Below are 72,089 nucleotides of genomic sequence, written 5' to 3' on the forward strand. Positions count from 1 at the left end.
GCAACCAATCTTTCCTTCTTTCTTTTTCTTTTTTCTTTTTTTTTTGGAATTTTTTTGAAAACATAATGCAGCCTGTCTTATCAACTGCTTTCAGAGAGAGGCATGCCATAATGATTCAATTTAGACAGAAGAAACTTTTGAGTTTTGATGATATGATGAATTAAAACATTCACATAGGCCATAATAATAATAACCTGTAAATATAGTGAAAAAAAGAGCACAACAGAAAGTTTCAAAGAATACTCTAAGCTATTTGATATTTGGGTGCATACAGTTTGTTGAGCATCTTTAATGCCCTCGGCAGCAAATTGAACTTGATCAAGATTGAATGTCTGATTATACAGCATGTCCCGTTGACCTTCATACCTGACAAGAGCGTAGTGTAATACTATATGAGTACACGATGAATCATTCACATTGCAAACTTTTGGGGGGATTTTAATTCTTCAATTGAAAATCATTCCAACCTTAATGAGAATATTGCAACCTTATTCCTACACTTGACCTACTACTTTAGCATAACCAAGTAGCTACCACATTAAACACACTAAGAAAACAATAATGAAGAACTTACATTCGCTTTTGCTTAAGAACTCTCATAGCTCTAGCTTTAACAGCTTCCTGGGCAGGACCAGGTCTTGTTTTCTTGATCTGCTCCTTATATCTACTAAGTTCCGCATCAAGTTTCTTAATTTTTTCATCCACTGAATCTCCACGTTTAGTAATCTAGAACATCCAAATATATATAATACTTATAGTTATACTTCAACAAGAACAACATCAACAGATGACCATAATTTGAGTCAAATATGAATGTGTTTGGACCCCCAAAACCTATAGTTAAAGCCTTTGATCTCCAAATTCTAGGGTTTGGAGCCAAAACCTTAGTTTCAAAATTAAACGTGGCAGCTAAAAAGATTTAAACAGATCTGCGGCAGTATCAAAACTATAGAGAAGATAGATCAGATGCAGCACTCGAATTGAACCAACGAAAGCGAAAATTTAAAAAATTAGAAAGAAAAAATTGAACAGACCCTTTCATTGGCATCTTCAATAGAAGGAGGGGGGTCTTTGTTCTTCTTGACACCGAAGACTCTCTTCATTCTCTATTCTTTCTTCTTTCTCGGTTTGAATGGAAGTTGAGGGAGATGAAGATGAGAAAGCGCGGTGGAGAGTTGATTTTTATTTTATTTTATTTTTTCGCTTTGAGTTTTGCGAAAAACGGAAAGAATTAGGATTGCGACGCTTTTGTTTAATTTTGATTTCTTCTAGCTTTGGATTTGGGTAGAAGTTTCCATGAATTGTTCTCATATATAAAGTCTACGCGTTTTGCTTTTTTTTTTTTTATAAAAAAAAAATCCCCATCAACGTTAAGGAAACCAAATTTGTTTCAGCGGTCAGATTTAGTTTTTAATCTTTGTGTGTTAGTTGCTAATCATTAAAATTTACAAAAGTAGATATCATTATATATTGAATATTTTTAAATTATAATTAAATAGTCATTTAAAAAATATAAACCAACTTAAAAATTTATTCTTATAAACATACAATTATCCATTTTCATATTTTATATATATACACTCAAAAATACTCCTTTAAAAAAAACTCTTTTTGATATCAAAAATTTAGAGAAAATTAGATTCACCTAGGAGATAAAATACATGAAATTCTTTTATATACAGACGGTTATGCTCAAACAAAAAAACAAGATTTATATTTTACACATTATTTTTAGAAGACAAATCTTAGTGTACTGGTCAAAATGAACTTGAAGCTGAGACTGAGATTTTACAATAATTTTTTTTGCGATGATCTGTATATGGACTTGGAAGCAATAATGGGTACTCAACTCTGGCTATTTTTATAGGCTTGCAATGATCTCACGAAACGGATTTTAAAAGAGGAGGTCCATAATACAATAATAGGGATTAACTCATTTAAGGCTCTGAAAGTTGATGCTTTTCGGACCTTTTTTTTTTTTAGGAATACTAAGATATTATGGGTAATGAAGTTTGGCAGCTTGTATGCCAAACCTTTTCTGGCTTAATGCTTTTCTTTTTGATATTTTGATTGTTTTGATTCCAAAGATTAATAATCCTATTAGAATGAAAGATTTTTATCCAATCAGTCTTTGCAATGTTATATATAAGGTTGTTACAAAAGTGATGGTAACAAGTTACGGCCTTATCTAACTGAGATCATAGGAACACTGCAAGATGACTTTATTCTGAAAAGGAATACCTCAAATATCATCATTTTAGCACAAGAAGCTTTACACTTCATGAAAAAGACTAAGTCTAAAAAGGAAATTCTTGCTCTCAAGATTGGCCTCAAGAACGATAGAAATAACTGGAATTTCTTAGAGCAAACTCTATCTATATTTGGACATGCCGTCATGATTAGACTTATTAGGTGGTGTGTCAGATCATCCTCTTTATCTATTATGTGGAATGGTAATAAGTTGAATAATTTTTAGTCCAAAAAAGTACTTTGCCAAGAGGATCCTTTATCACCCTATCTTTTTGTCATGTGCATGGAGAGATTGAGATGTCATATTTCTCATCAGGTGGAGCAGAAACTGTGGACGGTCTCTAGAAAAGGTCCGTCAATATCACAATTAATGTTTGTTGATGACTTTATTCTCTTCTATTAAGCAACCAGGACACAGGTTCAGTGAGCTCTACAAACCTTAAATTTTTTTTTATAAAGTGTTTGGTATAAAGGTGACTTTTGAAAAATCTACAGCAATTCGTACTCAATGTTTCTAGACAGAAAGGATATGTTCACAAGCATTTCTTCCATAAGATTTGTTAACTCGTTAAGAAAATAATTGGGAGTGGGGTTAGGACACCCTAAACCATCAAAAACTGATTTCAATGACGTCTTGGATAAAATCTAAAAGTGGCTAGCTTCGTGGAAAGGTAGATTTATCGATAGAGTTGGACAAATTTATCTTGTAAAGTTTGTGATTGTCTTCATTCCTATTTATAGGATGCAAGTGAGCTATTTTTCCAGTGCTACTTGTAATAAAATTGATATATTGGTGCAATAATTTGTATGGAGTGGTGCAGCCAACACCTGGGGTCTACATTAATTTCATGGCGAACTCTTACCATTGCCAAGAGGTTCCACTACAAGAAAAACGTCAAGTACCATCCGAAAAACGAATAAAATTCAATGGTAATTTAAACATCGTCGGAAACAATCAGACGGTATAAACCTTGTCGGTAAATGTTTATCGTCGAATTTTTTTTGTCCGATGGTAATTACCGTCAGATTATGCGATAGAATATATAGTAAGCTTGAAAATGGATCGTGTTAGATTTTACTGTCGGAAATTTTTTACGGTAACATTGGCACCACCTCGTTCGTTTTTCTTTTATATTACCAATGGATTTATCCGACGGTAATACCGAGGGAAATGTTTTTAAAATTTTTTACAAAAAAGTGTTACCGTCGGAATATTTCGACAGTAACTTTTTATTTTTTTAATTATCTTTTCCCGTAAATCTCTAGTTTTCCCTGATAATTAACAATTGAAATAGTACCTCAAACCTGATGTGAAGTACAAAAAATATAAATTACAAATACCAAATGATGGTAATTGAAATATCTGAAAACAATGCTAATTATTTTACAATCACAGAACTATGTTTACAGTCACTGAAATATATATTATAAATACAATTAGGTTTTTAAAGAAATACTTATTACAGAACAATGCTTACATTCACCCTAATCAGATTCATCATCTTCTTCCTCTAGTTCTCCATCCTCTTCTTTCGATGGAGTTTTCTTATTATCATCGAACTCGTCTTCCTCTTCTTCGTCGCCATCGACCCCGTCTTCTTCTTAAAGATTGTCGTCCTGCGGTGGAAATGTGTCAGCATCTAGTCTAAGGTCAATGATATCATCATCCATAACCGCAGACCTAATGGTGATGGGCTCATCACCGTTCTTGTAGGAGTTGGGTCATCAATCTGGTAAGGTTGTTGACTCTCTGTCCTATCATCAAACTCAATGTGGCCTCTTGGTTTAGTCTTAATCACAACCACCCAACAGGACTTGCATGAACTCGGATAAGGAAAATAGTATACCTGTCGTGCATTTTGAGGTAGAATAAAAGGATCGTAGCGCCTATATTTCCTAGTTATAGTAACTTCAGTGATATCGTAGTTTTTGTGCTTTCGTGTTTCTTATCGCGAACTGGGATCAAACCATTCATATTTAAATACGCACACCTTGTACGTAGTGCGACAAAAATACTCTAACTCAATTATGTTGTGCAAGATACCAAACCAATCAGAGTGACCCCTGCCTGAATCCCCGTGAACCCAAACTCTAGTGTTATCTGTTTTCTTTTCGATCGATCACTGTAAAGTATAAAACCGATATCCATTAACAGTGTACATTGGGTAGCTAGTGCCCTTATTCATTGGGTCCCAACTAAATGCAACTAGTTCCAAATTTGTTGTGTCAATTAGCTGCACCCTGATGTATTCTCTGAACCAACGTAAAAAGTTGTTCGATGAGGTATCAGGATTTGCCTCTTGGAATAACCTATATGATTCATTAGAGGATAAAGAAGTTTTAATTAGATTAAGAAGTTAGTATCTTACTGATTGTAGTATCTGCCAAGACTTAAAAAACTCACATGAGATAGGGTAAAATTTGGTCACAGTTAAGCAACACATGCAGATGTGCAGCATCGATTTCCTTCTGCTCCAACTAGTAGCCACTACCCGCACCCATTGCAGCTCCTTCTGGTAAAAAAGTTGGGTATGTTGTTCCACTTGACGAGGATTCTCCCCTCTCATCATTTCTTACAACCCTTGTTATACATGACTCTACATGAGATTGAAATAGAATGATCAAAATGCAAATGTTTTCTTATCTAGGAATGCTTCACAGATGCTGCCCTTAATCCAAGCTCTGTTCTTCACGATGCGCTTTAATGAACCAATCATCATCTCAAATGGGTACATCCACCTAAATTGGACCGGCCCACATAGTATTACTTTGTACGGTAGGTGGACTGCTAAGTGTTTCATAACATCAAAAAAAGATAGAAGAAATATCCTCTCCAGCTTACAAAGTATGAGAGGAATGTTCTTGTCTATGACTGTGAGGTCATTAATGCTAAGTTTCATAGCACATAACTTCCTAAAGAACTCACTTATTTTTATGAAGGGTTTTCAGATGTTCGTTGGAAGTTCTCTGAATGCGACAGGAAGCAAAGACTCTATGAAGATATGACAATCATGATTCTTTAACCTAGCAAACTTACCCTGTGACACGTTTGTACACCTGCCCAAGTTGGAGGCGTAACCATCAGAAAACCTTAACCCTCTAATCCACTTATAAATATTTTGTCTATGCTCCTTCGTTAGAGAGAACATCGCCTTTGGTTTATCCTACTGCTCGTTATCAAGTCTCGTTAAGTTCAGATCTGGCCGCCTGCAAATGTCCTCCAAGTCTAACCTAGCCTTATCGTTGTCCTTTGTTCGCTCATCGTCTATTATTGTGTGCATGATATTGTCAAACACGTTTTTCTCAATGTGAATCACATCAAGATAATGTCGCATCAATTTGTCTTTCCAATAAGACAACTCCCAAAATATACTATGTTTAGTCCAATTATGCTCCTGAGCAAATGTTGGAGGTCTGAAACCTGCCCATTATTGACGACCCTTGGGATTCTACGGACACGTTGTCAGACTTGCCTAGCATCCAACCTCGTAGGTCCCTCTTTGTGTTCAATTGTATTCTTACGAGTCTCTATTGCACCAAAAAGGATGATCATAGTCGAGGAATCTACTATGGCAATCAAACCACAAATTCTTACCGTCATTCGGCAACCAAAATGCATTCGTGTTCTCCACACAAATGGGACATGCTATTCTGCCCTGGGTGGACTAACCTGACAACATCTTGTATATAGAAAAGTCGTTAATGGTCCACATCAATGTAACCCGCAGTTAAAAGTTTGTCTTCGTCGAAATATCATATGTCTCTACACCATCAATCCACAACTCCTTTAACTCATCCACCAAGGGTTGTAAAAAAATATCTATTTTGGCCTTTGGATTGCTAGGACTAGGTATGATGCAAGTTAAGAACATGTATGGATTCTTCATGCACATTTCAGAACTCAGGTTATAAGGTGTCACGATTATAGGCCAATAAGAGTACGCATTATCGAAATTGGAATTCAGTGCAAACCCTTCAGAGCACAAAGCTAGTCTAACGTTTCTGGGCTCGCTCACAAATGTAGGATGGACCCGATCAAAATACTTCCAAACTTCTTCGTGTGATACATGCGTCATGATTCCATCATCTCTGTTGTTGTTAATATGCCAAGTCATGTGAGGGGTCAAACTCTCGATGCATACAATCATTTTAGTCTAGGGATTCAAGGCAAGTAGTGCATCTGTTTCATTGGAATTCTCTTTAACCGGCATTTACCGATCTGTTCTCTCTCGACTTGGAACCTTGGTGATCTACACAATACGCATTCAGTTAAGTTTGCATCCGTCTTATAGTACAGCATACAACTATTCATATAACAATCAATTTTCACCGCATTTAGACCCAACTTCGAAACTAGCTTTTTTGCTTTGTAGTGGTTTCAGGGATGCCAGTGGACCCGACAGGTACCAGTTCGTTGCAAAGGGTAGCCCACTTATCAAAGGACTCTTGGGTATGATTTGACTCTAACTTAATACTCATTATCCTAACACTTGCAGACAACTCCGAATAAACACACCCCTCGTACAAAGGTTTCACAACAGATTCTAACGGATGATAAAATGTCTTCACTTCTGAGTTAGGCTCTTCTTTAGTCTCTTCCAATTCTGTAACACCTGTTACATCACACGCCATCTCATTGTATCTCTCTTGGTTAGCCTCCTAAGTCATGTCATCCATGTTTAGGTCTCTCAACACCTGAACCCTTATTGATTGACAACCAGACCTATTCAAATTAGAGACAGACCGGTTAATTTTCTATTTGTCCACTTCTCCGTGTTTCGTCCACATCCAATATCCATCCTTGAACCCGTTACGATAAAGGTGAAGCGTTATGTCTGCCAGTCCTAACCACTTAGCCAGTCAAAACTTTTGACAATGACACCTAGAAACACCTTCAGACATAAACGGTTCCATGCTGAAACATGTCCGACAAACGCATCAACCCCCTCAAAGAATTTCGATTTTAAACCCCGGCCATCATTATCCCTCTCATACATCCATAGACGATGACTCAGAATTATATTGAAACACACACCCTAGAATTCAATGAACAATAGAAATTGTTTAAGTTTTTAGAAAATTTGGCAGAGTGTCCCTTATAATTAGAATCTCCTGCCAAATACAATAATCAGTTCCTGACATACCAAACATATAGCAAACAATTTAAATGATAATTCATAAATATTCTCCTTAATTCAGCAACATCCGTTAAATAAAGACAACAATTTTCACATAGGAAACAGCTACAGGCATAAATCATTAACATACAGGCATTCAGTAAAATATCGAATCCTAACCGTTCTAGTGCGCAACCCCTTATAACTCCATAATTTTCTACCAAACAAGGGTTTTAAGAAGGCATCACTATGCGACCCTCTCCTACTTCCATCCTAAAACTCTATCCTAGAAAAAGTAAGTCCAACATAATATTTAAACAATTCATTATATTCATAGATAGAAATTTAACCTGGAATATTACTGCACAAACAACAAAAGAAGAAAACTCCAATTGAGCTCAGAGGCAATTGCACCGTCCTAACAAAAAGGATTACTTATTAAATTCACAAACTGAAACTAATTTGAAAACTAATTTTAAAAAAAATATGTAAAACTTATTATTATAATTAATTAAAACTTAATTATTAATTCAACCAAACTAACAAGAGGCATGACAAATTTAATTTTCACTTACATTAAATTAACACAATAATTTCTAATAACATACTTCATTAAGCAAATTTAACCACTGATTTAATAACAACTAACCCTAACAAAATAATATGAAAAACCATAATAGCCATACCAATAAACCAATCTGATGAGAGTGGCTGCAGGCTCTCTTTAATATCGTGGTGACAGAGGCAGCGGTGAGCAACGTGAACATCAACCGGACAGAAGATGAGATAGGGACAGCAGCAACAGCAGCAGCTTCGCTGAGCACGTGCAGCGACAGTAACAGCGGGTGCTTTCTCCTCGATGGCAACGTCGGCTACAAGCTCCAACGGTGGCCACGTTGATTGCTGCCCTCAGAGGGGAGAGAGAGAGAGAGAGAGAGAGAGAGAGAGAGAGAGGGGGCTTTATAAAGTGAGGGAGAAGGGCTTCGCGTTTGAATTTAGTTTCAAATTTACTGTCGAATTTACCGTCAGATTAATCCACCGATAACATTTTTTGCGTGCCCAAAATGCAACGTTTCATTAAATAACGTTACCATCGGATTTAGCCTCCGGTAAATCCGATGGTAGTGAGTGCACCAAAATATATTTTTTTTCCCGCCAAATATTACCGTCGACATTACTGTTAGAAATAATATTCCGATGGTAATAAACTAAGGTGACGAATCTATTGCCAAATTTGATAGTAAATACAAAAGAAAACTCGCTACTAACATCCGACACTAAATTCAACGGTTCTCAATATTTTTCTTGTAGTGTTTGTTGGTCTTGCATTATGAGATTCTCATCTTACAAATTTAGCAATGTTGGGAAAATTAGTCTGGCAAATCAAGACAAACTTTAGGTCCAACTTTCAAGAGAAGTAAGTATCTCTTAAATAGAAACATCTTTTATATGCAAGCAGGGAATCAATCATCCCTGATTTGGAAAGCTATTATTAAAGCAGCAGCTGCACTAAAGGATGGATTTTCTTAATCAATTGAGTCTTTGAACAACTCTTTTTTGTTTTTATTCTTGGATGAAATGTGGGACAGTTGATAACAAGATGGGAGTTATTGAAATAAGTGAATATGACTACAAGATAAAAGATATGTTTATGGAGAACTCTTGGAAGCTTGATGGTTCTAGTTGAACTTGAGAAGGGGGGGTTGAATCAAGTTAGCTTAAAACTTAAAGGTTCAAGCTCTGTTTTTGCTGTTGCTCGAGTTGCAGGAGATTATTTAAAATAATCTCATACGCAGAACATTAAAAGAGCAGAGAAGAGGAGAAAGAGGCCAGCATGTATCCTGGTTCGGATTCTCAGTACCATGAATCCTACGTCCAGTCTCCACCACAAACCATGGTGGAATTTTCACTATAATTCTCAGGTTACATACACCAATACTATTGAATTACTCCCTAATTCAACTAGTATCTATCCCTAAGCTTTCTTCACCAAAGCTTAGCAACCCCAAAGTGCTATCCCAACTTGGAAGGGAAATCTACACAGATTCAATTCTCACCAAGTGCTAACCCAACTTGGCAAGGGGAACTAATCCTAGTTCATAAACCCAAATTACATCAGAAAAACAATGGCTATTTTGCATCACTCTTGCCTTTTCTCTCTTGGCTTTTGATCCTCACATAATTGTCTTTTTCAAAACAGAAAATAACGCAAGACAGCCATAACAAAAAATCAGAATTAAGCTTGAGTAGAAGAAAGAGATTCCAGCTCTGTGTTAGAGATGGTGCTCTGAATGTGTGTGTGCTCTCTTTCTTGACTTGAAATGATGGAATGAGACTTCATATATATCTTCAGCTTGCCTTGAATTTCTGCCTCTTCCATTTCCTTGTGCCAACTACTCGTTGGAGCTGTGCTTGCAAGCATGCAGTCTTTTCTTCATCTTGCTCCACCACCTCTGCTGCTGGAGTAGCTCGTCCACCACCTCTGTGGTCCTTTTTCTTGCTTTCTTCCTTAGCATGTTCTTCTTTTTCATCCTGCTCCATTTCTTTGGTGCTGCTGCTCTATGCAAGTTTGTGTTTTTCATAACCACGATCCTATTATTGCTCAGCTGATGTCCTTGGGTTAGTGGTTGTGCACTTGTGTCCTTTCTTGCTTTTGCAGAGCCACACCTGTCCTTGCTGTGTTGTTGCTTCCTTTGTTTTCCAGCTGTCTTATTTTGCTTGTGATGTAGACAGCTGCCCTTTTTCTTTTGCCAAATGCATAGCCTTTCATTTTTGTTGAACGGTGTAATAAGGATGAAGTATTGGGCTTGTGCATTTGCTTGGAACATCAAAGGAATAAACAAGTAGCATTGTTTGTCTGTGAGAACCAGTGGGCCTGCCACAATAAAACACACATTAAACAATATTGGGCTTTCAACCCAAAAACAATGTTTGTCATCATAACTTAACCCAAAATCAAACTAGGCTCAACAATCTCCCCTTTGATGACAAACATGATAAAATATGGAAATTAAAAAATTTAATTGAATGAGTTAAGAATACTTCCCTTTGATGATCTTTGGATTGTGAGTTGCTCCCCCTCAATGCTAGCATTACTCCCCCTTGATCATGGTTTACATCTTTTCCTGAACAAAACTTAAAAACAGCCAAGACCAATATTTCCAAACAATATATCACAGTAATAAAAGCACAGAGCAATTAACACTAAGCACAACACAGGATAAATCATAGCACCACAAAACATTGTTCTTAACTATTACTATTAATCCCTTAAGCCTAAAACTAACATTCCTTTTCTTCTCTCTCCCTTTTGTCATCAAGGGAGGAAAGGAAAAACCTGCACAAAATTTGTTAGTGGCTAGTGCATATAGTCTAAGTAGCAGAGTGGTTTAAGTCCTTTACAATCATCCAAAAGAAAATAAAATAAACAAGTTCAAAACGAAAACAAGTCATAGTCGCAGATGAGATAACAAGAGCTAGGCATCAGAGTCGGATTCATCAGAGGTTCCATCATCCTTCCCCTCATTGTCAGATGTGGTGAGGCCAACCTCAACATCCTCCACAAAGTCCCTCAGAATGCGAATCCTTCCTTTGGTCTTCTTGAGAGCGTTTTCCTCCAAAACTTGGTTCCTTTTGCACTCAGCACCATGATGGAGAAGAAGGTCTGTCAGATTGATAAATTCTTCAAGCACATTCTTCAGAATGTGGGTCATGAGCTTGATCATAGTGGAGGTGGAAGGGAGAATCAGAGGATCCTCATCAACGGAGAGAACATCAGTGCTGTCATCAGTTTGGCGATGCTTGGGAGCTGTTTTCTTTACTGCACCACCCCCTTTGATATATAAGTTACAAGATTTTGCAATTTCAACCCCAAAATCAACATTGTAATATTAAAAATTTTTGTAAGAAGCATGCCATATGGTAATGCATTTTTGGTACTGACACAAGCATACATATGCCTTACAAGTAAGTAAGCAAAAGAGATGGGAATTTTTGAAAGCAGTGCATACAAAACCAGTGTATCACAAAATGAGACGCGTTGAAAAGAGCCGCTCTGAGGCAAGATGACATGGTTTACAATCCTGTGCAGCTGGGCACGGACTGGACCAAGAGACTTATGAGTAGGAGTGTTACCTTCTAAGAGAGGGATATTGATACAGACAGTGCTTAGGGCATCAAAGTATGAAACATTGAGCGTTTTGTCCCACTTACCAGAGGTGTAGACATCAGGGCCTCGGTCCTAGTAATCTAGGGCTTTGCCTAGGTGATATTTGTCAAGAATAATCACTTTGCCTTTAATAAAAGAGGCGATTCTCCCTTCTTTGTAGGACATGTTGCTATAGAACTGTTTTACCAAATTAGGGTAAATTTTCTCTTTGATGGACAATATGGATGTCCAACCTTGATATGAAAATAATGGAGTAAAGTTCAGACCTTTCCTACGGAGTTTGCTAGATTGACAAGCTTAGAGGGACAGAGAGTACGCTTGTAAACATCTTTGCAGAAAAATAGGTAGTTCATGAGAGATTGAAAATGGCGACGATCAAACGACTCATCAGAAAAATCAGCATAAAAGGACTTGTAAGCAATAGGATTGGAGAGTCTTGGTTCAGCAACAGGACGAAGATGAAAGTCAATGACTGTACTGCGAGTATGGCGAGTCTGAGTGGGGCGAGTCTCTTCGTCTTCGTGAAGAGGCCTTTTTCCTCTGGAGGAACTGGGTTTGGAAGAACTAGGCTGAGAAGTGTTTGGAGGAGGAGGAGGAGAAGGACGAGGCGCAACGCCAGGGCGGCGAGCAGTGGTTTTAGTGCGGGCCATGTCAGGAGAAGGGTTTGGTGGTGATGGAGGTGAAGAATGAGTAGGTGATTGAGAGGGAGAAGAGTGTGTATGATCAGAACGGTGGTGGCCACTATGTGAACCTCTGCGAACTGCTCTTTTCTTTCGTGCCATTTTATAGAGCACTGGTGGGAAGAAGATGAAAGAGTGGAGAGTGTGGTGTGAATGGATGCATGCAGTGGAAAGTTATTATAAGCTTAGAGAAGTGTAAAGGTTGCACCTTGAAAAGATAAAAATCCCAACTTTGAAAACGTTTTAAAAGTAACAGTTGTAACCTTTGTACGTTTGAAATAAGGACAAAAAGCAAACAAAGGGGAAAATTAATAAAAGGATGCAAATGAAGTGAAGCCCAATTAAAACATAGTGCAAATGACAAAAATTTGAGACTGACAAAAAATAATGAAGTGAGTCCAGTTGTCTCAGAAAATTAAAAAATAAATTTAAGCCCAAAAATTTTGAAATCCCATTCTTCATAAAGACTTAAAAAAAATTTCAAATCCTAAAAAATTGAAAAAGCCCCAAAGTTTTCAATAAAGAAAAGCCCATAGTTCCAGAGACTGCTTCAGCACTCAATTCCCATCATTCATTTTGGTCAGAATTGAATCCATTAGCTTCAGGGTGACTTAATGAGGTTTACTCATCATCTGCCAAAAAAAATCTCACCGCGATTTATGAGATAAAACATAAAAAATCTCATGATCAGAATCATTAAGAAAACAAAGATGAAGTAAGAATGCCCAGTTCAGTTCTCAACTTGCATAATCTCTCCTCTATCAATGGTTTGGTGAATATATCAGCTAGCTGACCTTCAGAATTAATAAACTGAATATCTAAATTTTCATTTTGCACATATTCTCTTATAGAATGAAAACGAACTTCAATGTGCTTTGTTCTTGAGTGCAAAACAGGGTTTTTGGAAATATTAATAGCACTCATGTTGTCACAAAATAATGGAATATTTGAGACATTCAGTTTATAGTCAGCTAGTTGAGTTTTCAGCCATAATAATTGAGAACAACAAGAGGAGGCTGCAATATACTCAACTTCGGCTGTTGAAAGAGCCACTGTAGCTTGCTTTTTGCTAGACCAAACAATGAGGGATTTCCCAAGAAAACAGCACATGCCACTTGTGCTTCTTCTATCGATCCTATCCCCAGCAAAATCTGCATAACAGAAACCCACTAATTGAAATGAATCAGTCTTAGGAAACCATAAGCCATAATCAGTGGTACCAAGCACATATCGGATGATCCTCTTGACAGCTGAGAGGTGGGACTCCTTAGGCTTTGATTGAAACCTTGAGCAAACTCCAACACTTTGGATGATATCAGGCCTTGAGGAGGTTAGATACATCAAATATCCAATCATCCTTCTATAGCGTGTCTCATCAACATCTCTACCATGTTCATCCTTGTCAAGCTTGATATTGGGATGCATGGGGGTTCCCATTGGCTTAGCACAGTCCAGCCCAAACTTCTTGACAAGTTCCTTTGCATATTTTTCTTGATGGATGAATATGCCTTCTGCAGTTTGCTTGATTTGGAAGCCTAGAAAGAAGTTGAGCTCTCCCATCATGCTCATATCAAATTCATTGGTCATAAGCTTAGCAAAATCTGCACACAAATCCTCATTAGCCGAACCAAATATAATATCATCAACATAAACTTGCACAAGAATAAAATGATCATGATAGTTCCTAATAAATAAAGTGGTGTCAGTGGCTCCTCTTTGAAAATTATTTTTCAACAAAAATGAGCTAAGCCTCTCATACCAAGCTCTAGGAGCTTGTCTCAAACCATATAAGGCCTTACCTAGTTTGAAAACATGGTTAGAAAAAGATTTATTTTCAAACCCAGGTGGTTGAGCCACATAAACCTCTCTATCTATTATGCCATTGAGAAAAGCACACTTTACGTCCATTTGGAATAGCTTGAAGCCACAATGAACTGCATAAGCAAGTAGCAATCTGATGGCTTCCATTCTAGCTACAGGCGCAAAGGACTCATCGAAGTCGATCCCTTCCTCTTGATCATATCCTTGAGCAACCAATCTAGCTTTGTTTCGGACTATGGATCCATCTTCACCCATTTTGTTTCTGAAAATCCATTTAGTGCCAGTAACTTTCTTTCCATTTGGGTAAGACACCAATGACCAGACCTGATTTTTCTCAAACTGCTGCAATTCCTCCTTCATAGCTAACACCCAAGATGAATTAGCAAGAGCTTCTTGGATGTTTTGAGGTTCAATCTTTGATAAAAGAGCTAAGTTGCTGGATTCAACTCTTTTCAAAGATGACCTTGTTGAAATACTTTTGGACGGATCACCAATTATGAAATTTTCAGGATAATTTTTCAGAAACTTTCATTCCCTGGGCCTTCTGATTTGTGTTGAAGATCCAGGTTCCTCTTGATCAATAATAGCTTCTGTATCAGTGTTTTCTGCTGTGACAGAAGATAATTCCAAATTGTCTCCTGCAGAATTGGAATTTTCGCAACTAACAGGTGTGACTTCATGAGAACTTGGATTTTGTGAAAATGGTTCAGTGTTCTTTGGTAATTCATCTTCAAAACTTGGACTATCATCAACGCAAACACTGGGAACATTGTTAGATTCACAGAATGTGACATGCATGGTTTCCTCAACAGTTTTGGAGTTCTTGTTATAAATTCTATAGGCCTTGCTATTAGTGGAATAACCAAGAAAAATTCCTTCATGTGTTTTAAGATCAAATTTTCCTAAATTTTCTTTGATATTCAGAATGAAACACTTGCAGCCAAACACATGAAAATAACTAAGATTAGGAGGATGCCCTTTCCAAAGTTCATATGGGGTTACATAGCAAGCTGTATTCACAGCTTCAACCCATAAGAACTTGGGGATTTCATATTCACATAACATAGCTCTAGCCATTTCTTGTAAACTTCTATTTCTTCTCTCAACAACACCATTTTGTTGAGGTGTTCTTGGACAAGAGAAGTTATGTGATATGCCTTGTTCATCACAAAAAGATTCAAAGTATTGATTTTCAAATTCTTTACCATGATCACTTCTTATTGAAACAATTTTTGAACCTTTTTCATTTTGAATCTTTTTGCTGAACTTTTCAAAAACAGAAAAAGCCTCATGTTTATGAGCAAGAAAGAACACCCAGCCAAATCTAGTATAGTCATCCACAATTACCATGCCATAACTCTTTCCTCCAAGACTTTGAGTTCTAGTAGGTCCAAACAGATCAAGATGCAACAACTCCAATGGTTTCTTAGTAGAGACATCTTCCTTGGGTTTGAAAGAGGTTTTAATTTGTTTACCCATTTGGCAAGCATCACAAATGATGTCCTTATGAAATTTTATATTAGGAAGACCTCTAACTAGGCCTCTCTTTACAAGCTTAGAGATTTGGAACATGCTAGCATGTCCTAACCTCTTATGCCGCATCCATTTTTCAGATTCCATTGAAGAAAAACAAGTTTCATTTTGAACTTTTAGATCATCTAGAGTGATACCATAAACATTGTCACTTCTTTTGGCAACAAATAAAACAGCCCCTGTTTTCTCATTTATGACTCTACAATCAGATTTTCTAAAGGTTACAGCATATCCAAGATCACACAATTGACTTATGCTTAATAGATTATGCTTTAATCCATCAACTAAAAAGACACTATCAATGCAAGTTGAAAAATCTTTGCCAACCTTACCAATGGCAATTATTTTACCTTTACTATTATCTCCAAAAATGACAAATCCTCCATTATACTTGTTGAGTTTAATGAAGGAAGTATCCCTTCCAGTCATATGCCTTGAACATCCACTATCAAGATACCACATGTCCATTTTCTTCTTGGATGCAAGGCAAACCTGCATGTTCTTTAACTAACCTTAGGTATCCAAATTCATTTGGATCCTTTGATGTGAAATCTTCTTGGTTGCCCAAGAGCATTATAATCATAAACAACTTTATATAATTTACTATCATTACCAAAAGACTTAAGAAAGATGAAACATTGAGGAGGATCATGACCATTTCTATTGCACTTGTAGCAATGATTCTTGCTTACTGATTTTTGAGGTTTGCTGAATCCTTTTGGTTTGAAAAGCTTGGAAGAGAAGGCTTCAGATTTTTTAAAGTTTTCTTTGAAAACAGCCTTGTTTTCCTCTATGAATCCAAGTCCAGATCTTTCAGATCCAAACCTTTGACTAGCAAGTAGTTTGTTCAGATTTTGAGAACCTTGAACAAACTTTGCTAAGTCTTCATTCAAATTTTTTATTTGTTCATTCAGCTTTTTGTTTTCAGAAATCAAATCAGTGGAAGCAGTAACTTCATGCTTGAGTTTGAATTTTTCTAATTCAGCTCGCAAGGCAATATTTTCTTCTTTTAAAAACTTTTCATTGCTAGTTTCATTTGCCTTAACCTTTTTCAAAAGAAGATCATTTTCTGTCCTCAAAGTCTTATTTTCTTTCTTACATTTAGCATACTTATCCAAGAGTTTCTTAGAGTTCACAGAAATATCTTTGATAATGTAGTGCAATTCATCAATAGATAAGTCAGAGAGATCTACCTCATCTTCATCATTATGATCTGCCATCAGACATAGTTGAGCTTCTTGATCTGAGCTCTCTGAGCTGGTGTCGTTCTCCAAGTCCTCCCATGTTGCCATCATCACCTTCTTTTTGTCTTTCTTGGATTTTTTGCCTTTCTTAAGTTGAGGGCAATCTGACTTGAAGTGACCATGCTCCTTGCAGTGATGGCATGTGAACTTGACTTCTTTGGATGAAGAGCTTCCTTTGCCTTTGTTTTTGTATCTCAGTAGTCTTTTCATTTTTCTTGCAAAGAGCACCTTTTCTTCATCTGAGAAACTGTCATCAGATTCTTCTCCTTGGGCTGTCATTCTTGATTTTAGTGCTATACTTTTCTTTTTGTCATCTTTGTCTTGAGACATGTGAGTGGTTTCATAAGCCAGCAGCTTGCCTCTCAGCTCATCATAGGTGATTTTGATCAAATCATTCCTTTCAGAGATGGCTGTGCTTTTCACTTCCCATGGTGTCCAGATTGTTGATGATTATTGAGAACCTTTCGAACATTTGATCGATGCTCTCATCCTCCTTCATACTGAACATTTCATACTCCTTCATCAGCATGTCAATTCTGGTCTCTCTCACTTGCTTAGTGCCTTCATGAGTGAGTCTGAGCTTATCCCAGATTTCTTTAGCCGTTTTGCACCTTGACACTTTTCTGAATTCTTCAAAACTGATTGCACAGTGCATCAGGTTGATTGCCTTGGCATTGAGTTCAACCTTCTTCTTTTCTTCATCTGTCCATTCACTGTCTTCCTTTGCCACTACTTCTCCATCAGCATTCTGTTTGGTGGGAACGTCTGGTCCGTTGAGAATGATCTTCCAGATGTTGTAGTCGATTGACTGCACGAAGATTCTCATTCTTTCTTTCCAGTAGGAATAGTTGCTGCCATTGAAGTAGGGAGGTCTATTATTAGACTGCCCTTCAATAAAAGTGAAAGCCACGATGTTGGGATTCAAGTTGTTGGCCATGGATCTTTACTCCAAGCTGTGAAGCTTGCCTTCTTGAGACCTTGCTCTGGATACCAATTGATGGTTCTAGTTGAACTTGAGAAGGGGGGTTGAATCAAGTTAGCTTAAAACTTAAAGGTTCAAGCTCTGTTTTTGCTGTTGCTCGAGTTGCAGGAGATTATTTGAAATAATCTCATACGCAGAACATTAAAAGAGCATAGAAGAGGAGAAAGAGGCCAGCATGTATCCTGGTTCGGATTCTCAGTGCCATGAATCCTACGTCCAGTCTCCACCACAAACCATGGTGGAATTTTCATTATAATTCTCAGGTTACATACACCAATACTATTGAATTACTCCATAATTCAACTAGTATCTGCCCCTAAGCTTTCTTCACCAAAGCTTAGCAACCCCAAAGTGCTATCCCAACTTGGAAGGGGAATCTACACAGATTCAATTCTCACCAAGTGCTAACCCAACTTGGCAAGGGGAACTAATCCTAGTTCATAAACCCAAATTACATCAGAAAAACAGTGGCTATTTTGCATCACTCTTGCCTTTTCTCTCTTGGCTTTTGATACTCACATAATTGCCTTTTTCAAAACAGAAAATAACGCAAGACAGCCATAACAAAAAATTAGAATTAAGCTTGAGTAGAAGAAAGAGATTCCAGCTCTGTGTTAGAGATGGTGCTCTGAATGTGTGTGTGCTCTCTTTCTTGACTTGAAATGATGGAATGAGACTTCATATATATCTTCAGATTGCCTTGAATTTCTGCCTCTTCCATTTCCTTGTGCCAGCTGCTCATTGGAGCTGTCCTTGCAAGCATGCAGTCTTTTCTTCATCTTGCTCCACCACCTCTGCTGCTGGAGTAGCTCGTCCACCACTTCTGTGGTCCTTTTTCTTGCTTTCTTCCTTGGCATGTTCTTCTTTTTCATCCTGCTCTATTTCCTCGCTGCTGCTGCTCTATGCAAGTTTGTGTTTTGCATAACCACGATCCTATTATTGCTCAGCTGATGTCCTTGGGTTAGTGGTTGTGCCCTTGTGTCCTTTCTTGCTTTTACAGAGCCACACCTGTCCTTGCTGTGTTGTTGCTTCCTTTGTTTTCCAGCTGTCTTGTTTTGCTTGTGATGTAGACAGCTGCCCTTTTTCTTTTGCCAAATGCATAGCCTTTCATTTTTGCTGAACGGTGTAATAAGGATGAAGTATTGGGCTTGTGCATTTGCTTGGAACATCAAAGGAATAAACAAGTAGCATTGTTTGTATGTGAAAACTAATGGGCCTGCCACAATAAAACACACATTAAACAACATTGGGCTTTCAACCTAAAAACAATGTATGTCATCATAACTTAACTCAAAATCAAACTAGGCTCAACAAAGCTGATTATTTATTCTCCCTTATGCCGGAATAGCTAAGAAATGATATTCTGAATCACCAGGCATCTTTGGATACTAAATATAAGTTCGATTAGAGATAAGTCAAAGGGACGTATTCTGCCAAAAAGCGGTTATCTTTGGCTTTTAAATAAACTTGTTGCTTGGAATCCTAGAGAGGATTGGAGGTGGATTTGGAATATGCATATTCCGGAGAAACTCAGAATTAGTCTCTGGTTGTGGCTTCACAATGCGCTGCCTAGATGTCAAATCCACCTTGAGACTACTTTGCATTGCTTAAAGGACTTTTCAAAGGCTAAAGCTATTTGGACTCTCTTAAGATTCGCCAATCCAACTTTTTTCAATGATCTTTCTTTCAAAAATTGGATCCTATGGGTTTTAGGAGTGATAAAGTTTACACTTTTTGTGACGAGACTGTGGTGTATTTGGGTGGACAGAAATGAGGAGCTCATTTCAAATAAAGACTTCTCAGTTTCTAGATGTGTGCCATGGTAGAAACTTTCTGAATGGTGGAGATTTTCAACACTCATAAACTGATTCAACTTCCTCCTAGCTCCTAAACTTGTCCGAAGCATGGTTTCCTGAAATTGAACCGCGATGGAAGTGTATTCAAGGAAAAAAGGCTCCCAGAATTTAGATGTGTTCTCCGCGATTAAGATGGCATTTGGATTCACAGCATGTCCGGTAAGATTCCTGGGGTGAGTATTCTTCATGTAGAAACTTGGGGATTTGATGTAGATTGTTGTTAGTTTCAAAGGTTGGTGCCAAACAAATTATATGTGAGATAGACTCAATGAATTCATTCCTTCTTGTTAGTCAATGCTTTCTTCTTGAATATGAAAAGAAGAATTTGATACAAAAGATTTTTGAACTCAAATAACAAAAGATGGGAGCTGCGCTTTGTGCTGATCCAACAAATTACAAATATTGTAGCTAACTGGTTGGCAACTTTTGGGGTCCGAAATAACTGCAAAATATGAAATTAGCTGCAACTATCACTTCTCCTTTTTGATTGCTCATAAATTGAATAAATGACCATTATTTCTACCCATAAAAGATGAAAACGCTGACATAGTACCCACACTAAATCGAAACTAAACTTGTATCCACGCAAGATGACTTCCGTGTGACAAAAATACCCTATCTTTAAAGGGTTGGAGTGCCACGTAGGTTTGTCACACAGAGAGCATCTTGCGTGGATACAAATTTAATTCGATCTAGTGTGGATACATATGTCAGCGTTTTCATTTTTTATAGATACAAATGGTCATTTATTCCTCATAAATGATATAACTTAGAAGCTTTATCCTTGTTATTTGTCTTTTTATTCTATTTTTCGTTTTTTTTTATTTTTTTTTCTTTTAAGCTTATGTTCACCATATATATATATATATATATATATATATATAACCATATTTGTATAATTAATTTTACAATTAACATGTTATTCTCTTAATAATCGTTCTTCTTTCAACCTAATTAATTCCAAGGAAATAGTCACCAAAAAAAATTCCAAGGAAATTATTAGAAACTTTTTAAGTTATAAATTCAACTACTATTTATACATTAGTTGTTTTCCACTTTTCCTTCACCATATATTTGTAATATTTTATTTTAATATAGAGTAAATTTCATTATTTTTTAATTAAAAAGATAAATATTAAGGACAATACTTTTTATTAATATCTTATACTATTAAAATTTAAGATATAGTATTAGTACTTAGAATTTAAAATGTTAACAAAAAATGATAAATTATTACTCTATTAAAAATTTTAAATATGACTATTGTTTCATATAAAAATATATCTTTTAAGATAGTTAAAAAAGTCATCTTATTCTTTAAAATTTGATCCGTTTAAACTCATGAATTAAATGAATCGAATTAATCATATATAAAATATTTATAGACATTTTTTAAGTAAAATAATATTTTTAATAAAAAAATACAAAATAATTAGTTTTTGGTTAAAGGTCAAACTTATTATCTAAAACCAGGGAAGAGATGGGTTTTTGAAACATTTTAAAAATACACTCTTCCACATTTTTTAATTTTTTTTCACTAAACACCCAGGTTGAGAGTTTAGGAAGATTTTGAAAATCATCTCTGTTATCAAATAACTTTAATTATTGATTTATTAATTTAGTAGTTCAACTATGATTTAATAAATAATTGAAGTATAATAAAATTATAAATAAATACACAAAAATATATAATTGCATTTTAATGTATAATTTAAAGATACATAAATTAAAAAGGATAAAATACATAAATAAAATAATCTCCTCCCAATATTACTCAAGTACAATAATTGGTAATTAGTTATATTTGGATTCTATATGTACTTTATGTAAATCACTATAAAGAGTAGGTTTTTAAAAATTACATGTAAACCTCTATCACCAATCGCGGTATACATAAAAAATGAAAAACCCTAAAACTGCTTGAAGGAGTTGTGGTTTAATTTATGAATAGAATAACGTGCGCTAAAATTATTGTGCGCCATCATAGTTTATGAAGGAAATCACCTTCTAAAACCACTATGAGCCGTCGTAGTTTATGATGGCTATAATACTTTAGGGGCTATCGTGGTTTACGTTCAATTACGTTATAAATTCGCGATGTGACAAAGTTAGATGAGTCGGGTAAGTAGGGGTGTGCATGGTTCAGTTTTTCTATAAACTGAACTGAAACTGCACTAAACCATTTTAAATGGTTTAGAAACTGAACCAAACTGCTTTGTCACATATGAAACTGGTTCTAAACCAGTTTATAATACAGTGCACCAGTTTAAACCAGTTCATAAAAATAAAACTAGTTTTAATTAAAAAATCAGTTTAAACTGGTTTATAGGCTAAAACTAGTTTTCACACTCTCCATCTTTCTTTCTCTCTCTCTCCCCTCTCTCTCCCCATTCTCTCTCCCCTCTCACTCTCTCTCCTTTCCCTCTCTCTCTCTCTCCCTCCCTTCCCCTCTCTCTCTCCCTCTATCTCTCTCTCCCTCTCTCTCTTCCTCTCTCTTTCTCTCTCTCTCTTCTTTCCCTCTTCCGCTCTCTCTCTTCTTCCCTCCCTCTCTCCTTCTCTCCCTCTCTCTCCTTTCTCTCTTTTTTCTCTCTCTTCTTCTCTCCCTCTCTCTCCTTTCTCTCTTTCTTTCTCTCTCTTCTTCTCTCCCTCTCTCCCCTCCTTTCTCTCTCTCCCTCCTCTCTATTTTCCTTTTCCCTCTCTCTCCTCCTTCCCCTCTTTCTCCCCTCCCCTCTCTTTGTCTTCCTCTCTCTCTCTCTCTCCATCTCTCCCTCTCTCTTTCTCTCTCCCTTTTCTCCCTCTTTCCTTCTCTCCCTCCTCTCTCTCTCTCTCTCTCTCTCTCCCTCCACTCTCTTCCTCTTCTCTCTAACTCCCCTTCTTTCTCCCCTCCCTTTCTTTATCTTCCCCTCTCTCTCTCTCCACCTTTTCTTTTCCCTCTCTCTCCCTATCTCCATCTCTCTCTCTCTCTCTCTCTCTCTCTTCCCATTCCCTTTCTTTCTCTCTCCTTTTCTCCCTCTCTATCCCTTTCTCTCATTTCTCTCTCTCCCCTATCCCTCTCTCTCTGTCTCTCACTCCCTCTCTCTCCCATTTCTCTCTCTCTCTTTATCTCTCTCTCTCTCTTTCTCCCTCTCTCTTTCTCTTTGTCTCTCTCAATTTTTCTCCCTCTCTCTCTTCCTCCTTCTCTCTTTCCTTGCGCTCTTTTTTCCCCTCTCTTCTCTCTCTTCCTCTCTCTCCTCCTCCTCCTCCTCTCTCTCCTCTTCTCTCTCTCTCTCTCTCCTCCTTCTCTCTCTTATTTTGGAGAAAAGAGGAAGAGAAAGAGAAGAGGGATATAGAGTGAAAAAAGGATGAGAGAGAAATAGAAAAGAGAAAAAGGATGGAGAAAAAGAGAATAAAGAGAGAGATGAAGGAGAAAAAAGAGAGAGAAAAGGAGAGAGAAAGAAGGGAAGGAGAGAGAAATAAGGGAAGGAGAGAGAGGAATAGAAGAGAGAAAGAAAAAAGAGAAAAAATGAGAGAGAGAGAGAGAGAGAGAAAAAGAGGAAGAGAGAGGGGAGGTGGAGAGAGGGCGGAGAGGAGAGAAACAAAAGGGAAAGAGGAAAAAGAGAAAGAGAGAGAGAGAAGGGGAAGGGAGGGAGAGAGAGAGAGAAGGGGGATGGGAGGGGGAGAGGGGAGAAAAGGAAAGAAAGGGAGAGAGCGAGAGAAAAAGGAGAGAGAGAGAGAGAGGAGGGGGAGAAAGAGGAGAAGGAGAGAGAGAGATAGGAAGAAAGAGGGGAGGAGGAGAGAGAGAGAGAGGAGGGAGAGGAGAGAGAGAAAAAAAGGGAGAGAGAGAGAGAGAGGAAGAGAGAGAAGAAGGAAGGGGGAGGGAGAGGGGGAGAGAGAGAAAGAGATAAGAGGGGGAGAGAGAGGGGGGAATGGAGGGAGAGGGAGAAAGAGGAGGGGGAAAGAGAGAGAGAGAAGAAAGAGGGGAGGGGAGAGAGAGGAGGGGGAAAGAGAGAGAGAGAGAGAGAAGAAAGAGGGAGGGGAAGGAAGGGAGAGGGAGAGGGGAAAAAGGAGAGAGAGAGAGAGAGAGAGAGAAAGAGAGAGAGAGAGGAGAGAGAGGGGGGAGAGAGAGAGAAGGAGAGGAGGAGAAAGAAAAAGAGGGAGACAAAGAGGAGGGGGAGAGAGAGAAAGAGAGAGAGAGATAGAGAAGGGAGAGAAGGAAGAAAGGAAAAGAGAGAGAGAGAGAGAGAAGGGAGAGAGGAGGGGGAGAAAGAGGAGAAGAAGAGAGAGAGGAAGAGAGAGGGGAGGGAGAGAGAGAGAGAGAGGAGGGAGAGGAGAGAGAGAAAAAAAGGGGGGAGAGAGGGGAGGAGAGAGAAGAAAGAAGGGGGAAGGAGAGGTAGAGGGGGGAGAGAGAGAGGAAAAAGAGGGAGAGGGAGAAAAAGGAAGGGGTGAGAGAGAGAGAGAGAGGGAGAGGAGAGAGTGAGAGATGGGAAGGGAGATGGAGAGAGAGAGAGAGAGAGAGAGAGAGAGAGAGAGAAGGGAGAAAGAGAAAGAAAGAGTATGTAAAATTAATTTTGGAGTTTAAATAAAACCAGTTTTAATTTGGTTTAAAACTAAACTGAACCATAAAAACTGGTTTTTAATAAATTGGTTTTTCATAAAAACTATGGTTTCAGTTTAGTTTTTTATTTAAAAAAACTGGTTTATTTAAAACAGTTTCAGTTCAGTTTCAATTCAGTTCAGTGAAACCAGTTTTTTTGCACACCCCTACGGGTAAGTATAGCTGCAATTCAATAACTCTAGGATGGTTGTATAGATGCATGTGTCGAGTGGTCAAAAGAAATGACACCAACCTGGTCGGGCTAGTGGGCTACTGCAGCTACTACAGTCATAGATATTCTGGTGGTTCCCCACATTAATGTCGTATGGCTTCAACATATTTTCATTTTCATTGGCATCTAAGTACGATTGGATGTTTTTCATGTTAAAGATACCTATATAAATATCTTAATGTATCTATATATTAAACTAATAATCAACTTTGTAGGTGGACGGGATATCTGCCTACCTTGGACGAGAATGTGCCAAGGGTTATTCAGATGAGACTTGCATTGGACAGGTTGAGGGCTCGGGGTGTAGGTTGTTAGGATTTTTGATCGTATCACATGTGATATTTATGTCTTCTTTTTATATTGTTGTCTAATAATATATTCTTTTCTTTCAGTTTGTGTGGGAGCCATATTTTGCATGTGAGGTGGTGGCGGTAGTTCACCCAAAAATATTTGCCGAGAAGCATTCGATTGTGGAGGGTAGTGACAAACTTGATCTATTTTGTAGTGATTGGGTTGCATCAGGTGGACCGAGTGATACCATACAGTTTGGTGGCATATAGCATCAATTGGAGAGAGTGTTGAACATAAATTTTCTATAATGAAAGATGGAAGAGGTGAAGATCGAGTGGTTCTCCGATTACTTTCAGATGTGGCATCTGAATTAGAACAACGGAACTAATTCCATCTTCCATGTTCAGAGAGTTGCAGATCCAGGTCCATGAGCAAAGTACCTATAGTGGTACCATTGGGTGGCTCACAGTGTTTGTCTCCCGGATACTTCCTTTGCTAATCTTAAGCAGGTTGATATCCCAGATGATGCTCATTAGAGAGTTGTTTTAGAAGAACCTACTAAGGTGCAAGTACCCGACATGCCTGACAACAGGCGTGTTGAGTGGCGAATGCTTGATGACTTGATGGACCAATTAGTGGAGGAGATCCTGGGCCACGACAAGGCAATCGTTGTATTCTTCAAGCCCGAGTCAGGCATAAAGGCAGCAGAGTTGGTGGTGACGACGGTGAGGGTGGTATTGCTGGTGGATGACATGGGAGTGACGTAGGTTCTAAAGATGTGGGGAGCGGCGGTGATGGATTGGTGGTGATGTATAAACTGATTTCGATGGAGGTACATTTGTTGTAAGTTATAGTAGTTAGATGTTTGGAGAGGCCATCAGTCATATATTCACCAACTTTTTTTAGATGATGTTTACACTCTGTCTTTTGCTTTTTTGAATCACAATCACGTTTAAGGGGTATTTATAGGGTCAAATTCAACTTATAAACTGCTACAACCTAACAAAAAAATTTATTCTTCATGTAAACCACTACACTTTCTCATAGATTCTGGTAGGGGTGTTCATGGGTCGGGTGAAACCAGGTTTGATGTGATCCAGATCCGACCCGAAATATATACCGGATCTATTTGTTAGACCCGAACCCGGCTCTAAACCCGATGAAACCTATACATTTTTGGGCCACGATTATACCGAGTAAAAACTGGGTCATTAACATTACATTACTTTGATACCTTCTTGTAAGCTAATATGTGAAAATATCCAAATTTCTAAGACTCCAACCATTATTTGACATGGTAAAATTCACTTAGAAAAATATAACAAGAACCAACTCTTCTCTAAAATTAAAACATAACCATAATCAATACTAATATTGTCTAATAACACCAAATATTTAAATCAATACAAATAATACAATATTATGCTATTAGTCTAAAATCTTATGCATTTTAAACATAAAACATTAACTTATAGTCTTATAATGACTAATAACACAAAATATTAAAGTTTACAATACTTAAATTCCACATAAGAATAGCCATCGTCCATCACTAATGATGCGTTTGTTTTTAGAGACAGGACAGAACATGACATTGAGACAGAGACAATAGGACGGAGACACTAAAAATTATCCCATGTATTGTGTTTGGATACGATATACAAGACACTAATATAGTGTCCAGTATTATGTTTGGATACACATGAATAAGACTAAAATATTATATAAAATGACTAAAATAGCCATGTGAGAGTACGTAGCATTATAGACGGAACTTGAAAAAAATGTTTAAAGAGGCCAAAAATTTTAATAAAAAAATATATAATAATATTTATATTAAAATAAAATTTATAAATATAATTATTTTATTTTTAAATTTATTATTAATATGTAGGAATACATATGGTTAAGATTAACAAAAAAAATAAATCTGAGTTTGATTAATAAAAAATTTTGTGTAGGTTGATAAGCCAAATTAATTTTAAATAAAAATCAATTTTAAAAAAAAATCCGTTTTTACATGAAAAAAATTAGTTTTTGCACATAAAAATCTATTTTTATTTAAAAAACTAATTTTTTTTATCTAAAAACTTATTTTTTTTTTAAAAAAATTGATTTTTATTTAAATTATATAAAATCAATTACAACTTATAAATTATTTTTTGGTATTTTAAAAGATCAATTTTCCTTTTGATAATATTTATCTTTTAAAATTTTCAAGATTAATTATTTTTATTACAAATCAAATAATATAATACAAGATTAAAATGGTATTGAAGTAAAAACGATAAGAATGAAAGAATTATCCACTCCAATAAAAAATTCTACAAAAAGGAGAGAGTACCTGAAAAAAGAAAGAGATAGAAGAGCAGGAAGAAGAAAGTACTTCCCTTAGAACAGCGTAATAGGAAAAATAAAAAGGGGTAATAGTGGAATAATAAAAAATATCTATGGATAAAAAGAAAAACAAAATTTATAAAAAAGTCCGTGTCTACTCTTCCAAATCCCATATACATCATTGTCTTCGTAAAAGAATAGACACAAAAGTATAAAAAACTGTCTCAGAGACAATGTGTTTAGTGTCCATGTCTCTGCTTTCAAACACTTTTTAAACATGTATTGTCCATGTCTCTCTGTACTGTCTCCGAAAACAAACGTTATCTAATAACACAAAATATTAATTGTGTATGATGACCGGGCCACCGGACCGAGTTCGGGTGACCCGAGCTGTGGCCCGGACCCAATCCGAAATAATGACCGGATCTATTTTTGAGACCCTTATCTGATCCTAAACCCAATAAAATCACACCAAATTAACCCCTAAAATATTTGGAATCAAGCCAAATCTTTAGACCGGATCATATACACCCCTAAATTTTGGTTCAATCTTTTTTTTTTCATAATCTGCTCTATCTAGTAGTGGTTTCTATCTTTTTATTGTTGTTGATAAACCGCTATACGAAATAACGATTTATGCTTAATTCCAATTTAAACCTAATCTACGATGGACTATAATGATTTACTTTTGTAAATGCTTAAAACCCTCTAGCCTGTAACAATTTATATATAATAGAGGACCGAAATATAACCAATCATAAAAAATTGTATTTGAATAATTTTAAATCTCAATTATTTTAAATATATGATTTACCTAATTAAAAATATGCATCAGCCAATGTCTTATAATGTTATTTAAATATTATACGAAAATCTAATAACAAAAATATTCAAAACTCAGTTTGCTAATTAGTAATTAGTGAAAAAGTGATCCGAGAATTTAATTATTACAAGTGTAATAACCTGTGTCGTGCACGTGATAAGATTAAAATTATAATTTTAAACTATTCTATTAAAATTAATTTAATTAATAAATAAGTAATATGATGTGTATTGTTCATTCTTTTTTAAATATAATATTAAGTGTATTAACTAAAATGTAACTATTAAGTGTATAAGAATTATGTTTAAATTATGAATCTTTAAATAAAATTATCCCATTTAAAATATTTAAATTATGATTTCAATCATAAATTATAATTATGATTTAAAAAAATTAATATGATATTACATTTTTTTCTCCACTTCACTATTAATATACTGATATTGCAAGTCTACATTACAATATTTTTTTGAATCTTGACTGAAAAGAAAATAGTTACGTGTTTCTATCATTCTATTTATTTAATACACAATGTGCTAACACTAACGAGATTTTTTAAAAAACATATATTGATAAAAATAGATATAATATGATTACAAATATAATATAAATAAATAAAATATATAAATAAATGCTAAACCAATATGCTTACCAATGTCTTTGTTAAATTTTGTAAATTAGAGAATAATTATGTATTCGGTTATTTAGTGATCACATATGAAGGTTGTGGTAGGCTTAGAGAAGGGAGGTTGAATCTATGCCTTTCTTTTTGTTGCTGTTATGACCCTTTTTAGACAAACTTTCAATTCTGATTCTGTTTGAACTCAGCAGCGAAATTTATGAGACAATTTATTTTTGTCTCATGAATATCAGAAAACAGAACAGTGCAGAGAAGAGAAAAGCCAACACCAGCATATATCCTGGTTCGGTTGCCTTGTGCTATGCAACCTACGTCCAGTCTCCTCCACAACAATGGAGGACTTTCCACTATAGTTAACAGTATTACATACACCAATTTCACAGGATTGACCCAATCCTTTCACACACAAGTTCTAACCTAACTTGACATTGGCTATGCTAATACCTAACTATTCACTCTTAGTGCTAACCCAACTAAGAAAGGGATACCTCACAGGTACAAGATACAAGACACTTAACCAACCTAAAGAAATCTGAAAATAACTCTAGGCTTTTCTCTCAAGTGTTTCTCTCAGCCTTTTTCCACTCATGGCTTTTTCTTAAGCTTTATCATAATGTCTTTTCTCACAAGAAATTACAGAAAGATAAACTTAGAAAAGTACATTACAATCAGTAAAATATGAAGGAGATTGGTTTCATCAACAGCCTCTGTGCTATGCGAAAAACCAGATTAGCAAGCCTCTGATTCAGTTCTTCATACTGGCAGAATGCACCTTTTGATTAGGTTACACTTTCCAGTTAGTTGAACTTCTTCAAAGAGCTCTCTCAGAACAAAACCTCTATTCACTGGTTTTCTCTCCTTGGTTTCTGAATGAACAGCAAACCTCTTGTATCTCCTTGCATGTTGCTTGGTTCTTCTTCCAAGGTCAACACCTTGAGCCTTGAGCTTCACCATCCCACAGATTCACTTTTTCACCTTATTCTCCAGAGTAGAAACTCTTCTTCTGACTTCCTCACCTTGACCGAAAGCCATAAAACAGCAACCATAGAAATCTTCCAATGGTCAACTTGATCTGAGCCCTTGAAAAACAATTTGGTCCCCAAGTCATGTTTAAGACCGTGGATACATAGCAGAGAAGAACAGAAATCCTCTTTCCCTTGTATCCCATTTCGGATAGAACAGAGAGTTGGGAAGAAGAGAAGAAACTGATTTGCATGTATGAGGAAATGGTTTACCTTTGATCTCTTCTTAAACTTGATTTGGCTTGAACTTGTTGATTTGACATTCTGACTTTCAAGCTTAAACCTTCTCTCTCTTGCTTCTTTGGTTACTAGCTTATGGAAGAAGCTCTTTCTCTCTTTCTTACTTTTCTGAGTTTCTGACTTGACTGAGATAGAGAAGAAAGGAACGTTGATTTGGTGAAAGCAAGTGAGAAGGAAATGAAATTCAATTTGGGCTTGGATCGGGTAGTGATATGCTTGGCCCATTTTTGATTTCTTTGGCTTCTTTCTTTGCTTTTTCTTGGGCTCTTAATTTTGCTTTCAGCCCACCATCCTTGCTAATTGCTTTTCATTCCATTTGGGCTATGGAATTTTGGCTTGCAATAATAAATAATTAGTAATAAGTAAATATAATTAATCAACACTAATTATTTATTTTGCCCAAAAATAATGTTTGTCATCACTAATTAATTTGGTTAATTTCTTAACTCAACAATCTCCCCCTTGATGACAAACATGGTTTAAGAAATAATCAAAAGGAAATGAATTTGAGTAAGTTTAGAAACTCCCTTTGATTTTTGTCATTTGCTCTTGTGTTGCTCCCCTTTTCCTTTTCAAGATTAGCTCCCTCTTGATTTATGCTTTCCTCTTTGTTCCTGTTTTATATTACACTTAAAGAGAGCACAATGAAGAGCTATACACATTTATCTAAGCTAAGGAATATCAAATAAGCAACATCACATAATCAGCCCAACATCAAGCTAATATCAGCAGCAAAAGGATTCAGCATGTGAAATCAAGTTTTAATGCAGCAATTGGACAAAAATCCCAAAAGAAGTACTAATAGCTGCAGCATTGCCAAAAAATTCATAGGACACATTTACCATCCTATTATCCTAGTGCTATTACTCCCCTTTTTGTCATCAAGGGCGGATAATAATCCTGAGCAACAAAAACATCAATACAAAACCTGCAAGAAAAGGTTATATCACAGTCCAAAGTTCTAACTAAACTAACAAAAGTGCAGCAGTATTTAGAGTTATTACAGTCATCCAAGATAAAACAATTCAATAGTAGCAAAATAAATCAGAGTTCATGAGACAAAAAGAGAGCAGCAGCAGCAAATTTCATGAGACAAATCCTAGGCATCAGAACCATTCCCCTCCGAAGCAGCTTCCTCTTCAACATCAGTGGCAATGTCTTCATCCTTTTGAAGGTTATCAATGAAGGTCATGAGTACAGCCACCCTATCCCTTGATTTTCTCAGAAAGTCCTCATGCTTGCTAGCTAGCTTCCTTTGTTCCTTGCTCATGGCAATCATGTGATTTGATTGGGAAACAAACTCTTGAGCGACATCCTTGACCACATTCAGCAGAGTAGATTTCTTTCCAGTGGAGATGGAAGTACCCTCGGTGGAAGGAGGAGGAGAGTTATCTGGAATGAAATCTTCATCATCATCATCTAGAACCACTCTCTTAGATTGAGTTGGTCCTTTTTGCTGTTTCACTGAACCATCTCCTTTTAGGTATGAATGTCTGTTTTCATAAGCCTCATTTGACAGGTCAACACTAAAATATTCAAATATGCAAGTTAAAAACATGCCATAAGGTAGTGCTTTATCTTTCTCACTTCTAACAGAATCAAACATGTATCTAGCCATCAAATAGGCAAAAGAGATTTCTATTTTAGTGATTAGGGCATACAAAACCAGTGTGTCTGTGTAAGATACCCTTTGATATGAACCACTTTGAGGAAGTAAAATGTGGTTGACAATTCGGTGCAACTGAGCACGTTCATATCCTAGGGCTTTGTGAGTGGGTGTGATGCCATCAATTAAGGAAACATGTTCACAGATTTGAGCCAAAGTATCATGGTAAGAGATACCAACTCCTTCATCCCACTTTACAGACGTGTAAGCACACGGCCCAACATCAGTGTATTTCAAAGAATCACTGACAGTTTCATTATTCAAAATAATGTGTCTGCCCTTAACATAAGAATGCACACTTCCTTCATGGTAAGTCATGTTAGCATAAAATTCTTTGACTAACTGAGGATATACAAGTTTTTTGATTTTGAAAAGGTGATTTCAGTCTAAAAATTCCAAATTTTCAACAAAAGGAAAACCTTTCTTTTTCAAATCAGGTAAATCCGCAAGAAAGGAGGGACATAGAGTACGATACTGAATAACTCCCTCATAAAAATCGTGGTTCATGGCAGATTTGAAACGATGGGGTTATAGTCTGAGTGAGATGTCATGTAGTGTGATTTGTGAGCAAAAGGATCAATGTCTGGTTCTCTAACCGATTTGAGAGGGCGATGAGGGTTACCTCTTTGTGAGCGCACAGGAACAGACCTTGACTTAGGTTTTGCTGTCTCAGGAACAGGTTCTTCAACAGCAGGACGCTTACCCTTGGATGAGCCAGGTTTCGAAGAGATTGGTTTGGATGGCGTTGTCTTAGGCGGTGGCGTAGATTTGGCAGGGGCAGGGTACCTTGGTGTGGTCTTGGTTCACGCCATGGGAGCAGTGCGAGGAGGAGAGGTAGGAGGAGATGGTGAAGGTGTGAAGGTTCTGTCTTGGGAGCGAGTGGAAGGCTTGGATGGAAGTTTATGCACCTTTTCACGAGGAGGCTTGTGTGCTATGATTTTCTTCCTCATTTGTTGGTTATTTGGTTTAAGAGGAAAAGGAGTAATGAGGGTAGTGGTGAGAACCGAAGGGATAGAGAAGGAGTTATGGAGGGAAGAGAGGGAGTGTTGATAACCGTACCCAAAAGTAGATTTCCAAAACCATGCAACTGCATCACCTTTTGAAATGACTTGAAAAGACATTACCTCAAAGAAGAAATATTTTATTTGATTTAAAATAAAACAGGAAATTAATTTTAAATTTTGAAAAAACTTTAAAAAAAATAAATCAAACTTAGAATCTTTTCTGATAAAAAACATTGAGTGAAAATCTTTTTTTTTTTTAATTTTAAGCACACAGCCCAACAAAAATATCAACCAAACAAAAATTGTAACATTCATATATGGGCCTTGAGATGGTTGGATTTAAGGAAACACATTGGACCACTCTAGATCTGATTTTGAGTTTGGCCCAGATTAACTTTCACGTGAAACAAGCCCAGAACACGCTGACTTGAAGGAAACGTTTATCACCTGCCCAGAATTGTCTCATACCTGTTCATGAGACAAAAATCTCCAGCAAAAATATCAGCATTTTTCAAATAAAGAATCATAACTCAGAATTCCTAGACAAGACCTAAGCATGCAAAATCTATCCTCAGCTAATGGTTTTGTGAAAATATCAGCTAATTGCTCCTCTGATTTAACAAATTGAATGCTAATATCCCTCTTTTGGACATGTTCTCTTATTGAGTGAAATTTCACTTCAATATGCTTAGTCCTAGAGTGCAAAACTGGATTTTTAGAAATATTAATGGCACTCATATTATCACACATCAAGGGAATATTTTCAGTATTTAGTTTGTAATCAGCAAGCTGTGTTTTTAACCATAAAAGTTGAGAACAACAAGAAGAAGCAGCTATATACTCAGCCTCTGTAGTGGATAAGGCCACTGTTGGTTGCTTCTTACTTGACCAAACATTTAGGGACTTTCCAAGGAAGCAACATAAACCTGAAGTGCTCCTTCTATCAACTCTATCACCAGCAAAATCTGCATCACAATAACCAACTATATAAAAATTATCAATCTTAGGATACCAAAGACCAAAATTGGATGTGCCATGAACATATCTAATGATCCTCTTAACTGCAGAAAGATGTGACTCTTTTGGTTTGGATTGGAACCTAGAACACAATCCAACACTTTGCACAATATCGGGTCTAGAGGAAGTTAAGTACATAAGAGAACCAATCATTCCTCTATACCTAGTCTCATCAACATCTTTCTCAGTTTCTCCCTTATCTAATTTTGAATTAGGATGCATGGGAGTTCCCATAGGTTTGGCATTTTTCATACCAAATTTCTTAACTAATTCCTTGACATACTTTTCTTGATGAATGAAAATACTTTTTTCAGTTTGTTTAATTTGCAGCCCAAGAAAAAATTAAGTTCACCCATCATACTCATGTCAAATTCACTTGTCATGAGTTTTCCAAATTCAGAACAAAGGGATTCATTGGCTGATCCAAAAATAATGTCATCAACATATATTTAGACTATAATAAAAGAATCATTAGAGTTCTTGATAAATAGAGTTGTGCCAGTGGTGCCTCTTTGAAAACCATTTTTCAAAAGTAAAGAGCTAAGTCTCTCATACCAAGCTCTAGGAGCTTATCTTAAACCATAGAGAGCTTTAGATAATTTGAAAACATTATTAGAATGCTCTTTATTTTCAAAACCAGGAGGCTGCTCCACATACATTTCTCTATCTATCACTCCATTCAAAAATGCACATTTCACATCCATTTGATATAATTTAAAACCACAAAATGCAGCATAAGATAAGAGAAGTCTTATGGCTTCCATTCGAACAATAGGGGCAAAGGATTCATCAAAGTCTATTCCTTCTTCTTGGTCATATCCTTGTGCCACTAGCCTTGCCTTGTTTCTTGCAATGCTACCATCTTCTCCCAACTTGTTTCGAAATATCCACTTGGTTCCGGTCACTTTATTTCCACTTGGCCTTGGGACTAAAGTCCACACTTGGTTCTTTTCAAACTCAAGAAGCTCATCCTCCAAAGCTTTAACCCAAGAAGGGTCACTAAGGGCTTCCTTGACATTTTGAGGCTCTATTTGTGAAAGAAGGGCAATGTTAGATCCTTCTTTTGCCTTTCTAGTGGAAGACCGAGTTTGCACTCCATGAGAGACATCCCCAATGACAAATTCCTCAGGATAATTCTTTAAGAATCTCTATTCACGAGGTTTGGTAGATTTGGAGGCAGAATCAAGGGATTCTGGGTGCTGCTGGCTTCAGGATTTCCTTCAGATTCATGAGACAAAATGGAATTGTCTCTTGAATTTTCAGCAGTTGCAGTTTCTGGTTCAGTTTGACCAGAATTTCCTTTTTCATTATTTTGAGTGGCTTCATCTTCCTTTTGAGCTTGATTTCCTGCATCACAATCTTCCAAAATGCTTTGCACCAAATTAGTATCACAAAATGTAACATGTATAAATTTCTCAATAATCCTAGCATCTTGATGATAAACCCTATAGGCTTTACTAGTTGTGGAATATCCTACAAACAAACACTCATATGCCTTTGGATCAAACTTACCCAAATTTTCTTTGTTATTTAGAACAAAATATTTGCATCCAAAGATGTGTAAGTAATCTAAGTTTGGTGGGTAGCCTTTCCAAAGTTCATAAGGGTTTTCTTCAAAAATTTCCTTATGATTGTTCTATTCAAAATGTGGCAAGCCGTGTTAACCGCTTCAGCCCAAAGGAATTTAGGAACATTACTCTCACAAAGCATAGCTCTTGTCATCTCTTGTATGCTTCTATTTCTTCTTTCCACAACACCATTTTGTTGTGGTGTTCTTGGACAAGAGAAGTTGTGAGATATTCCAAATTCCTCACAAAAGGATTCAAATAAATTATTTTCAAATTCAGTTCTATGATCACTTCTTATAGAAGAGATTTTCAAATCCTTTTCGTTTTGAATTTTCTTGCAAAAAGGTTCAAAGGCCGAAAAGGCTTCATTTTTATGTGCAAGAAATAAAACCCAACCAAATCTAGTATAGTCATCCACAATTACTAAACCATAGTGTTTACCACCTAGCCTTTGAGTTCTTGTTGGACCAAATAAATCAATGTGTAGCAACTCAAGTGGTCTTTTAGTAGAGATATCTTCCTTTGGTTTAAAAGAACTTTTTGTTTGTTTTCCCATTTGGCAAGCATCACAAGTGATGTCTTTGTCAAACTTTATCAAAGGAAGACCTCTTACTAATTCTTTCTTTACAAGTTTGTTTATTTGAAACATACTTGCATGGCCCAATCTCTTGTGCCATAACCACTTTTCAGATTCTTTAGAGTGAAGACAAGCTACATTTTGATCCTTTAGTTCATCAAGAGTAAGTCCATACATATTATTAAAATGCTTGGCAACAAACATCACTTCATTTGTCTTTTCATTAACAACACAGCATTCAAGTCTTTTGAAAATTACCAAATATCCTAAGTCACACAGCTGACTTATACTCAAAAGATTGTGCTTCAAACCACATACCAAAAGTACATCATCAATGAAAGTAGATTGTTCATTACCTACTTTTCCAACAGCAATGATTTTACCTTTACCATCATCTCCAAAGGTTACAAAACCTCCATCATACTTATTTAGTTTGATGAAGTAAGTTGACCTTCCAGTCATGTGCCTTGAACATCTACTATCCATGTACCACATGTCCCTTTTGTTCTTGGATGCTAGGCAAATCTGCATGAAGAGTTTCAAGTAGCCTTAGGTATCCAAATTAATTTGGATCCTTTGAAGTTAATCCATCTTGGTTGCCCAAGTGCATTGAAATCACAAACAACATTGTAAACTTTGTTTCCTACAACCCTCTTTTCAATGAAACATTGTGCATATGAGTGGTCAAATTTCTTGCAATTGACACAATGATTTTCTAATGTGTGTTGCTGAGATTGAGGTGAGTTATATTGCTTGAAATGATTAAAGTGTTGAAATTTTCTGGTTTTTGGAGGAGATGCATTTCTTTTGACAAACTGATTTTTATCAAAGTTATTCCTCTTTGCAAAAGCATTTTCACCAGAATTTTTTTGAACATTTTTACCTTTCGAAAATGAGGTTTTGTTGTAAAATGGTGGTTTCTTGAAAACAGCCTCATTTTTCGAAATGTAACCCAAACCTGGCCGGTTTGAACTTAGATCAGTTCTTGGTGAAGGCTCAGTTTCACTTGTGTATACTTCATCAAATTTTTCTTCAAAAGTTGAAACATATCCAATACCCGATTTGTTTGGTATGGATTTGGTATTTGATAAAGAAGACACAAATTTTATAGAGGATGTGTTGGAAATTGCATCTTCCTTGGCTATGTAGCCTAAACCAGATTTTTCAAACAATGGTCTTTGACTTGCAAGTAATTTGTCTAAGTTACTAGAACCTTGAGCAAATTTTGCTAAGTCACCATCAGTCTTTTAATAATATCATTTAATCTTTTATTTTTAGCAATTAACTCATGAGAAGGATCCACAATGTGCTTTCCTTTTAATTTTTCAAGTTCAGATTTTAGAAATCTATTTTCTTCAATGATGTCCAAAGCACATTCAGTTTCCTTCACTTTTTCTTTTAAAAAATCATTTTCAGCTCTTAACACATCTCTTTCAGATCTGCATTCATTGTACTTGTCAAGCAGTTTTGAGGTGTTTAAAGTGAGATCATCAATAATAGCATGTAGACCATCCATAGACAAATTAAAGTAATTTACGTCATCAAAATTTTTGTTTCCAGCCATGAAACAGTCTTTGTCTTCACCTTCAGACTCTTCTTCCTCATTGGAGTCGTTCTCGAGATCCTCCCAAGCTGCCATGAGCATTCTCTTCTTTTCCTTCTTTCCTTTGTCCTCCTTTTTGAGCTTTGGACAGTTTAGCTTGAAATGTCCAGCCTCATTTCAATGATGACACGTCACCTTGCTCAAGTCCATCTTGTGATCCTTTGAGCTTGAACCCTTGTATTTGCCATTGTTCCTCATCATCCTTTTAAATCTCCTAGCAAAAAACAAAAGTTCATCATCTGAAATACCATCATTAGACTCACTCTCTTTTGGTTCTATTTGTGACTTGAGGGCTATTCCCTTTTTCTTTGAGTCTGTGTTTGTGTGTGTGGCTTCATAGGCAAGAAGTTTTCCTCTCAACTCATCATAGGTTATGGGACTTATGTTGTTACTCTCGGTCAGGACAGTGGCAGTGTTTTCCCATTCTTTTGAAAACTTATTAAAAAACTTATTAAAAATTCTACCATATCTTACCTATGGGTTGACAATTTCTTAACTCTAACCCTACCCGCACCCAAAAATTATAAATCCTATTCTATCCGAATGGGTTGGTCCGGATTGAATAGCCGCGAGTAAGGTATAGATTACCAACCCTAAGAGGTACAGACAAATTCTAATGAGACAGTAGTGCAAAAAAAAAAAAAGAAAAATTATATGTGATGCATATGATATTTGTGATGCATATATTTTCATACTTAAAATAGTGTCAAATTTTGTTTTTTTGATAAATTTAAATTCTTTTTTTACTCATATAACTCTCAAAAATAATATATGTTATTATAGTGTCATGTAATATTTAAATCTGTTTAGTTTATTAATGTTGTTTATCCTTTTCTATAGTAGGCCTTTGTACCCGGTTGAATCATACATATGGATGTTCAAATCCTAAAAATGTTATAAGTAATGACAAAAAATATATAAAAACAAAAATTAACTCTAAACTAATTTTAAATTATTAGTAAATTAAGTAACAGATAAAAAATATCTTACTTTACACATATTAAAGTAATAATTGATAACTATTTTCAGTTTAATTTCAACAAATTTAAATATTTTTAAGCTGTATATATTATTTAAATAAGTATTTAATTATTTATTATTTTATATTTATTTACAAAATTGTACTTGCTACATAAATTTTTTATTTAAAATATGTAAATAATTTATTTTTGAAAATTTTGTAGGTGTCCCTCTAAGTATTATTTCGTTTATTAAAAATAAGCATTTATTAAGATTTTTATTTTTTATAGACAATGAAATTTATTTTTTTATTACTTAAAAAAAGTTTGTTGAGCCCTATTTGTCACTCACATTTTTTATCTTCGCTCGAAATAAAAAAATTACAATGTGTCTTCCCTCCCCCTAAATTTATCACTAACTTTTGTTGTTAGTAAATAGGCACAAGCATGAAATTTTAAAACGCAGGGCATGAAAGAAACTCTTGCTATTCCCATAATAGGGGTCAACATAGAGAATAACTACATGGCTTTTCTGAAGACTACACAAAGGTTGGAGATGACCATCAGTCCAATTTTTTTACCATGTCAAACCTATTAATTTTGGCAGGAAAGGATGCATTTTCTTGAAAAGGTGCAGCTGTTGCAATTCAATAATGATGCTGCTATTGTCAGTCTAGGTATAGTGCAGTATAGATGAAGAAAGTCTACAAAACTTGTATCCTCCCATTCAGAATGCCAAAAGGTTTTCTAACAGGGATCAGCGACCAAATCTTTTAGCTTGATTTGGTTAATCCTATGCTCTGTAGTGTTTAATCATTTCTTCTTGAAAACACTCCAAATCAAGTTTTAGCAACGGTAGGATTGAAAAATAAAGTAAGTGCGCAGAAAATAAGTTATCATTGTTTTATTTATTTTTATTTTCGACAATATATCCTACATTAATTTTTTTATATATTTTTTATTCTGTTATTCTATTTGTTTATTTGGATGAAACTAGCTAAACTAAGCAACACACTTTATATTTTGTTTTTATTTTTGTTTTATATACACATAATATTCATCAAATTATTTTACAAAAAAGATGTTTTTTAAAATAATTTTTTTAAAATTTTTTTTACAAAAATAAAAATAATTTTATTTTTTGAAATCTCATGTAAAAATATTATTTTACTCTTTCAAATAATATTTGAATAAAAAGAGATAAGAGTACTTTTTTTAATTTATTATCATGTTTGTTAATATTTTTTTTAGAAAATTTTTTTTTGAAAATAATGTTAATTGTAGTTTTTTAAAAATGATGTTTTTTTTATTTTAGTCTTACTTCTATTTTTATTATTAGAAAATTCTTAAATACAGTAAAAAAATCATTTTCATTTAAAAAAATATTTTTTATCAATTTCATAGCACCCAAATAATCACGTTATCTTTAATGGCTTATTAGTTCTTACTTCTCTAGATTTTATTGTACTTTATGTATATGTTTCCATGCATGACATATGTTTTCCTGTCTAACATACATTGTGATACAATAAGAAGAAATAACAAGTAAATCGAAATGACAATTTTATATGTCTGTACTCCTAAAATGTTATGTATTTATTTCGGTGATCATTTTTGATTATGCATGTAAGATTTACATTAATGTAATCTAAGTCAGTCAAGTTCTTTTTGATGGGTAAATTAGTAAAATTAGTTACTATCATTTAATTAAAATATATATTTTATTGAGATATATCTAAACCTAGTATAACATTTCTGTAAACATTAGATATGTCACATTAATATATATCATCAGATTTTATTAAATGAAATTTAGAAGTTGATATAAAAAAAAATTGAGGTATTTTAATAAGTATAGAAATTTTTAGTACATAAATACCCCCTTTTTGATATATAATACTTTAGATGATAGTTTAATTTTTTATTTTTAATTAAAAATATAAGATATATTAATAGTTTTATATAGAAGAATTTTATTCGTCAAGATTAATAATTATGCAATAAAATTGATATAATATTAAAAAATTATATTAAAACGATGTTCTAAACACCGTCTAATATAAAATAAAAAATTCTTTAAATTAAAAAATTTTATTCATTCTATGTTAATTGAATAATAATTAAGTTATTATAGAAAATATTAATATCCATTTATTTTATGATAGTTGCTAAACCCACCATTTTAAACAACTCTAATCTTAAGTCGGTTCTATTTCTCACCGTTATGTTAAATTAAAAAAGCTTGATGTCGATTGAATAACCCAACAATTGTGGGCCATGACCTTTGAGCAATAGAAGGCATGGAGTAAGCAACTGTGGTTTCCTTGAAGGAACCATCCTTGCCTTATAAATAGGGCATTTCAGGCATGGTCTTATGCACCAGTCTACATCTTTCTCCCTCCTTTACTTTCAGTCTTAATATTTGTTGTGTTCTGAAGTTGTGACCATGGAAGAATATCGGTCACTTTCTGCGGATGACTCACAGGAGCCTCAGACGGATGATGCGTAAGTGCCACAACAATGCCTTAAGTTTTTTGTTAATGCCTTTTTGTTATAAGTTGTAGTGCATTTTTCGGATCACACGTCCAACCACACTAGTCTTTGTTATGTTTTTTGGCTTAAGCATACTACATTACTGTTTGTACTGTAGGGTTGTTCCAGCACTGAGCCCCACGTCTGTCCTGGAGGGTTGTTCCAGCACTTAAAGCAAACTGCATTGGTCGACAGGAGTCCCGAAAGTCGGTATCTCCCGAACTGTGGCTAGGAGTTCACCTGTCATAAGATCCACAGAGATGGTACATGTTCCGTTAAAAAGTTGTTGTCTCTTTCTTTATTTTTCAGATTCTCCCCAATCAATATTTTATACTATTTAGTTTGCTGTAAATGATGTAAGGTTTTGATGAACTAGATAATGCATTCTATCATGCAACTTCCGAGCCTAACCCACATGGATTGCAACACCCAGGTTGGTGAGTTGTTTTCAGGTTCACCTTGTAGGACTAGACCAACAAAACTACCCAAGATGGAGCCTGTAGACAATGATAGTGTTCCTCATTCAGCTGAAATTTCACCCTAAATACCAATTCTTTCGACGAGAGGGTGTGTGAACAATCAAGTCCCCCTCATAACCCAAATTGGTCCACCCACAAGTGTCCTGCCGCTTCCACTATTAAACAGCTACGATTCCCCTGTTTTTCTAATTCCACAGGCAAGTACATAAGAGTATTTTATAGTAATAAATAACCCGACTCAAGAAAGAAAGAGTTGATGCATTTCTTTTGTTGCTATTATGTGCAGACCTACGACATGGAGTTCAGGCCGACCCCGGAGATGGACCTTATGTATGATGAAGTCTGATTTGCTGCTTATATATTTCGAAAGACTAATGAGACTAATGACTACGGGTACTTTCTTTTGCACCAGTTTGCCAATATGGTTTGATTTAGTTTTTTTACTTTTTTTTATGCCATTATTTAACAAATGTACTCACTTGTGCCATTCATGCACAGGGAAATTTTGTTCAAATTCACTCAACTTGAGGTTTCTAGAGGGCAGTTATTTTCTCTATGTCCACGTTATGTGCCCCATTCTGATGTGAGTTAATTCATTTCGGTATTAGAAATAATATTGACACGGGAAGGCACGGAGAATACATTGACGTATGGGTGTTTATTTTAAAAAAATTTGCAGATTGTTAATATTACTGTAATGATGGCTTCCATGAAAGCCTCAAGAGTATTACCACCTCGTAAATGGTTTGTTCCTTCTACCATGGCAAATGATATTCTCCTTCTAAAATCTTTGGAGGTCATCATCAAACGGTACCTTGAGCGATGGATGCCTGAAACAACCCAACTAGAACATGTAATATTTATCATCGAAATCTTATTATAATTGAGTATTTGTGAAATTAATTTACAAATAAAGTTTTAGTTCATAATTATCTTTCAAATGATGAGTTGTAGGTGTTTGTGCCAATTTGCGAAGCAAGTCATTCATGGTATCTGATGGTCATAGATGTATCAAATGCAAGGGTGTACTCTCTTGACGTGACCAAGGCACCAGATACAATAGAACGGCGAGAACGCAACATGCGAACCATAGTGAGTTTTAAAAATTTGTTTTATATTCATAAACTACTCATGTAACACCTAATTTCCTGGTGAGATAAGATGGTAATTTCAGCTATTTATTAATTAAATTTTATTTTACCTTTCAGATGATTGCGCTATCACAAATTTTTAGGCTAGACCGCAATGCTGGAAGCTTCCAGCTTGTGTCCCCTGACCCTACTACACGGGGACCTATTCAATATCCACAAGGAGTTCCTTCTCTGGATGACAAGTATGAGAAAATCAAGCTCGTGAATGATTATTTACAAAAGAATGATACCATTGTGAACGTGAAGTAATTTATGGTGAAAACAAATGGCAGCTTTCAGTCGGCAACATGGATGTTATATTGGCTTCAACTGGCTGGCAAATTCAACCTCACTAACATAGGAAACATGGTAAGATATACAAGATTTGTTTTAAAATTGGGACAGAAGTTGCCTTCCTCGACCGATGTTTCACTTCGTTACCTAAATTTTGTGTGGATTTCATGAATAGACAATGCCGGATAGGGTGCGGATGAGGACAGCTATAAACATCGTCCGCTTTCCAATCAACGAGGTTCTAAAGAAGGTTGACTTGAATAGTGCAGCGGCATGGAACACCATTCTGCACAGCATTCAGTAGCAAACATGGACTATGCCTATTTATCTTAGAATTGCAAAATGTTAATGAATTATTTAGGTCTGTCATGATATTAAGATGTAATGCTCTACTTGTTTAGTTATTTTGGTGTGGAGAATAGTGATCTAGGGTACCCGTCATAGCACACAATCCACATTTCCAAGCTTAGGTATACTCTTTTCGAGTTACCTCTTTTGAACCATGGTGAAATATTAGTCTTTAGGCTTCACTGGTGTTAAAACTATCTATGCATATGTATTTTGAATCTGAATCATGAAGATCACTAATATTGATGGTATGTGATATTAATCTGCTTAATTATGGGAATTGTCTATACTTTGCAAAAATGGACTCTTCAATTATGTTTAAAGTAAAAGTGAGTTATCTTTCTTAACTATTACTGACTGCTATTTTAAGAGACATTTTTAATATAATAATGATAGTAATAATCTTTTGGTTTCAGTATTTTATTAGTTCTTATCTTTACCATTTTTTAAATTAAGTTTTTATACTCCAACATTTAAAATAAATTCATTGTATTAGACAAAAAAAAGTAATTAGATCGTTAGTAGTTGTCATCTTTTAAAGAAGAGAGACTAACTATAAAATATTTTGTTTTTAACATATTGTATAAGTCATCCTAGTTTAAATATAAAACAATTGATAACAAAAAAATTAAAAAGAACCAACTTAAAATTTTTTATCTAATATACAAACTTAACATAAAGACAAAATTTTTAATTGTGAGTACGTAAATAAAAATTTTGCGGAAGCTATAAAATCTAATAGAGTATTTAAATCTAATTTGTATAAAGTTTCTAAATTATGTAACTACAATCATTTTAGAATTTATCTCCCTTACGATCAGCAGACCGACTCTTCTTAATATTGAAAACTTATATAATTATTTTTTACTGTTTCAGATGATACGACAAAATTAAAGCTAATTTTAAAAAGTAAAAACAACTATGGACACACAATATTCTATCAAATCTCAACCAATTTCTAATAAGAAATACATTTTTTTAATTAACTCCAAGAATTGATCATGAAAATGCATGTCTAAAAGGAAACTCTCATGACTATCAAGAACACATGATTGAGGTAAAAAATTTCAGCAATGACAAATGAATGAATTTAATAGGGATAAATAGTTATTATTGTTATATACTGCTCCAGAAATTTCATTAATGGTTGTGTTGGCATTTTGCTCCCACACTCTATTTCATAGATTCGTCCCTACATACAAGTATAGTTTAAAAGTCTCCACTGACATGTGTTAGTGACAAATCTGGTAATTGTTACGAATTGGAACATTAAAAAAAAAGTCTTTCGAACCATGACAAAATATGGTGATACAGCTTAAATCCATTTGAAAACGAATATTTCACAATTTATACCTCAAATAATTATTCAAAAGCATCAAAGGTGATGCAAGTACTCTCATCTGCATTGGAATGTCACCTGCTTAGTTTAATAACTTCCACCAATACATATAGAAGCAAACGGATTACATGACTCAATCTAATGCAACAAATAAACCCTTCATTATGGTACAAGTACTTATCCAATTTAAATAGAGGTAAACGCAAATTATCCAAAATATAACTTTGTCAAGTATCACAGCCAAATTTAACCCTAAGGGTCACACCTCTAGCAACTAACTACATTCACCAATACATGTGGTAGAGTCAGAGAAAATCGGTTGGTGGACAATAGAAAGATCACAACCAATCTTCCGCTTCCTGGTCCGAACTGGTTTTTCGCCACCCTGCGTGGTTAAACAGTGTTGTCAACAGAGACCTTCTTAGTTAAAGTTCGGTAGTGCAACAAAAGAATAAAACATAATCACTTTGTTTAAAATAGTTTTGTATGATTCAACAGGATTGGTATTCGATTAATGATTTACGAAAACAAATGATAGTATGCATACTCCAAGGTAAGCCTGAATTTTATAAGATATTCTAAAAACTAAAACTAATTCAAATGGTTGAGAATGATCACATGAAACCAAACTTTGAAAGATGACAATGGTAGTAAAAATTAAAAGATGTAAGAACTTATGCCACAAGTTACTTCAATCTTGCCTAATATTCTTTCATGTTAATGTTACTTTTTTTTTCTAATAGTCTTCCATGATCCCATCCTCATTTAAGGTAACTCATTTAAGATACAATAGCCTTTCTTATTAGTTTAATAGCTCATTTCATAAGATTGGACATATGCACTCAAGTGTTACTAGTGCCTGTCCTGACATTATATTACCACCTAATTTTTAGATTGACTTCAAATTTTTATAGCCTTACCACCTAATCAATTCTTTTACAATTTAAATATCACCAACATTAAAAAAATTCACTAGTCAAGAGTCACTAATTAAAATATGAGAATAATAAAGTTGAGTGTCAATAACTATGAACTAAAACTAATCAAGTACCATCTTTAATGTATCTTAATATTTTAGTTTCATAGCAAATTAGGTTTCAAAAGTTAATTCATTAAGAACAACGTTATATTTACCTTAACTTCTTGAGTCATCCTATTAAGCACAAAGTCGTCTCTTGGCCGTAAGGAAGCCTGGCTCGGTGCATTGGGACATCGCGTCCTTCGATGTCCAAGTCGGTCACATGTGCTACACTTTCGTCGCTTCTTCCCAACTGACGGAGCGGCCTGGGAACGTCGTCCGGTGCCCTTTGTTCTAACACGGACCGGGTCCTTTATCCCTTGACGGACTAACCCGCTTGTCACCATAGGTTCAGTGGGTCTCAACCCGTACTTAATTTCCAACACAACTGCATCACTTAGAAGCTTCTTAGAGTATTGCTTGAAGTCCTCATCACTCATGCATGCGACCCGTCCTAACCTCTTGCATATCTGAGAAAAGGCACCCAACCTGCTTCTATAAGTTGCTGCGTGGTCCGTTGTTTCTTCACCTGATCCAATCGTTAACTTTGCTGTTTTAGCCCACCTGCGCATAAATCCAACCTAATACATACAGAAAGGATATGCACACATGGTAGTCCGAAGGACTCCATCCGCATGCATGTGCACCTGAAATTATTTGTGACAGGTTCCCACACAACAATCCACCTCATATCCGGTCGCCAGTACTTTTCAATCCTGTAAATGTGGCACTGATCTGTAACCTTGCTTTCAAATATCCTAACCCGAACACATCGTCTGAGGGACTCACGAAATCTCCAAAACATCTCGTGTAAATTTACTCCATCCGGATTTTTCCAGCTCCACAAACTCTGTTTGCAACACGGGAGTACCATAGCATGACTTAAATTCGAGCTCATCCTCATTATCACGAAGAAAATCTACACATCTTTGAAAGTTAGTGACAAACTCCAATACTCCATACCTACTCTCAACAAACCTCCCAAGCTTAGCATGTAACGACTCACAACGAGACGTGGTTCTTATACCGGCAAAGAACCTCCCTCGTATGTAGGCGGTCGCCCAGGAATTCTTTTTCCTATACAAGTCTTTCACCCACTCTACATCAACAACGCCACACTCGTCGACCATTGACTGCCAGTGCATTTCGAATTCTTCAGTCTCCATATTTGCCAACATACAATGTCTTAGCAATTGCGTGAAACGCGGATCACATATATTTTGTGTTGCATTTCTCAAAAGATGCCATGCGCAGAGCCTGTTATAAGCTTGGGGAAAAACAGATTGTATGGCTATTCGCATGGCAGGATCACCGTCTGTAATCACTGAAATTGGTGATTTTCCTTGCATGCAATTGAGAAATTGTTGCAAAACCCAAATATATGACTCTTGAGACTCACATGAAACCATTACCGTGGCAAACACACAGGTTTGGTTGTGATGATTAACTCCTGAGAACACCACCACCGGTAGGTTGTACTTATTACGTCCATAAGTTGCATCAAAAGCAAGCACATCCCCAAAAACAGCATAATCATCCTGACTACGACCATCACTCCAAAAAAGATCGTGTAAGTGCTCTTCCGATCCCACCTTATACCGCCAAAACATTCTACCATCTACACGAGCAACCCCTCCAAAAACCTAATAGCAGCATTCACATCTCCACCTTGCAATTCTCTTTGCCTCCTAACCTCGTTATACATATCTTGTTTCGTGAAAGGAACCTTATTAAAACCTCCAAGCTGTGCTGCAAAGGATTCATATATCTTTGGAATACTAATCCCAATTCCCTCATACTAGTCAGCTGAGCAATCTCAACCTCCGATATCTTCCTATGTGATCTTAGATAATTTACAAACTTTCCAGATACCATCTCGTGGTTATGTTCATCAATGAACCGCGACACGTACCAATTCCCGGTTCCATCTTTTTTCTTAATCCTCATCTCAGCGAGACACCCACAACGAGTGACTACCTTATGCTCCATTTTCCTATCCATTTTTTCCAACCATTTCTTCTCTCGAAAACCCTGCCTGTTACATACAAATGTATATCTAACAATCTGCCCTATGCTATTTCTTATTTTCTTCCCTTGCCTTGATGCAAAACCTTTCAGTCGACTATAGTTGTTGTAGAAACCACTTGCTTCTTCGGGAGTGCTAAATTCCATTTGAAGAACATCATCTACAGTAACACCTTCCAGATTTATCAACTGGTCTGGGATCAAGAGCTTCATCTGCCTCAACTCCCATATCATACATTCCATCCTACATTATAACACAAAACAGATTAGTAAAATTAACTCAACCATTTTACTATCAAATGGATAATGTATAAACACTACCCATATAAATATTTTCAGTAATCACATTTCTTTGATCTCACCCCAGCTAAGCAAAATAAAAGAGTTTCATAATTTAAAAAATAAAAAAAATAATAAATATTCCATTATGCTTTCATTGAATGTCTTTAATTTATCCTAAATAATAATTTTTTAGGGTGATCATATTTAATATCTTGCAAGTGAAGTTTGAAGTATTAAACTATTAATGTTGTTTTATTTGATGAAGTGAAATGCAAAATAACGCACAAATTAAGTCTCAAAGTAAAGAAGTTGATCAAATATAGGTAAATTTGACCTTTTTTTTTAAGTTATTTTTCGTTCGAGTCTAAAAAACAAAAAAAAATATGAATCTTAAATGGGACATTTAAGAAAATAAGTTGCTTTTGTCAAATAAGAAAATAAGTTGCCTTTTTCTGAATCCTACACTATTCATTATTGAATCTCATGCACTATATTTGAGATAATAAAAAAATTTCTTAGATTTTGAATGTTGATAATATATATATACTTATTCTCTACTGCTCTTATTTAAGATCTATAATTCATTTTATAACAAACATTAGTGAGTCAATTTAGTGTATAACAAAAAATAATGCAAATAAGATTTTTTTTTTGAAAAATTTGCCAATCATTTCAAATAATAAATCAATACTTCAAATTTTGAGTCTACACAGTAACATTCTTAACTTTTGAAATAATTACTCCAATAAATCATTACCGACGTATAGGCAGCATTTGTTTTTAATATATATAATCATCAAAATATAAACACAGGAGTACATGGGAGTACATATATAATATTTGTTTATTTAGACAAAAAATGATTAAACACCCATTCATTTTATGTATCTCTTGTAGAAAATAGTTTTTTCGATATTAATTTTTTTTATAAAATATATTTGTTCTTAGTTCTCTAATTAAGAATTACGTATTTTACAATAATTTATATACATGAATACATAATTATATCAACAAGAGATAGCTAAATAAAAAAATAATTTAAGGTTATATGTGTATTTTTAAAAAAAAAATTAGACATCCCTAAAAATCTTATCCAGTGACTTTATCTAAACTTTTTTTCTCCAATAATTTTATTTTATTTATTAATTTTTATCCAAACATGTAACATGTTCTTGAGCTGTGACATTGATTCCGAAAAGATACTTTGTTATTTGAACTAAACTAAAATGTCAAAGAACGAGACATAAAAAGCTATGAAAATTATAAGCATATAATATCTAGTAAAATTTGGCCTGTATATTACTATAAAAATTTAACTTCTGATAAATTGTCTAAACTAATTAACTAACCAAGCTGATAAAAATGTGATTGTAACACAAAAAACTGTAACAGTGAATCAAATTTTTTTATGCAATAATAGTTCAATACATCCACATAAATCAGTTCAGTACATCCACATAAATAGTTTTGTAGTAGATCACATATGCACAGTAACATACGGGAATGGTATCACAGTGTTAAAAGTCACACATACCTGCATGTCATCATCAGCAACATCGCCTTCTTCCGTCAATAAAATTTTTCTTGAACCACTCCATAACCATGCGTCCTGGACAACACTGCTGCTGGCTTCCATTTTTTTCAGATACAACCGAGTGAAGTTCACAACAAACAAAATTGAGAAAACAATAACTACAGTGATGATTTTGAAAACTTCATCTTCTCATACAAACACACAATGTGTTTCATCCCAAATCACAAATGGTCGCCGCTTAGGTATTATTACTAGACCCTAATTTTTTTGTAACAAGACCTTTTTCTTTTTGGCTTGGGCTAAGCCCAAAACCTTATCTAAACCCATAACCCGACCCATTCAAACCCCAATCTGATCTTCTCTCCCAAAGCATCGAATTCTACCACCAAGACTCAAGCTCCCATGGCCTACACGACATGAACATGTTTAATTCCACTTACCGATTCATCCTCAACTTTGGAATCAAGGCGTGATCTGATTCATGAAATCTGCATCAGGTCTCTCTGTTAGCTTCATCTTGGCAAGAAGCTTGTTCGTCTTTGCTCCCTTTGCTTTAGTGTCCCGATTTTTGGTATTGATTGAAGCTCCGCCTACCCTTCTTTTTCTGCAACTGCTGCTACCTTGTAACAATACCCTTCAATACATTGAAGGAACAAAGGCTTCTTCCTACACCATAGACTTTCCCCAGCTAAGAAATCTACATGTGTTCCACTGAAAAAAAGAGTTGGGTTTGGGTAAAAGAAAAATCAATAATGACCCAATGCCATTCAACCCATCGGCTTAGAGCCGTTTATAGCCAACTACAACTATGCATATCGGCTTCCTTACTATCCTTTTTGTAATTTGCCTTCTTAGCTCAGGGATAAGTTTGAAATTACACTATATACAACAGGACAAATAAATTACCTGCAATCGTTTTGTCTCTGGTATAGCTTTGTTCCACTATAATACATTGGAACATGTGAAAACCTTCCTAAAGTATAGTAAGTTTACAAGTATAGATAAGGATACAACTACTCTGGCATTATCATCAGAGAAATCAATTCCTTCAGAAACCTGCAAGCAAGATAAAAGTATCAGTAAACAAATATAATCATATAATGGGGTTGTTAGCAGAAAAAAATATGTGAAAGGTAACAGGAAATTACAAATAGTGAAAATATCTTAATTTTTTGTTACAAAATATTTAGAGCTTTTGAGACAAATAGATATTTTGTTACAAAATATTTTAAATTTTTGCAACAATATAATCTTTTGTTACAAAACATTATAACATTTTGTAACAAAACAACAATTCGATACAAAAGCCAACATAATTTGTAACAAAAGAAATTACGTTGTTACAAAATATTGAAATATTTTGTAACAAATTTTTTTATTGTTACAAAATATTCTTATATTGTAACAATAACTAATTATTGTTACGAAAAAATCATAATTTGTAACAATTTTAAATTTGATACAAATTTTTTGTTACAAATACACAATTTTTATTAGCTTTGTAAATGCTAATAGCTTTTATATTTAATTTATTTTACAATACGATAAAATTCATTGTTCAATCAAGTCAAAGACAATTCTTTTTAATAGCTTTGTAAATGCTAATAGCTTTTATATTTAATTTGTTTTGCAATACGATAAAATTCATTGTTCAATCAAGAACTATTTGACAAAAATATTTGAGAATAAATTGGTAGAAAGGAAAGTCTATGTCTTCTCAAATTTTAAGATCGAGAAATCAAGCAGAATATATCTTCTGACTGTACACACGTGCAAAATATCTTTTAAGATGGAGTCAGGTATAGTACATTTGGTCGATGATCGTAAAATTCTAGATAATCATTTTAATTTGCTTGCTCATGCTAATATATTGAAACAAACAAATGAACGATTCTACTTATTTGGTACGTAATTAATTTATATTAACCCACACAAAATTATTTTCCTTTTGATTTTAACTTTTGCCAAAAAATTGTATAATAGCATCATTTTATCGATAACAGAAATTTTAACAGTTTATTTATGAAAATATTTGAAATTGTATTGTGAATTTTTTTTAAAGGTATATCCTTTTATTAATATACTATTGTTAGTTTTATCGTTTAATATAAAGTAAATCAGTAAATTCTTTTTATTTTATACACGTTCGAAGTTATAATTTCTTATATTATTCACTCATTTGTCTTTAATTTGGTACTTTTAATTCAATTTTTTTGTTCAATTAGATGTTATTAGATTATTGACTAGAAAAAAAAACTCATAATATGGTCAAAAATAGAGAGAAGTGATCAGTACATTGTAATTGATTTTCATGATTTGCAGTATGTAAAATTTTAATATGAATATTCCTTTAGGTTATAATTATGTGTTGTATAACAACCCGAATTTTTAAAATTAAATTTTATACTTTGAATTTAAAAAAAAATTTAATTTAATTATGACTTATTCTATTATTTTGAATTATCTATTAGAAATTATATTGATAATTACAGTCTAAATTTATTATTATTATTATTATTATTATTATTATTAAAAAAGTTTACTAGAAAAAAAAAAGAAAATTAGAAAGAATGGACGAAGCCATTAAATGGAATCAAAGAAAAAGGAAAGTTAAACTTGAATTGTTATATATATATATATATATATATATATATATATAATAGGAACACATGCACTTGAATCACTATATGAATCCCATTTCCTTTTCTTTCCTTCACCGAAACCAAGGGACAAAAGAAAAAGAAAGAAACATGCTTATATGTATATGTATAACCTAAGCATGACACCTAATCATTTCATTTAATAACTAATGACACTTAGACTTCTTCATATGTAACATTTTCTCCTACAATAGTGATTTAGCAATACCTATCATGCTTGCATGCTTTATTTTTCGGTAAGGCAGGAGAGAAAGAATCGAGAAAGAGAAAGGAGAAACCGTGAACTTTCTTAGAGTTTTCGAGTTCGATTTCTTGTAATTTGTAATCCCAATCAAAAATTTATTGTATCCTTCACCTCTACACGTTGGCATTATTTTTGTCCGGTAGAAATCGACGGTGACGTAGTTTTCCTGCCCCTTGAGTTCGGCCAACTGGAGTTCTAGGAGGCACAGATGATTTCTGACGCTTTCCTCTTCAGCAGCTCAGTCAGAAAGTTTTTCTGGAGCTTTCGTTGATTTCGATCTCATACGGAGGTAGGAGATTTATTTTTAAAGACAAACGTTTTTAATTTAGAATGTCTACAAAATTAATTGAATAATTGCAAATATATATATATATATATATAATAGTAATGTTATTGAGTATGGATTATTGATGTGAATGTGACTGTTTTCTGATTATTAAGAATTTTGCTGATTTGAGAATTGTTGAGGAATAGGGAACCCGTAAGGGTGGTTTAGACCGAATTTTAGAGAAAATGCCGCCGAAATTTTATAAAAACTGAGGTTTTATTTGAAAAGTTATTTTAAAAGATTTGGTTTTGAAAAATTAAATTATTTAAAATATATTTAGTTAAGAAAAGATTTACTCTATTTTAAAGTTTGATTTATTAAGAAAAATATAATGTTTTAAATCCAATCTTTTAAGAAGAAATTTTGTTCTAGATAAAGATTTGAGTTCGGTTTATTAAGAAAAGGAATCTCTGCCACAGGAGAGCAGAGAACAAGGATTTAAAGAATATATTAATTAATGAAGTGTCTGCCATAGGAGAGCAGATGTGACATTGTTTGGGCCTTAGTGCCAAATGTAAAGTGGGGATGCCCACACACTGAGAACTGTTTTCCAGATGTACGCTTATTGATTTGAAAAGTCACACTGATGCGGCCTAGCCGTACGACTTATAAGCACACTGATGCATCTGAAAAACCATATCTGGGACTTGTGCCCGGGTAATGTCGGGAGCGGGTAGGCAACCGACACATGAGCTCATGGCCTGCGTTAGGGATAGACATGCATCATGTTGTTTGCACATTTGCATTTGATTGCGCTTGCTTGTCTTATTATTTTGTGATTGTATTGTTTGTCTTGTTGTGACTTGCTTGTACATTGAATTGAATCTCTTGCTTGCACTACTTGTTTGTGAGTGTATTAAAGTAATTACGAGTTGACATTTGACTGAGGATTAATATGTGGCTGAGAGACAGAAAATGTGACTAATTTATATTTAAGTTTTGTTTTGAGTTAAGAGTATTTTCAAAGGGTTTGATAAAAATATATTTTTTTATTGAGTAAAGTTAATTATTTGCATTTTATTCCATTACTTTTACGGCATTCTCATTCCCTACTGAGAACGTGTGGTTTGTTCTCACCCAAAATCTTTCACCCTTTCAGTGACACAGGTTCGGAGATTCAGTAAGAAGCTGCAGACGATTCGTAGATTTACTTGTGATTCCTGTTGTTTTTATAGAGTTCCCTCGTCCTTGTTGCTTTAGGGTTTTTATTTTATCCACAGGGATAGGTATTGTATTTGAGTTTTACACTGAATTTAATCGTATAGTATCTATTATTATTAGTAATTATGTGATTATTATTATTTGAAGATCTTTTGTTATGTGATTTTAATTACTAAAATCTTTTTCTGAAATTTTCTTAAAAACTGAAACGCGATATCGACGTAAAGGCTCAATAGTAAATTTATAATAAAGGAAATCAGGTCCGTAACACCTTATTTTTGGTACGATCATGACGTGCTAAAAGTTAGGGTGTTACATTATGGTATCAGAGCAGTTCGTCCCTGTTAGGGCCTTGGGAATGGACTGATTATGCTTCACTGCATACTCTAAGTGTCTGTCGTGCAATAGGACTTGTCCTAATGACAAGAGTTTGAGTTTTAAGATGCATGACTGTCTGTTGATTAATGCTGTTAGCTTACCATTGCATACCTCATGGTAATAAGTCTGGCCAACTTAATACTAATGATTTATGTATATGAGAGTACTAACGGGTTATCATAGACGCAATAGAAGTAATAAGTAACGTAAATTACGGGGTTTGGAAACGTTAGAAGTTAAGTTTAGGGGTTAGTTCCGGTTCAACGTATAATCCTTATTCTTGCTAATGTGAAATTTTTTCCTTGGTTGCTTGTCGTAAGACTCTTTGTTTCAAACTTCTTTTATGAGATATGGTTTCTTTCACATTTGCAAAACTGAACATGCCACACCTCTCTATTTCTTTTCTTCGATATTTTTGAAAATGGAGTTGATATGAATCTTTTTCATCTTATATCAATTTTCGAGGACAAAAATTTTTATAAGGTGGATAGAATATAACAACTCGAATTTTTAAAATTAAATTTTATATTTTGAATTTAAAAAAAATTATTTAATTATGATTTATTCTATTATTTTAAATTATCTATTAGAAACTATATTGATAGTTACTGTCTAAATTTATTATTATTATTATTATTATTATTATTATTATTATTATTATTAAAGTTTACTAGAAAAAGAAAGAAAATTAGAAAGAATGGACGAAGCCATTAAATGGAATCAAAGAAAAAGGAAAGTTAAACTTGAATTGTTATATATATATATATATATATAATAGGAACACATGCACTTGAATCACTATATGAATCCCATTTCCTTTTCTTTCCTTCACCGAAACCAAGGGACAAAAGAAAAAGAAAGATACATGCTTATATGTATATGTATAACCTAAGTAGAACACCTAATCATTTCATTTAATAACTAATGACACCTAAACTTCTTCATATGTAACATGTTCTCCTAAAATAGTGATTTAGCAATACCTATCATCCTTGCATGCTTTATTTTTCGGTAAGGCAGGAGAGAAAGAACCGAGAAAGAGAAAGGAGAAACCCTGAACTTTTTTAGAGTTTTCGAGTTCGATTTCTTGTAATTTGTAATCCCAATCAAAAATCTAATCTGATAAAAGTGTTCGTATTCTTTATCTCTACATGTTGGCGTTACTTTTGTCCGGTAGAAGTCGACGGTGACGTAGCTCTCCTACCCCTTGAGTTCGGCCAACTGGAGTTCTAGGAGGCACAGATGATTTCTGACGCTTTCCTCTTCAGCAGCTCAGTCAGAAAATTTTTCTGGAGCTTTCGTTGATTTCGATCTCATACGGAGGTAGAGGATTTATTTTTAAAGATAAATGTTTTTAATTTAGAATACCTACAAAATTAATTGAATAATTGCAAATATATATATATATATATATATTAATAAAAGTAATGTTATTGAGTATGGATTATTGCTGTGAATGTGACTGTTTTCTGATTATTAAGAATTTTGCTGATTTGAGAATTGTTGAGGAATAGGGAACCCGTAAGGGTGGTTTAGACCGAATTTTAGAGAAAATGCCGCCAAAATTTTATAAAAACTGAGGTTTTATTTGAAAAGTTATTTTAAAAGATTTGGTTTTGAAAAATTAAATTATTTAAAATATATTTAGTTAAGAAAAGATTTACTCTATTTTAAAGTTTGATTTATTAAGAAAAATATAATGTTTTAAATCCAATCTTTTAAGAAGAGATTTTGTTATAAGTAAAGATTTGAGTTCGGTTTATTAAGAAAAGGAATCTCTGCCACAGGAGAGCAGAGAACGAGGATTTAAAGAATATATTAATTAATGAAGTGTCTGCCACAGGAGAGCAGATGTGACATTGTTTGGGCCTTAGTGCCAAATGTAAAGTGGGGATGCCCACACACTGAGAACTGTTTTCCAGATGTACGCTTATTGATTTGGAAAGTCACACTGATGCGGCCTAGCCGTACGACTTATAAGCACACTGATGCATCTGGAAAGCCATATCTAGGACTTGTGCCCGGGTAATGTCGGGAGCGGGTAGGCAACCGATACATGAGCTCATGGCCTGCGTTAGGGATAGACATGCATCATGTTGTTTGCACATTTGCATTTGATTGCGCTTGCTTGTCTTATTATTTTGTGATTGTATTGTTTGTCTTGTTGTGACTTGCTTGTACATTGAATTGAATCTCTTGCTTGCACTACTTGTTTGTGAGTGTATTAAAGTAATTACGAGTTGATATTTGACTGAGGATTAATATGTGGCTGAGAGACAGAAAATGTGACTAATTTATATTTAAGTTTTGTTTTGAGTTAAGAGTATTTTCAAAGGGTTTGATAAAAATATATTTTTTTATTGAGTAAAGTTAATTATTTGCATTTTATTCCATTACTTTTACGGCATTCTCATTCCCTACTGAGAACGTGTGGTTTGTTCTCACCCCAAATCTTCCACCCTTTCAGTGACACAGGTTCGGAGATTCAGTAAGAAGCTGCAGACGATTCGTAGATTTACTTGTGATTCCTGTTGTTTTTATAGAGTTCCATCGTCCTTGTTGCTTTAGGGTTTTTATTTTATCCAGAGGGATAGGTATTGTATTTGAGTTTTACACTGAATTTAATCGTATAGCATCTATTATTATTAGTAATTATGTGATTATTATTATTTGAAGATCTTTTGTTATGTGATTTTAATTACTAAAATCTTTTTCTGAAATTTTCTTAAAAACTGAAACGCGATATCGACGTAAAGGTTCAATAGTAAATTTATAATAAAGGAAATCAGGTCCGTAACACCTTATTTTTGGTACGATCATGACGTACTAAAATTTAGGGTGTTACATGTTGTGGTGCAATTTTTTTTTTTATATATTACTACTTACTCCCTTAATTCTCGCTTTCATTCAAAAATGAGAAAAAAAATAAGATGTACACTATGAGATCAATTTACAATCCAATTACTTGATCATCTATGTGATCACCAAGCAACCGAATACATAATTTATTCTTTAATTTATAAAATTTAACAAAGACATTGGTAAACATATTGGTTTCGCATTTATTTATATATTTTATTTATTTATGTTATATTTGTAATTATATTATATCTATTTTTATCAATATATTTTTTTAAAAAATATTGTTAGTGTTAGCACATTGTCTATTAAATAAATTAAATGATAGAAACACGTAACTATTTTCTTTTTCAGTCAAGATTAAGTAAAATACTGTAATTTAGACTTGCAATATCAACATATTAATAGTAAAATAAAGAAAAAAATGTAATATTATATCAAATTTTTTTTTAAATCATAATTGTAATTTATGATTGAAATCATAATTTAAATCTTTTAAACGGGATAATTTCATTTAGAAAATTCATAATTCAAACATAATTTTTATACACTTAATAGCTACATTTGAGTTAATATATTTAATACTATATTTAAAAAAACACGAACAATGCATATCATATTATTTATTTATTAATTAACTTATTACAATTCAAATTAATTTTAATAGAATAAATTAAAATTATAATTTCAGTTTTATCACGTGCATGGTACGGGTTATTACACTTGTTACTTTAAATAAATAAAATAAATAATATATTTAAAAACTAAAAAAAAAAGGATTAGCGGTAATTATGTTTAAAATATTTTATGTTTTTTCTCATTCTTTTTTACTTGTCATTTCTACACGTAATATTAGATAAAAAAAATTCTAAATTGAAAATATAATAATTATGAATATGTTATATGACAGAAAAATAATGAGTTAAAAGGGGATATATATATATATATATATATATATATATATAAAAGAGAGAGAATAGATACAAAAAGATGTATTATCATAGTAAAATATCACTCTATGAATAAATATATTTGTTAAGTAAATTTATTTATACACTATATCTATTATATTATTTTATGTAAAATTAAAATCTACTCTCCTAACTTATTAATATCATATAAATATTTGCTCCCGACGTTACCCGAAATTAAATTGGGATTATCTCTAAAGTCTTAACACTGTATACATGGTATAATTAATATCTAATATTTTAATAATTAAATACCTAAAATAAGTTAATAAATAACAATAATTAATACTTAAAATATCATATATATATATATATATATATTTATTTATTTATTTCCGGTATTGTCTAAAATTAAATTGATCTCATGTTCAAAGTCTTAATATCGCAATTAGAGTATAATTAATATCTAAAATTTTAATAATTAAATACCAAAAATAAGTTAATTAAATAACAATAATTAATACTTAAAATATTGAAAAGAAATTTTTAATAAATGTGAAAAATAAAAAAGATAATTAATAAATAATAATAGTGTTTAAATTAAAAAATTGATAAAGAATAATAATTATAGGTAAAAATAATGTATTTATTTTGGAGAAAAAAATATATGAGAAATTATTTAAAAGACCCAAATTCTACTCTTTTTATGAGAAATTTATTGCAATTTAGGTATTGTGAGTTTTTAGTGTTGGGGATTTATGTATTACATTTCATTTAAATAGTAATTTTTTCTAATATTTTTTCTTTTGGTGAGTGTTTAGAGACTGCAGCAAGTTATTGTGCTAAAGTGATGGTGGAAAATAGAGAGCAAGTATTTCTTAAAGAATTGAAAAGATGATAATTTTTTGCATTTTTGGTAATTCAAAGTTTTCTGTGATGATGTGATGAAGAGTATTGCTTGAAAATGTAGGAAAAGGATAAGTGAATGAATCTCAATTTTTTTTTTTTTACCAAAGATAGGAAACTCGAACCCACAACCTCTTAATTGAGTATGAAGAGACTATGCCATTTGAGTTATAACTCATTGGCGAATGAATCTCAATTAATTGTGAGATAATAAAAAAGATGTCATTAAGATAACATTTATTTTTCTATTGTATTGTTTGTGATAGAATGTTGCTATACTAGATGAAAATTTTCTCTATATTAACATATAGAGGGATGTTTATATAGGAGTTTCTTTTGTACTTATTTGAGATTGATTACTTTATAAATGAAATTTAAATTTATTTTATCTGCAAATAATATTTTTTCTTTAGTTCCTTTTTATTTTAATATTTCGTTTTATCTTTTCATATATTCAAATATTGCATATAAAACATTTTTGTTTGGTTAAATAATATCTTAAGAAATATAAAAACTGTAAGCGGCAATTATCATTTTATTGCCAAAATATTCATTTATTTTCTCTCATGTCTATTTTTCATGTAGATCATATCTAATAGTTTAGGGGTGCACAGATCCGGTCCGGTCCGAAGGTCCGGCCCGGTCCCAAACACATTAAAGACTAATTTGGTGTGATTTCATCGGGTTTAGGGTCGGGTACGGGTCTCAAAAATAGACCCGTTCATTATTTCGGGTTGGGTCCGGGCCATAGCTCGGGTCACCCGAAGTCGGCCCGGTGGCCCGGTCATCATACACAATTAATATTTTGTGTTATTAGTGATGGATCATGACTATTCTTATGTGGAATTTAAGTATTGTAAACCTTAATATTTTGTGTTAGGAAAAGTATGAGTAACCAATGTTATTATTATACAATGCATACAATGGGGTTTAATTGAAATTAAAATTAAATTTTGGGTACCGGGGGTTTAATTGAAATTAATACTGAATTATAATCATTAATTATGAAGATTTGTTAGTTTGAATGGTTCAAAAAATTAGGATTCAGTAAAACCAAAACACAAACCATGACCTATTCTCTATGAACGGCGTCGCCGACACAACCAACAACGCAACCCCTCTCACCGACGTTACTATCTCTTTTTCTCACTGGCTCGTGTTCACCGGAAGTCGCTCCCGGAGACGTTGAGGTCCTCATTGGTGAACGCCCTTCTCCCAGCGTGTGGCTCCTTCCAGCGACACCGCATCATAAGGTGAGAATGGTTCCATTGAAACCACTGGAAGAAGCTCCCGAACATTTTGTTGCCGACGGTCAGCAGCCTAATAAGGTGAGAATGGTTTGATGAATTGTTCACCATGGATGCTTATTTATATAAGAGTTAGATGTTTATAAATTGCTACTTGCAAACTTAAAGTGAACATCCAAAATACTATTAAAGTGACCATCCAACATACTGTTAAAGTAACCATCCAACAAATATCAACCCATTTTTAACAATGGTCAGCTAGGATACGTCACGTTTCATACACATGTTCTTTGAGGTTCCGGTGATCTGTACGTTGACGAGCAGGTGGGGGTTTCTTCCGATGGTAGGAGATGAAAGCGCCCACGCGAGAAGAAGTCGGCTGCTGCACGTTTCGTGGGTGACGGCTCCTTGAGGGTTTTCCCGATGGCCGGCGTCACGCCCAGCTGCTCCGTTGAAGAGACGGCGGGATGATCAGGACTTAGACGGCGCCGTTATTGATACCAATTGTGAGGATTGATGGGTTGATGGGTGACCTTCCTTTGTTGCAACAGGGATTGATCAAGGATTGAGAGGGTTTGGGTTTTGTCACGTTACTGCAATGTTCAGAAATAGCAAGGGTTTGGGTGTGGGGGGAGGGAAAACGGCAAAACAAAGGGGTTGATTGATTTGGGGAAAAACTGTGAATATAAGAAATTAGGTGGTATGTTAAAATAAACAGCTAAATATATGATTAGGGTTATTAATTGATTAATTCTTTCTATTAATATTAATTGGGCCTAATAAACAGCCCATTGTATACATTGTATACATATCTCATTGTCTCCCTAGCGGTGCTCTTTGTGTTATTAGTCATTATAAGATTATAAATTAATGTTTTATATTTAGAATGCATAAGACTTTAGACTAATACATAAGATTGTGTTATTTGTATTGATTTAAATATTTGGTATTATTAGACAATATCAGTATTGATTGTGGTTATGCTTTAGTATTGATTGTGGTTATGCTTTAATTTTAAAGAAGGGTTGGTTCTTGTTATATTTTTCTAAGTGAATTTTACTATGTTAACTAATGGTTGGAGTCTTGGAAATTTGGATATTTTTACATGCTAGCTTACAAGAAGGTATCAACGTAATGTAATGTTAACGGCCCGGTTTTTACCGGTTTTCACTCGGTATAATTGTGGCCCGAAAGTGTATTGGTTTCATCGGGTCTAGGGCCGGGTTCGGGTCTAATAAATAGACCCGATGTATATTTCGGGCCGAGTTTGGGTCACATCAAACCCGACTTCACCCGACCCATGTGCACCCCTATAATAGTTTGTGTTTTCATGTTCTTATTATACAAATATTTTTTTTTTAATATTTATCTTTAGATAACATCTCATCTTTTTTTTTAATGATACTTGATTAATGGTTAAACCAATTTTTTTTCACAAGAGTTGTAAAAAACTTAATTTTTCATAGCATTTTAATTTATTTATTTTGTTAATTAAAAAATTTATTTAAACTGCATAAATTAATAATGGGCCAATACACCCAATAAGAAATAATACATATAATTCATGTATGTAATCATATAATAGAATCATGGAAAATTATTATTGTATATGATCGATTATATTCATTGTTATACAGACTGAAAATTTATACAGACTGAAAATTTATTTTCAGTATGTTCATAAAAAAATTATTAACTTAAGTTTCGCGTGCATGGCACGAGTTATTACCTAGTTAGAGTAGAAAAGGAGGAAAGAAAAATAGTGGTAGAAGGGCATTTTGGTAAAGTACGAGGGGTGAGTGAAGCTCCGATTCCGAATAAGGTGAAATGGGTTTTAATTATCCCATAAAAAGGAGGCGCTCCTCCTCTCTGGAATGGCTTTATGCCGAATAGCTCACCCATCCCCAGTAGTTTTCCGTTTTCCGAAATACCCTTCGAAGCTGCTTAAATTCTCATCGCTGCCACTCTCCTTTCGTTGCTCATCATCATCGTCAATGGAAGCTGCTCCCGAAGGTTACCGCAGGAACGTTGGCATCTGCCTCATCAACAATGACAAAAAGGCACCAACTCTCTCTCTCTCTCTCTCTCTCTCTCAGTAACTGTCTTTTAATTAGGGTTTCTCTGTTTTCAGATCTTTGCGGCTTCGAGGTTGGACATACCCAATGCTTGGCAAATGCCGCAGGTCATTCATTTTTATTTTTTATTTTGCAATCATTATTATTGCCAATGAGGAATAACTCAAATAGCATAGTCTCTTCATACTCAATTAAGAGGTTGCGGGTTCAAATCTCCTATCTTTGGTTAGAAAAAAAAAATCACTGTATGAGTTTTCAGCTACTTTTAATAAATTCAAATTAGGTATATTTTCTGCCCTAATTTATTTAGTGTAATACTTAATTGGCAATTTAGTCCTCAATCTTTTAGAATATTAGAAAAAAAAAATCTGCTTTCAACTATATTAAAATGTTATTGTAAAAGTATAGGAAAGATTTCAAGTGCACCGGGGAGTACCGGTGCACTAGTTGTTTTAACCGTTGATTTCAATTAATATATATTATATATATTTTTTATAATTCAGATCAACGGTTAAAACAATTGGAGCACCAGTACTCCCGGTGCATCTGAAATGTTTCCAAAAGTATAAACTATTTACTTGTGGGTTGATGTTTTGGATGGGAAGAGAAGAAAGGGAGGCTTCAAGGAGTAACTAACTATAAATCCATTCTTGGCTCACAAACCCACCCTTGAGAACAATTGTTTTTTTAGGTGCAAGTGTATAATTATTCTTGATAACTAAACTTAGAGTCCCTTTATGATTATGTTATTTGAAAGTAAAAGTATTTAGTATCTGACTAGAAATTTGCATAGGCTGAACCAACATGGGAGTTCTAAATAGTGTTGCTAATGAGTAAATAGACAGAGAAAGAAGTCCAAAGACAGAGAGTTATGCTGCTTATATCGTTCTTGCAATGTATTATTTGTTGAAAGGAATGATATATAACTGTATTAAGTCTGTAATGAACTTAATGTGGTATTTTTTAGGGTGGTATTGATGAAGGTGAGGATCCAAGAAATGCAGCTATCAGAGAATTAAGGGAAGAGACAGGAGTTAGTTCCGCAGAAGTGATTTCTGAGGTGCAAATTATAAAGTCCTTTTCTTGCCTTCTACAAAGGTTTTCGGACAAGTTACATAGTTCTTCCATCTAGGTTCTCTTATAAGTTATAACCACCCAATCATGTTTTGCCATTCAAATGTCTCATTGATTAAATATGGTTATATACTTATATTGTTCCATATCATTAAACTAATTAGGCATTGCATATGTTACTATATGATATATATGAAACCATGTTATATGGCAAGCTTCTAATACTTATTCCTACTAAGGTACTAAGGTTGAGTCTTACAAGGGAACTTACCAATCTATTTTCCTCTCTCTCTCTCTCTCTCTCTCTCTCTGTGTGTGTGTGTGTGTGTGTGGAAGAACCTCTACATACTCATCGTGCTCTCTCTCTCTCTCCCTCTCTCTGTGGAAGAACCTCTACATACTCATCGTGTTGGATTTTTTCTTGCAGGCACCTCATTGGTTGACATATGACTTCCCACCACAAGTCAGGGAGAAATTGAATATTCAGTGGGGATCTGATTGGAAGGGTCAAGCACAAAAATGGTAAACAATTGGATCTCCTCAGTCCATATCAAATTATGTTGCTAACAACCCCATACTAGTCAGATAACATTTTGTAACCGATGGATGCTTCTAACAACTTTTTAACCCCATATTCAATGAGTTTATAGAGAGTTATAGATATACTTTAAAGCTGTGTGTATTAGTTTGGGGAAGAAGTGATATCTTGGTTTTGGCAATACTATTCTTGATCCCTTGATATTCATAGGTTTCTTTTTAAGTTCACTGGTCAAGATCAAGAAATCAATCTTTTGGGTGATGGTACAGAGAAAGCTGAGTTCGGTGAATGGTCATGGCTGCCACCAGAGAAAGTAATTGAGCTTGTGAGTAATGGTGACTGTGATAAACATTTCTTCACCCCAATTTAGAATGTGTGATGCTCTAAGCGAAATTGACTTGGCTTATATCTTCTATTTGCATTTTTCAGGCAGTGGATTTCAAGAAGCCTGTGTACAAGGAAGTCCTAGCAGCATTTGCTCCACATCTCCAATAAGTTTTGCTGAAATTGTTATGGCAATGACAGTTGCCTTTGAGAGTTGTGTGGGCTGCGTAGAAAATAATGTATTACAAACTGTGTCTCTTGGCCATAACTTGTATTGTGTTTTCAATTGGGGAGGGCCATGAACTGTATTTATAGGCATCTGTCCAAATTTTGTTTCATGAATGAAATATCTGATACCTCATTGGTATTTGTCTTTGATACCTATCTAGAGTATGTGCAAAAATAACCCGATACAAATAAATTGTACTGGAAAATTCACACTTATGTCTTGGAAGAAAAGGAAAAACTAAAGGATGTTCAACAATGTCTGTGTCTTCAAATAAGGGACCCTGATACTTGTCACCATATAGGGATACCAGATTCCCAATGGACATGAAAGTAATTCACTAGTAATATATTTCTATTTTAGTATCATTCATTTTCTAAAAGTAAATAATTTGCGCATCAATAATTCTTTTCTGTACACTGGATAATTTGTACAAACAAACAGTAGTGTTACCCTCTCTCTTTTCCCCTACTAAAACAGCAGCAAAATATTGCCCAAAAGTTGATGGAGCCTTTTCAATGAAAAAACATTAGTGTTCCTTCACATAAATTTCCAAGAAAGAAAAAGTATACACATTGAAGAAACTACTTTTCATTCCTTAAGATTCAGTGTCTAAATCAAATTCCTGAGAACTCTGTAATATCTTCACTTAGAACATCAATCACCCTGCGAGTTAAGCATTGCACAGATTCTAACAGCTGTGAAGAGAATAGACAAGACCAGGAACAATAATCTCATTGCCTTAGAATGTTTTCTATCTGTTCTGTCACAATGTCAGCCACAATCTCAGGTGAGAACCTTCTTATCATGTCCTCCCTCGCCTTTCTTCCTTTGGCCGTAGCTGCATTGCGATGATCCATCACCCGCCTCATAAGATTCTGAAGTTCATCCACGCAAGGTTCAGCCCAAAGATGCCCCATGAATGGCCCTTCCATCACTTCACTCATTCCATCCACAGGTAGTGGATAGCTATTATCATCTGTCAAATACTCAGTTGGCCCTGACCAATTCGTTGCAATCACCGGCAGCGACATTGCCATGGCTTCCACAAGAGGTCTCCCCCATCCCTCTCCTCTCGAAGGAAGAACAAACGCATCAGCCGCTTTGTAAACTCTCGGCAACTCACTTTGCGCTATGTGGGAATTGATTACATATACAGGAGCGAAACCCCCAACCGGTTCTGCAAGATCGGAACTCTCCACAAAATCCATTATTTTGTTCCCAAAATCTGTGTCAGTGTGATATGGATTTGTTAACAAGAACAAAGCAACGTTATCATCCTTTGAGAATTCCTTCAAGTATGCTTTCAACAAGACATCCCAACCTTTCCTATACTCCCACTTGAAGATACTCAAAAACACAAAATTCTTCTTCGCGCTAGAAGAGCCTAAAATGCATTGCCCTCTTGATGCGAGATCCAATGGCTTGTACTTGGCAGGATCAAAGAACTTAACATCAATAGGTTGAACAATCTTCACCACCTTGGAAGGATCAACACCACTTCCCACAAATGTGGATTTGTGAAAATCAGTGGGAACCCAAACATAATCCATTTTGTTACATCTCTCTACATGTTCACCATTAACTCTATCAGTCTCAAACATAGTCCTACCAATCACAGACTTGAAATCACTGTAAAAAGGTGATGGAGGGCATGGAAAAGTTTGAAACAATGGGGGGTACCAAGCACCAGGTTCACTATGGCACACCACAATGGTCTCATTCATTCTACACTCTGTTCGGTATAGCTCATAAGCCAAATTCTTCATTTCTTGTGGCAAACCCTCCCAAAATTCCAATGATTCTTGATCTCCATGGTGCTCAATTGTCAACCTAAATGAATGCATTTTGGTGTGGCTATGAAGGGACAGAACATAAGACCAAGCCTCTGAGCTATACCCACCGCCTGAGAGAAAAGGAGCCATCCATAGCACACATTGGGAGGGCACAAAAACTGATTTTGAGGGTGAAAACAGAGACCCAATTGCTTGAATTAGGGTTTGTGATGTGAGTGAGTGTCTCAAGTAGTGAACTTTATAGTAGTTTGTTCTTGTGAAACCTAATGTGACTGCTAAAATAAGAAGCAATAAGGGCAGTGTGTAAAATGCAAAAAAATTGAATTTTGATTTGATGGGGTGGGTTGTTATTGGGGGTGAATTGGGATTAACATGTTGGTTTGATTCAAAAGAATTCATGAGAACATGTATTGTTGGAATTATACCAAGGTTCTAGAGAGAGAAGTGAGAGTGACGAACCTGCAGAGGGAACCCAACGAAATACAGCCTCTAGAGACCTAATTACTCGCTCTCTCTTGATCTTTTTAAAGAAAATCTTCAAGTTAAAATTGGGATTTTGGGTTTTCCTTGCTAATAGGAAAATGTATTGGAATTTTCTTTTTCTTTTTTATATTTTTTATTATTTGTCTGAAGTGTTAATGTTAATTATTGATATTTTAGAGAATTTAAATTCTTTTAGATAACTTTTATTTTCACAGTTCAATTTTTATTCAATAATTATACTATAAGTTTTTACTACTATCATCCCTTTTTTTTTGACGACTAGTTTTTTCAACTATTATCATCTAATTAAATTCATATTTTATCACCATTCAAACGATAATACAATGAAATTTTTATTATTTTTGTAATTATGTATAATTGATTTTTATGTTATCATCCAATTATTTCTTTATCCAAATTCTATTTTATTCTAATAATATTTAAATCTATGAGAATATTCAGAATTTTTTATATTAATAAATAAATTAAATATAATAATTATCGAAATAAATAATTTAAAAAATATTTACTGAAATAAATATTCTTTTCTTATCTCGTTTACACTGTAAAAGAATAATTTTGCATATATCTCGTTTACAATCATATATCTCGTTTACAATGTAAATGAGATATAGGTAATTTTTCAATTTTCGTATATCTCGTTTACAATATATGTATTTATAAATAATTAAATATAATTTTTGAAAATAATAAAAAATATTAAGGCTTTTAATTTGACGACGGGGAATGCTAGGGGGACAATGATTTTGTTGAACAATATGAACAACTACCAATCAAATAAAAACACACTACATCTCCAATTTAACCCCCTAAATTTTAATATTAAAATAACCATCCGTACACTAGTAAAATGAACATTCGATATATCTATTGTTTACATTGTTTAATATTTTCATTGTTTATCTATACTTTTCCTTTGACCAAATCCTTAAAATGAAATATTTCAAATAATAAAAAAGATAAACCGTCCATTTTAAATAAAGAGAGAAGATGGACGGTCCATTTAAAATAAGCATGTTAACACGTTCATAAGTGCACTGTTAAACTGCCCACGGTTAACATGGTTATCGTGGATTGACTTTTAATAGAATCATCCAACCAATCAATCCATCTCCATTGAGTTTTTTATGGAATAAGGTTATTTAAATTATATTTCAAAATTTTATTTATTTTCATGCAATAAATGAAATTTTTATGTACTCCCATACCACAAATAAAATTTCGTAAATTTAAAATTTAAAATTTTAAAATTTATTTTTAATTATTTCTTTTAAAAATTTGAAATTTCGTTTGCTTTCTGAGTACATAAAAATTTAAAATATAATTTAAATAACCTTATCCTAGACATAACTCAATGGAGATGAATTGATTGGTTGAATGATTTCTATTAAGAGTCAATCTAAGGTAACCGTGTTAATAGCATGGTTCTGAAAATCGAACCGGACTGGCCGATTCAACCGGAATAACCAAAAACCGGTCACTTAGTCGGTTCGGATAATGTTAAAAACTATCTGCCAAAAAATCGGTGAAAAAATCGGCAGTTAACCGGTGAACCGGGAGAATCGTCCGATTTTTTAGCAATTTTTGGTTTGAAAGTTGAGATTATGGTTCTGAAAATCGAATCGGACCGATTTTTTTACTTTTATTTGGTTTCTGATTTCTGATTCTGAGTTTGCTAATTTCTGCTTAGCTTGAGTTTATGAATTTCTGAGTTTGTAAGCAGATCCCTACCCTGCTTCAATTTTCATTTTTGGGAGTTAATTGCTGTTTTTTGGATTTGATTATGTTGATTGTTGTTTGTTTGTCTGGGTTCATTATTGTTTTTTCATTGCCGTCTTTTGCATTTGATTTCTGTTGAGCGCTGCTGTCTTCTGCTTTTTATTTTTTTTTTCCTCCAAATGCACTCGATACCCTAACAATTTTTGGATCCTTCAACCTTAGCCATTGTGACGATGATGATGAAAAAGCCTTCGCTGCGGTTGATGATGCCTTGTCTTATGCTTTTTAGCTTTTTTTATTTTTATTTTATTAATTAAATGAATTAATCAGGTTTTTGTGATTCTGTTTTTATAAGTTTTAAATTATGTTTTTGTTCTGTTTTTAATTTGTTACTGTAATTTGATTTCATATGTTTTTGTAATTTTGTTTGTTTGTTCCAAATTATGATTATGTTTATTCCAAATTTAAATTATGATTATGTTTACATATTTAATGGTTAGTGGTTATTAGTATTACTGATTTGTTTGTTATTTTTTATTATTAGGTTATAAATTAAAATTTTAAATTTTAAATTTTAAATTTTAAATTTTATGAAGTTAAATTTTATTGAAATTTAAATATTTAAAATTATATATTAAATTTTTAATAATTTTATTTAATATTTAATTAAACTGCTCGAACCCCGGTTGAATTCCGGTCGAATCATTGAACCAGTGAACCAGTCACCTCACCAGTTTATTGACCGGTCCGGTTCTTGCAACCTTGGTTAATAGTGGACAATTTAACAGTGCACTTATGTGCTTTTAAAATAAACGTGTTAACGTGATAAATTAACAATCCATATTTCTTATTATTTAAAATGAACTGTTTATCTTTTCTATTATTTGAAACATTCCATTTGCAAGAGTTTGGTCAAATTAAAAATATTAATATTTTTTATTATTTTTAAAAATTATATTTATTTATTTATAAATGCATATATCTCGTTTACAGTGTAAACGAGATAACATCTATCATACGAAAATTGAAAAATTACATATATCTTATTTACACAATAAACGAGATAAGAGAAAGATATTTATTTCGATAATTATTATATTTAATTTATTTATTAAAATAAAAAATCCGAATATTCATGGATTTGATTAAAGACATAAAAGCATTGAGAAAAACAAACTTTTAAAGGAAAAATTATCCATCAATCTAAGCAAAACATATATAAATATCCATATTTTATTATAATATCATCGAATATAATTATGTCTTTTAAAAAAGATAATTTCATACATTGTTAGTATTAATGAAATTTGTACAAATAACTGGTTGTGTATAACCATATTAGCACATATTAACACAAATAATTAATTTTAAAATTAAAGTTACAATTATGTGATTTGCACATTATATTAACCATTTATATAAAATATAAGTTAAAATATAAAATATAAATTCAAAATAAGTTAAACTATTAAACAATACATATAGTAAACTACAACTTGATTAAAAAGAATGAAGAAGAAAAAAAAAAGGGAAAAGAAAGTAAGAAACATTAGAAAATCATAGGATTAGAATTTAGAAGCAGCAAGAAAAGACACCCTGGAACAAGAAAGAGTCGAGCAAAAGGCAAAACCGGTTCCTCCGAATCCAAACTTGCAGTGTGTGTTTGTGGGTCCATTTCACAACAACTGCTGCCACCATTCAAATACAAAATCTCCACCCACCACCACCGCCGCCGCCTTCTCTTCTCTTCTCTTTCTTTCTGATCTATTTTTCCTCCTTCTTCTTCTTCAACAATTGCAACACCATGGGAATTGCAGTGGGAGGAGCTGATTTGCTGAGTGAGAAAGCATCCATGATGAGGGAGTCTCTGCAAAAGAGCCAGACCATCACTGACAACGTTGTTACCATCCTAGGTTCCTTTGACCACCGCCTCTCCGCCCTTGAAACCGCCATGCGCCCCACTCAGGTCACCCCCTGCCCTTTTTGAAACCTTAACTATTTTGGGATGCTTTTGGCAAATTGGGAGCTTGAATTTGCGTTCAAATTTTGATTTTTGGGAACTGGGTCTTGTTGGATTGACTTGACTTGTCTTTGACTTGAGTCGCCATTCTATTTTGTGATTTTTGGAGCAACCTTTCTGGGGATCTGGAAAGTGGGTGGATTTGGGGGGATGTTGTGTGGTTATTGAATGTTTGGATCTTTTCGATTTGGTGTCTGCAGATTAGGACTCATTCTATTAGGAAAGCTCATGAGAATATTGATAAGACTTTGAAGGCTGCTGAAGGGATTTTGGCTCACTTTGATCAATACCGCCAGGTTGATTCTCTAGTTTATTTTCTTGATTTTCATTTTGGCATTCTTTCCATAATGTTTTAGCATGTTCATCTTTTGATCGATTGCAAATGTGAAGGCCTGACCATTCTCCCATTCTAGATGTTATTTTAGAATTTTGGTATGGATAGCTAAAATGTCTTCTTATCTCAATGGAATGTAAATTCAAAGGAAAAACCTGCATAGTCCATACCAATTAGTTAACTTCATATATAGAAGATTGAAAGCACAAAACAGATCAAAGTACTCCACAAATTTCCTACAAACCTTTTCATTTGCTGAGGCTCTGTGTAGGAGTCACATTTACCAAGAGATGTCAAAGAGCTTGAAGGGTATTTTTAATGCTGTGCAAATGTGATCTGTTAGAAGATAATGCCATTTTTTTTAAAAATTTTTTATAATAAAGTTGCCCTGTTTTCGGCTTTGAACATTAGTGCTTTGAGTAATTTTCATATCCACATAACAGAAAAAAAAAAATGTTTCATTGGAATAAAACTTCAGGACTTTACTTCTATTTGTATGATTTTTTTTCCCCTGGTGTTCATTTCTATATAACTTTGTTTTCCATCCTCAACAATTCAATATGCAGGCAGAGGCAAAAATACTTAAGGGGCCACATGAAGATTTGGAAAACTATCTTGATGCAATTGAAAAACTGAGAAGCAACATCCAGTTTTTTGGCAGTAAAAAGGGTTTTAAGAGTAGTGATGGTATTATCTTCCACGCCAGTAATTTGCTAGCTAAAGCCATTTCTAAGCTTGAAGATGAGTTTAAGCAGCTATTGTCATCATACAGGTTTGTATATATTTCTTTTCTTAACATGTGGCATATTCAGCCAAGAGCTCATTTTGTATAATTTTCTCTTAATATGGATAATCTTTCAGCATGTTCAACCAAAAAGCTCATTGCCTGCATTGTACTATCTAAATCAACAGCCATTGGTGTTTACGGTTAGGAAAATGACATTTCATATTATAAATCATTTTTTAATTCAATGGCAAGATAGCAAACTGTGTCTCCTTACACTTCACATTGCATTTTGAAGTGCGTCACTGTTGTCTTTATCAATTTATGCTCCATTTATTTCTTTAATACTTCATTTTGTTCCTTTTTTTTTCTAATAAGTTTTGTACTTTTATGACCACATAGGTTTCATAATGTTTTCTGATTACTCGTGGATTGCGAGTTGAATCATGCTTTCCTTGATGATATTTATTTTAACAATATCTTCTAAGATCATAACATTTAAGGAGATGAGTTTTGTGGGTAAAGAATGGTGGTTTCCTTTAGTCATATTTTGGCATTATGCCTGTACTGCATCATTTCAGTTATCTAGCAAACATGTTTTTTGCTTGCACTTTGAGAAAGTTCCCATTATTTTGAGGGGTTAAAATTTTCATGTATGTTATTTATCTGTGATTATAGCAAACCTGTGGAACCTGAGCGCCTCTTCGATTGCCTTCCAAACTCTATGAGACCGTCATCAGGATCACCTAGCCAGGAGGGTGATCCTACGGGAAAGAATCCGTCTTCTAATCATCATTCCGAGTCGCACAACAACAATAATGCTGATGCTGTTGTATACACACCTCCTGCTCTTATACCACCAAGAATTTTGCCACTT

The 72,089-nt window shown here is 34.1% G+C and overlaps 6 protein-coding genes and 2 pseudogenes across 6 annotated transcripts in view; 3 read left to right on the plus strand and 5 right to left on the minus strand.

The window, feature by feature from the left end:
- Positions 1–1,286, minus strand: part of VPS60.1 (SNF7 family protein) — a 3,396-nt gene extending 2,110 nt beyond the window's left edge. Inside the window, exons 1-3 of the mRNA XM_016320716.3 lie at positions 1,035–1,286; positions 575–726; positions 273–366 (exon numbers count right to left, since the gene is read on the minus strand). Of these exons, the coding sequence (XP_016176202.1) occupies positions 273–366; positions 575–726; positions 1,035–1,103 (315 nt within the window). The 5' untranslated portion in view covers positions 1,104–1,286. The remainder of the gene's footprint in view (positions 1–272; positions 367–574; positions 727–1,034) is intronic.
- Positions 1,287–17,213: 15,927 nt separating this feature from the next.
- LOC148546506 (uncharacterized) lies at positions 17,214–17,750 on the minus strand. Its single transcript, XM_088499231.1, has one exon. It carries the CDS (start codon positions 17,748–17,750, stop codon positions 17,214–17,216), a length of 537 nt encoding a protein of 178 aa, XP_088355357.1.
- A 13,004-nt stretch (positions 17,751–30,754) lies between these two features.
- Positions 30,755–32,596, minus strand: LOC148546507 (uncharacterized; annotated as a pseudogene).
- An 8,053-nt stretch (positions 32,597–40,649) lies between these two features.
- On the plus strand, positions 40,650–42,942 carry LOC148546508 (uncharacterized). The gene is made up of 8 exons (XM_088499232.1): positions 40,650–40,708; positions 41,412–41,415; positions 41,501–41,554; positions 41,894–42,067; positions 42,169–42,306; positions 42,423–42,547; positions 42,638–42,713; positions 42,814–42,942. Exons 1-8 carry the CDS (start codon positions 40,650–40,652, stop codon positions 42,940–42,942), a joined length of 759 nt encoding a protein of 252 aa, XP_088355358.1.
- A 1,657-nt stretch (positions 42,943–44,599) lies between these two features.
- On the minus strand, positions 44,600–49,286 carry LOC148546509 (protein FAR1-RELATED SEQUENCE 5-like; annotated as a pseudogene).
- A 12,321-nt stretch (positions 49,287–61,607) lies between these two features.
- Positions 61,608–64,267, plus strand: NUDX26 (nudix hydrolase homolog 26). Its single transcript, XM_016320230.3, has 6 exons — positions 61,608–61,938; positions 62,010–62,060; positions 62,921–63,013; positions 63,455–63,549; positions 63,776–63,890; positions 63,995–64,267. Exons 1-6 carry the CDS (start codon positions 61,753–61,755, stop codon positions 64,058–64,060), a joined length of 606 nt encoding a protein of 201 aa, XP_016175716.1. The 5' UTR covers positions 61,608–61,752; the 3' UTR covers positions 64,061–64,267.
- A 238-nt stretch (positions 64,268–64,505) lies between these two features.
- LOC107618223 (UDP-Glycosyltransferase superfamily protein) lies at positions 64,506–66,455 on the minus strand. The gene has a single exon (XM_016320229.3). The coding sequence runs from the start codon at positions 66,308–66,310 to the stop codon at positions 64,850–64,852; it is 1,461 nt and encodes a 486-aa protein (XP_016175715.1). The 5' UTR covers positions 66,311–66,455; the 3' UTR covers positions 64,506–64,849.
- A 3,190-nt stretch (positions 66,456–69,645) lies between these two features.
- Positions 69,646–72,089, plus strand: part of LOC107618294 (exocyst complex component EXO70A1) — a 6,238-nt gene continuing 3,794 nt past the window's right edge. Inside the window, exons 1-4 of the mRNA XM_016320311.3 lie at positions 69,646–70,100; positions 70,355–70,450; positions 71,055–71,260; positions 71,891–72,089. The exon at positions 71,891–72,089 is cut by the window's right edge and continues 65 nt beyond it. Coding sequence (XP_016175797.1) covers positions 69,939–70,100; positions 70,355–70,450; positions 71,055–71,260; positions 71,891–72,089 — 663 coding nt within the window. The 5' untranslated portion in view covers positions 69,646–69,938. The remainder of the gene's footprint in view (positions 70,101–70,354; positions 70,451–71,054; positions 71,261–71,890) is intronic.

The sequence above is a fragment of the Arachis ipaensis genome, chromosome B9 (assembly GCF_059453495.1).
Source record: "Arachis ipaensis isolate K30076 ecotype BB chromosome B9, ASM5945349v1, whole genome shotgun sequence".
In the NCBI taxonomy this organism is placed as follows: domain Eukaryota; kingdom Viridiplantae; phylum Streptophyta; class Magnoliopsida; order Fabales; family Fabaceae; genus Arachis; species Arachis ipaensis.

Bases quoted from the DNA above. Each gene is read 5' to 3' on its own strand.
- LOC107618223 (XM_016320229.3), bottom strand. From the start codon at position 66,310: ATGAATTCTTTTGAATCAAACCAACATGTTAATCCCAATTCACCCCCA.
- LOC148546508 (XM_088499232.1), top strand. From the start codon at position 40,650: ATGGAAGAATATCGGTCACTTTCTGCGGATGACTCACAGGAGCCTCAG. The intron at 42,068-42,168 runs GTAATATTTATC...GATGAGTTGTAG, and splicing joins AAACAACCCAACTAGAACAT to GTGTTTGTGCCAATTTGCGA. The intron at 42,714-42,813 runs GTAAGATATACA...TTTCATGAATAG, and splicing joins TCACTAACATAGGAAACATG to ACAATGCCGGATAGGGTGCG.
- NUDX26 (XM_016320230.3), top strand. From the start codon at position 61,753: ATGGCTTTATGCCGAATAGCTCACCCATCCCCAGTAGTTTTCCGTTTT. The intron at 62,061-62,920 runs GTCATTCATTTT...GGTATTTTTTAG, and splicing joins ATGCTTGGCAAATGCCGCAG to GGTGGTATTGATGAAGGTGA. The intron at 63,891-63,994 runs GTGAGTAATGGT...TGCATTTTTCAG, and splicing joins CAGAGAAAGTAATTGAGCTT to GCAGTGGATTTCAAGAAGCC.
- LOC148546506 (XM_088499231.1), bottom strand. From the start codon at position 17,750: ATGGCCAACAACTTGAATCCCAACATCGTGGCTTTCACTTTTATTGAA.